Here is a 60,948-nt window from a genome sequence, read left to right as displayed (position 1 = left end):
CTACTGAAACTGGTTCTATGAACACAATATCCCAAACAATTTAGGTACCAAAAGAAAGACTATTTCAAAAAAAGTATAAGCATTTATTTGACCTGTTTTCATACAAATTTCATTAAACCATTTCTTGCTCGACCCAAAAAACACAATTCTCTTCATGAAGCACAGCATTCATCAATGACACCTCATGAACTCACTGCCATTCAACATACCAAACTCCAATCACTAAAACGCAACATTTTTATCTCACACACAACACAATGTCCTCAAGGACTATTAAACTTAATTGTTTAACCCTCAGAGCACTAGGCCCACAGGGGGTGCTCTACGCTTCAGGCCTAAAGCATTCTCAAAAAAATCACAGCGCTTAAGATACCGCAACAAATTACTTTATTTTATATAATTAAATATAAGCATCATATGAAACCTGTATATCATGAGAAACATAAGACACTGATGTTTTTCATTCTTCTATAATTCGTTTATTTTTCAAATGAATACAGAAATGTGCATTGGCAAAGAAACGAAACTTAAACAGACGCCATTTTTTTTTCAAAACAACCCAGTTTTCAGAAATAACCTGGTTTATAAACACTTAAAAAAATATATTCATATGAATCGCCAGAATGTTATTTTTAAAATGGGAAAAAACGCAGATGTTTACAAATACTTGTTCAAAAGTTATAATACGTTTTGCAAGGAGCCTGAGAATTTTGGTCCGTATCAGTTTCTACCGTTCTGTTCTGGCCCATAATTGGTTTAATGACATCACAATAGTCTCAGATCTCTTTCTTCCACCCTACTCACTATTCCTTAACCCCATAGAGGAGTTTTTCTCAGCATGGCAGTGGAAGGTCTACAACTGAATTCTCTATGAACAGGACATTCTGGTATGTGTGTATTGTTTTTACACTTATACTCTCTAACACAATTTACACAGATTAGAGTAGCACGCTGTTGCAAAGTGCAAAATTTATTCTGGTAATACTGAAAAAGCATATTTTATAATTGTGTTTTTCACCTGTGAGTAATGGATATTCAGTAGAGTCTATTTATTTGCTTAATTTTTTGTGCCATTTGAAGGCAGAGTTTCATTTAGATAACATGTTTTTGAGCAGACTGTCTCATTTTGCCTGAGACTTCTGAGGTATTGGCCAGTATGGTGTGGGTTTTATGTTTTGTGTTTATAGTTTTGAGAAAATTGAGTATCATTTCAGGTAATGTGTCTAAACAGTTGTGGAAAAACTGTGTATATATATATATACACTCACCTAAAGGATTATTAGGAACACCTGTTCAATTTCTCATTAATGCAATTATCTAACCAACCAATCACATGGCAGTTGCTTCAATGCATTTAGGGGTGTGGTCCTGGTCAAGACAATCTCCTGAACTCCAAACTGAATGTCTGAATGGGAAAGAAAGGTGATTTAAGCAATTTTGAGCGTGGCATGGTTGTTGGTGCCAGACGGGCCGGTCTGAGTATTTCACAATCTGCTCAGTTACTGGGATTTTCACGCACAACCATTTCTAGGGTTTACAAAGAATGGTGTGAAAAGGGAAAAACATCCAGTATGCGGCAGTCCTGTGGGCGAAAATGCCTTGTTGATGCTAGAGGTCAGAGGAGAATGGGCCGACTGATTCAAGCTGATAGAAGAGCAACTTTGACTGAAAGAACCACTCGTTACAACCGAGGTATGCAGCAAAGCATTTGTGAAGCCACAACACGTACAACTTTGAGGCGGATGGGCTACAACAGCAGAAGACCCCACCGGGTACCACTCCTCTCCACTACAAATAGGAAAAAGAGGCTACAATTTGCACAAGCTCACCAAAATTGGACAGTTGAAGACTGGAAAAATGTTGCCTGGTCTGATGAGTCTCGATTTCTGTTGAGACATTCAGATGGTAGAGTCAGAATTTGGCGTAAACAGAATGAGAACATGGATCCATCATGCCTTGTTACCACTGTGCAGGCTGGTGGTGGTGGTGTAATGGTGTGGGGGATGTTTTCTTGGCACACTTTAGGCCCCTTAGTGCCAATTGGGCATCGTTTAAATGCCACGGCCTACCTGAGCATTGTTTCTGACCATGTCCATCCCTTTATGACCACCATGTACCCATCCTCTGATGGCTACTTCCAGCAGGATAATGCACCATGTCACAAAGGTCCAATCATTTCAAATTGGTTTCTTGAACATGACAATGAGTTCACTGTACTAAACTGGCCCCCACAGTCACCAGATCTCAACCCAATAGAGCATCTTTGGGATGTGGTGGAACGGGAGCTTCGTGCCCTGGATGTGCATCCCACAAATCTCCATCAACTGCAAGATGCTATCCTATCAATATGGGCCAACATTTCTAAAGAATGCTTTCAGCACCTTGTTGAATCAATGCCACGTAGAATTAAGGCAGTTCTGAAGGCGAAAGACGGTCAAACACAGTATTAGTATGGTGTTCCTAATAATCCTTTAGGTGAGTGTATATATATATATATATATATATATATATATATATATATATATATATATATATATATATATATATATAAAGATATCTAAACTTAAACTGCAAGATTATTACCAAGAAAACTTAATTTACAAAATGAGTTCAAAGCTTTTTAAATGAGAAAACATTTTAAAGAATATGAATCATTAAACTGTGACATTTGTTTTCAAGTAATTAAACATACCAATAACATGTATAGTATTAAATAACTGCACTACAAAACACACACATACCTTAAAATGAGCCAATATATGAAGTGTGGAAAAATTGAAGTGAAAAGAATTTCTACAATATTCAAGAAGGTTAATATACAAGAGTATAACACTTGTCTGTAGTCTGTACTTATCTTGAGTGGACAGAAATAATACTTTCTCAATTAACATAAAAGAGGCACACATAAAGTCATACACACAGGTAAAATAAATATATTCTGGGCATTCCCTTGTATATATATAAACAATCCCCATTGTCTAAACACTCACTGTTAAGGTACAAAGCTTCAGTTGCAGCAACCCTTCGGATCCCAGTGAATCATCACCCCAGTGAGCGTTTCCAGTAACAGATGAGACTTTTCAACAGGAGACAGGCCCGGGAAGTAAATTCACAGACACTGAAGTCTGTTTGTTTATCTTCGTTTATTGAACGTTTCACACAGCCTTTTATACATCTACAAGCAATATTTCAAAGGAGGTTCGGGGCCGTCCCGAACCTGGATGATATTTTGTTGGCATATGTCCTGGGGCAGTTCCGAGACACGGGAAGCAATAATTGATAAGGTATTCTTTCTAATTAGTTCAAGCATGGAGGCGTTGATATCAAGGACATGGTACACAACACGAGAAACAATATTTCATAAGGTTTTTTTTGTAATTAGTCCAGACATGGAAGCGCTGGTACCAAGGACACGGCACACACTATACTGATAAGAACATGTTATATAGTTTTGGTTCGTTAACTAAAGAATGTCCACAGCAGTAGAAATTAGAAATCTGCCACATAGATAAGTCTGAGCAGAGAAATCCTAATAAGAACAAGGAAACCCTTATAAGAGCAAGTTTTAAATAGGATCTTACTGGAAAGCAATTTTACCCCAACACTCACTGTGAGCTTATCTATCAGTGCTTCTTTATTGAATTACTAAAACACTGCTAATGATAATAATACAACTATTATGATGATGATGATGATGATGATTATCAGGGGAATCCATTTAAATGCACATGCGAAAGCTGAAGAGGTTGGCGCATTACTGAACTATAACGGGTTTTCCCCAGAAAAGGAAGTCTGTCTGTCAGTATAGAGGTGACTGCTCTGTCTGGGTTGATGCAATCTCTCAGATGTATTACCATCACTTCTGCTCTTTCTTGTCCTTCACCTATTACTTATTGTTTAACAAAATGCTCTCTAAAATTAATATGTAAAGATCATTTCCAAGAAATGAATTATTTTAAAGCTTTCTAAGTGAGAATAAATTATAATGAAATCATAAAAGTACAACTGAAATATAGGTTCCCCTAATCCTGTTGTTAATCACATGTATAACAAGGTTAGGTTTAGGGACAGCCATAATAAACATTTCTGTGATTCATGCATTCATTAACTGCTCTTACAATAGCAATGGTGTGGTGTGCATGATATAGACATTTCTAAACAGTAGGCTATGTCCTTGTGGTAATATGGATATTCTATATTTTTATCAATAAATCAGATTTATTTAAATTATTATTTATAGCCCTCAGTTTCATTTCCCCATCAGTTAGAGTGGATGCGTTTGCTGATGATAACACCTGGGTTTCTGACAACCACAAAACAATTTCACATACAACACTCTGCTTCCAAGGTTTTCAAATAGGCACTTGTCCTTTGTGGGGTTCAGTATAGTTATATTGTGATATCCTAGTGGTAAAACTGTAATAAATGTACTCGGCCTTAGGGATCAGGGTCAGACACTAAGCATTTTCAATATTTCTTTAAAGCAAATTGTGATTCCGTTTTCTGATCTCGTTGCTTCCCCTCCCCTGTCTGCTCTCTCTATATCAATTATACCTCCAACCTGTAATAGTTTGTGTCCCTGGGGTGTCTCCCAGTAGCAGAGACAGACCTACACAGCTATAGGTTAGCAGGTGCTCAACACAAATAGAAGTCAATCATGACTGTGATTAATTCATGAATTGGCTGATGGCGGGAGGGGTGCAGCGTCTGCAGTGCTTTTATTAAAATACACGCACATAAAACACACCGGTGCCTTCAGCGCAGACGCCTCCAAACAAAACGTCATCCTGTCACGCTGGGCTTTAAGCAGCATTGTAGTAGGCTCTACCAAATACCTGCAGACGGAGGGGTGCACCACATAAACGTAACGACACAGTATAACAAGTAGAAGCAGATACTCAACCAGAAGAGTTGGATTACTAATGTGTTATCCAGCTTACATCACAAACGGGACTCTTGTATTTGGCAGGAAGGGGTGACAGTGTTTAATAGTGCCCAGACGCAAGCGGACGCCCCTACTCCGCGACAGCCTCGCAGTTGAAGGTGCCCGGCCGGGACTTCAGAGAGCGGCGGCGCTGCGCAGCTGCGGCTGCCTCCTCAGACAGAGCCGTCATTGAAACGATGCTGAGCGCAGTGTACATGTGCTGCTGCGGCAATTTCACAATATAAACACTGTATTGCTGGAAAAAACCAGACGGAAAACAATTATTCCTCATTATTCCTGATTACTCATTGACCTCGGTAACAGGTAAGGATTTCTTTTTTCATGGCTAGTGATTTGTTCTCGTCATATTATGATTTTGGAGGGGCTATGCAGGTGATATGATGAAATCCTGCACATGGATGGCAGTCATAGTCTGGTGGTGGCAGGGCGGGGGGGGGGCATTTTAATATATACCCCACCACAGACACACACACACACACACCCATGATGCCTTTTCTATACATATGCATCCTGAATTGCATATTCATTCATTTATTCTTTTATTGAATATGCATGCACTAGTGCAGATGGATAATTGATTGTTTTGCAAATAATTGATGATTATTATGCTTATTGTGACGTTATCAATTTGAAACGGACATAATATGGTGGTGCAAAATGTCGAAGAAAGGCTGATCCTGGCGGTGTACAGCAGCAGATCTAGTGCCACCTTAATCACTTAAGCCGCGCACATCAAAGCGTGTCTGCACCATCCTGCAGCACTGGCAGCATTTCTTCATTGGACACGTTATGCGGGGTGATCAGTCTTTTGCTGTCTGTTGGATTTGATACTGGCGATTGATCAGCGGGATAAGATGGCAATACTGACTCAGTTTTATTGCATTTATTGTCCTGCGCGACGCCAGCAGCACCGGCCGGGATGACGGGGTTGTGTTTGGGTTCGTATGCAAATGATCCCCGGCGAGAGAGGGCTATTGCGTAGCCTGTGAATTATTAATACCCTTTGAAACCTTAGCTTCTGTCACACAATAGTGAATGAGAGGGATATTTTAAATTGTTTGCATGTTTTTTGTTTTTTTTTTGTAGCTTGCCTTTTCATGTAGTCCTTGGATATAAATATACAATGATGCTCTTTTGGTACCTGCTATTGCTATCAGTCAATAGATGATGAAAAGGTGATGCATGTATGTCTTACAAGGATGTATGTGTATGTATGTATGTATTTGTTCCCGAAAACTTGGAATACATTGAAACTGCCTCAAAGCGACACAACCGCATCCCCTGTGTGACAAATTGGCAGATCATCCCTTATAATCTCCACCCCGTGTAGATTTGCTGAATTTCTTTTATTCACTAGTGAGCAAACACTTTCTGGCTTCCTTTCATTTCTTTCATTTGCAACAGACCACAGTATACAGCTGACTGGGTGCAAATACAATGCAATCAAATCCCCAGTGTCTTAATAAATAAAGTACACTCAGCTTCTCTGCAGAAGAGGCACTACAGTAGAGATGCAGGGTTGGTGAGTGGGCTCCCCTAATAAAAACCCTTTAGTTCTACAGCCTATAGACACGTTCAAATCTGCGGCTTACAATCCCCAGCAGTAATGCAGAATTGGCCTGGATCCACTGTTGTGGGGTGGGGTTGGTGTAGCTGGAGGATGGTTAGCCACAGAACAGTGAGTCCTCACGCTGTCTGTCTGGCATTGGTCGGATCTCGCTCTGACCTGTAGTGGGTTGTGTTGTTCCCACTCTGGATTGGCTCGGCACAGTGAAGTGACGGAGAGCCGTTGTGTGTGTCAGGTGCTTTTAGGTCAGTGCCAGAGTGTAATTGTGAGTCAGGATTATTTATGTTATCTGAATTAGAGGATTCAAGGTGGAAAATGCAGAAATATTAATATTACTTAGGTAATGCTGGAGAATTTTGTCACTAATAATCTTTGCCAATTTGTCCATATATATAGGGAGGTAATGTTTTCTCAGATCACATAAAATGTATGGATTTGGGCTCTCATTATGTTACTGACATACTAAAAGTTACAGAATATTTAAATATGAACTGAAAGAACATTTTTTAATAATGCAAACAATCACATCTTTGTAGAATTGAACAGCTTTTGGAGTGGATACTGTATATATGTTGTTACAGAGATTTTGTTGTGTATTAATGGTTATCACATTCACTTCCTGAACAAATACATTTTAAGACCAACATTTAGAGATTCATAGTGGAGATGACGATTCGGGAAGCATATGACGTTTTAAGACAGTTAAAATCTATGTTTTTGTGTATTAATAGAGGGTTTGTAAAGCCATTGTGACACATCAGCAGATAGTTATGGATCAGTGGGTGGATTATCTATTAATGTGTTATCACTGAAAATCTTTACAGACAAAGCTAAATAAGAGGATGTTCATGGCTCCTGTTTTGCCTTTATTTTAGTAAATATATTGTATTACTTTTCCTCTTTTCACCAAATACACTTACTCATACTTCTATCATTCTGTCAAAAGTATAGTTTATAGGTTAATAAGTATAAAATGTTTATAGGTATAAACTACACTCACCTAAAGGATTATTAGGAACACCATACTAATACTGTGTTTGACCCCCTTTCGCCTTCAGAACTGCCTTAATTCTACGTGGCATTGATTCAACAAGGTGCTGAAAGCATTCTTTAGAAATGTTGGCCCATATTGATAGGATAGCATCTTGCAGTTGATGGAGATTTGTGGGATGCACATCCAGGGCACGAAGCTCCCGTTCCACCACATCCCAATGATGCTCTATTGGGTTGAGATCTGGTGACTGTGGGGGCCAGTTTAGTACAGTGAACTCATTGTCATGTTCAAGAAACCAATTTGAAATGATTGGACCTTTGTGACATGGTGCATTATCCTGCTGGAAGTAGCCATCAGAGGATGGGTACATGGTGGTCATAAAGGGATGGACATGGTCAGAAACAATGCTCAGGTAGGCCGTGGCATTTAAACGATGCCCAATTGGCACTAAGGGGCCTAAAGTGTGCCAAGAAAACACCCCCCACACCATTACACCACCACCACCAGCCTGCACAGTGGTAACAAGGCATGATGGATCCATGTTCTCATTCTGTTTACGCCAAATTCTGACTCTACCATCTGAATGTGTCAACAGAAATCGAGACTCATCAGACCAGGCAACATTTTTCCAGTCTTCAACTGTCCAATTTTGGTGAGCTTGTGCAAATTATAGCCTCTTTTTCCTATTTGTAGTGGAGATGAGTGGTACCCAGTGGGGTCTTCTGCTGTTGTAGCCCATCCGCCTCAAGGTTGTACGTGTTGTGGCTTCACAAATGCTTTGCTGCATACCTCGGTTGTAACGAGTGGTTATTTCAGTCAAAGTTGCTCTTCTATCAGCTTGAATCAGTCGGCCCATTCTCCTCTGACCTCTAGCATCAACAAGGCATTTTCGCCCACAGGACTGCAGCATACTGGATGTTTTTCCCTTTTCACACCATTCTTTGTAAACCCTAGAAATGGTTGTGCATGAAAATCCCAGTAACTGAGCAGATTGTGAAATACTCAGACCGGCCCGTCTGGCACCAACAACCATGCCACACTCAAAATTGCTTAAATCACCTTTCTTTCCCATTCAGACATTCAGTTTGGAGTTCAGGAGATTGTCTTGACCAGGACCACACCCCTAAATGCATTGAAGCAACTGCCATGTGATTGGTTGGTTAGATAATTGCATTAATGAGATATTGAACAGGTGTTCCTAATAATCCTTTAGGTGAGTGTATATAGGCTTATCATATAGGCCTACACTCTTTTAATCCATCACTGATAACATAAATTACAATTTTATATGCTCCACTCGTTTATTAACTGTTCTTCTAATGTGATTGAGATATTTACATTGTAGTGCTTATTGTATCATAAACATGCCATAAACATACACCATTCATCAATTATCACATGAAAACAAGGCATGCTTTAATTCACAGTCTTAGTGTTTTCCCTGTTTTCTTCTCCTTTTTTTCCAGATGTTTGGTAATAATGAAGAAATAAAATAACAAAAGGCATTTTTAACTCATTTCAGCGTATAAACTGTACTTCTTGAAACTAGAGAAGTATTTCTATTCAAAATATCCCGACTGCAAAGTGACTGGACCGGTTCACAAACTCCCACCCCCCCCTCTACCCATAGACAATTTTCACCCCTCGTACTTGTTTACTAATCAAATGCCAAAAAACAGTAAAGTCGTCAAGAGGGAACTTGACGATGATGTCACGGAATCTGTCAAAGATCTGCTTTCCAACGAGGACTGTGGCGATGACTCTTTCAAGAAAAGTTCGTTAATGGTAGATGATGTCCAAGAAGACAAAGAGAGAGACATCGAAGAGGGTTCAGACACAGAAGAGGAAAGACCAGCCTGGAACAGCAAATTGCAGTATATTCTGGCTCAGGTGGGCTTCTCAGTAGGGCTGGGCAATGTCTGGAGATTTCCGTACCTCTGTCAGAAAAATGGTGGCGGTAAGTAGGCCTACATCTCTTTTCCAATACTTTTGTCTCATGAATAGATTCTTAAGATAATTAATACACATCCCTCTCACCTATAGAACATTTTATGGAGCAGAGACTTTGTTCAGAAAGTAATCTTGCATTTGAACAACTAAGCAATACTAAAGCTCAGTTGATGATTGTGTACTTTGCCGGTACACCTGTTAACACAGCAGTGAGTTTGCTATTCTAAGATACAATTATTTCGGTGATTCATTAGTTTTCTTCATAATATAGTGATAGTCTGCCTCTTTGTAGGTTTCAAGTTAAAGAAGGTAAATGTAACTTGTGCTTTATCTTATAAGTGAACAATCGGATTGTTTATGCAAAGTTGTGTTATCTACAGTGATCCATTCATACATTCATATTATTATTATTATTATTATTATTATGTTTTGGAAGTGTGTTCTGCTGTCACACTTTTATTCTTATTTTGTTCAGACAAACATGTAATTTGCTCTTGTCAAAATTGGATACAAGTAAATTATTCTTACAAACAATATACACTGTCTTACAGGATATATTTTTGTATGAAAGTTATGAAATATAAGTAAGAACTCAATTTTAATGATTAAAGATGGATGATAGTTTTATTGCATGCCTCTACAACCCCCTCCTCCATGTATATTCAGCAATGCTTTTATGATTGGGATTACGCTAAAGGCATTCTTTTTTTTTTTTTTGGAAATATATTAATTATAAATAAATCCTTCTGAGATTTCTATAATCGCTCCCCCACTGTCAACTCATTGAAGAAAAAAAAGAGGAATGTATTTGTTTCTGAGAATTGTAAATTGACTTTTAAAGTTTAAATTAATAACATGTTTGTAATCTTCTTACAGATTTATTAAAAGTATGTGATGAAAAAAAATAATCAAAACAATAATCCTCTTGTTTAATGTAATGTCACAAATGTGATGAATAGGGTCTGTATACTAAGTCAAATACTTTCTAACTTCAGATTCATTACAACCTGTCTAAATTAAATCTAAACTTTGTATTTATTTCAACTCTTATCATTACTCTCTTTGTAATGTAGTGTATTTCTGTGTTGGACCTAAAAAGTATTTAAATTGCATTACTGTTCATTATGTTTCTGTATTAGGCAGCATGTTTTAATGTGTTGAGTACAAAATGACAATACAAAAACTGAAGAGTCAATTCTGGGGAACAGTCTCTTCGCTCTCACACAAAAAGCTTCCCCACTGTGTTAAAAATGAATCCCACTGAACTGTCAGTTCACGTTACTTCTGTATCTGCAGCCTACAATTTTGTTTACTAGCTCAACAAACCTGTCTGTCCTGGAAACACAACCCAGGGCTCCAAGGCTGAGTGGTTGTGAGAGCTGTCAAACGCAGACCTTACTATGTCACTTTTAACACCAAGTTTTAAATGACACTGTCTATGTAGCGGGTCATGTTCTAATTTAATTAACAGTAGGTGCTGGATTAATCATATTGCCAGCATTATGATTTCTTTCATTAACTGATTAATTCACATGTTTCTGTGCCATGTACAGTGTACTGTTAATTATGGCAAACCGAGGAGTAATGTTTCTTTAAAATATGTTAGAGTTAAGCAGCACTTCAAAACTCCTAATTTGGCTCCAAAAAGACATCTAGTCTGGTTCTTAAATCTCTAAGTGGACCTTCAAGGTTATTAGCCTATATCGTCTTCTGTAAACATCAAAGCTTGAATATGAAACAAATGGCAAAACAAACAAACAAACATATGTATTCCTGACACCAATTATCAAAGACAAAATATAACTTTAAATCTTTTCTAAACTTAGGCCTAAATAAAATCACAACTTTGTCCTAAATATATATACCATATTGTGTTTTTATTTACAAATAGTATTAGCTTCTGAAAATTAATGAAATCATGATAGGGAACACATTTGTAATTTACAATTCATGGGAAGGGCAAGGTTTTGAACTGCTCCAGGCCTAAAACTACACAGAAAGTAATAAAACAGTACTTGTCTGGCTTAGGAAACTGACTTAGGGTATATACTTGTCTTGCTCAATGAATAAGTGTCTTGAATTGAAAGGAACGTGTCTATTTTGGGCACTGTATAAATTATCTGTAGACCAAGACAGTGACTACTAGACAGATGTTTAGATACTGAAACAACCATACCTAAAGAGTGGAGACTGGTACACATAGAATTACAGTACTTTCAGTATCTTACATATCCACAGCTTCCTGTGCTACACAATATTACTCAAATCTCACACTTTTGTGACTAGACAACTTACCGTAGGCTGTTCTATGTTATCACATTAACTTCCCACCGTGTTTTTGAGTCTCAAATGGCCTCATGATTCATGGGTGCTTTTGTTTTGCTTCCAAAAAGACTTCACAAATGAATCTCAAAAGCTTCTTCAGCAAAGGCAGGATTCATTATAAAAAAAGGAGCATTGGTAGCTCTCTAATCTCAAGTATATGATTTAAGCAATTAAAGCAGGAGAACATATTTGAAAAGATGATGAATCATTAAAGGACTATAATTCATTCACTAATTACAGATTAACTACAGTTACAACCTGGCCTTGTGTTGTAATATAGTAGATGCATTTATTTTACCAGTTTGACCAATACACACTGCACTGACTTTCCTGAATTATTATAACTTAATATATAATATAATTTGCTGTCAATATTTATACTTTGCAAAACAGTCAATTTTCCTTGTGGACAAATTGTGCAAATAACATTTTAATTTAATTTTAATATGTAGTGGCTAGTTTGCCCACAGTTTGGCCACACTTAAAATAAGGACCATTATCTCTGACAGGAATTAAATGGCATTGTGTACATTGATGACAACTGATAATCCATTATCCTGTGCTCAGGCTATTGTAACAGAAAAAAACAGTGCTGTCAAGATAATTGTATTAGAATTGTATTAATTATTTCCATTACCAAATAGAACATAATGCTTATGAAAGTTTAATTTACACTTTTATTAACAGCCTCCCATGCCATTATAGATTAGATAAGGAGAAAAACAAACAATTACAAAAAAAGTTATAGCATTATTAGAAATATTTCTATTCAGTTCTATTACTGCTTATGTTATGCGCTGCAGAGTTGGATAAAAGCTGAATCATGTTGTTTAATTAAGTTATTTGTGATATGGTGTTAATGCACATCTAATGTCTTTTTAACACTTTACAATTAACAATTGGATTCTTAAAATGACAAAATGTCAATAAAGACCTTCAGACATGCTGTATTAGACGAACTTGAAATGATACGAAAATATAACAATTACAGCAAACTATGTTGCCATTCACAGAAAATCAGTGCAGATGCTGGAATGAAATTAAATTCCATTGAACGTGCATGGATATTAAAATATAATTATAGTTTCTAACTTCCTTTTTGTCCTTTTGACAGGGGCATACCTAGTTCCGTACTTGATCCTCTTAATTGTGATCGGAATCCCACTATTCTTCCTCGAGCTTGCAGTGGGCCAGCGAATCAGACGAGGGAGCATTGGCGTGTGGAATTACATCAGCCCGCGGTTGGGAGGCATTGGCTTTGCAAGTTGTGTGGTAAGTGATACGGTAGCTAATGAAGGATTATTCATCTGTAAATCTCTAGAAAGGAACCTAAAATAGTAGTGTGGGAAATCTGTAATACATGATTTAGGGATGGGTTTCCAAGTCATCTCACATGGGTTTGCTTACTCTGTCAAGCAGCACTATCTCAGTGTGCTGTTTCTTGTGGTAACTTAACTGTGAGGAGGAATACCACATGGCATTTATCATCCGCACCTTCTATCCAGTAATTTACTAATTTAAGTGAACAACTTGCTTAATAAAGCAGCAGTGAAATCTCATGAAACTATTGTTTAATCTCTACAGATTACATTTATTCTCAGATGAGCACCTCTGTCTAGTCTTACTTACACAGTGTAAATTAATTATGTGCTGCATTTTGACCTTCTAATTTAAGACCATGAACATGCACAGACTGAACATGCACAGTGTTGGTTGTTGCTACTTAAGCACAATGAAAATGTCTGTTTTGGTTTATGTTATATGTCAATAAAATATAAACACACTATTTCCAGCTGATCTTACTTACTAGAATAAGCATGAACATGCCTTTTGGTTGCAACTTGCTTTGTATTTTGTAATATAAAATATTTTAACACAGACTAGCTATTTCACGAAGGAAGGTCCCCAATTAATTGGATCATTAATCACTCTCTAATTAATTAAGTTAGTACGTAAGTAATTTAATATAAATCTTGGTATCAGTTCATCATCTGATTTTACTGAGATTCAGCTATCGTCTGCTTGTGAAGAATGGTTAGTTCTTCATCATAATGCCTTGTGAATACAATTTTCTATGTTAATATCAATTTTTCTGCATGTATTATAATTAAATCTAAGATTAAATTGACAAAGGCATCTTGAAAAAGTGATAATTGTACTAATTGTGTTTGGTCACATTACCTATTATTCTTTACATCCATCCCTCAATATAACTACTTGGAATAATAGGAATGAATATTGAGGATTCATGTGTTTTGTAAAATGATGGCAAGGTACACTCAAGTATTTGCTCTGTTTCCTGCAGGTCTGCTTTTTTGTTGCTCTCTATTACAATGTCATTATTGGATGGAGCCTCTTCTACTTTTCCCAGTCTTTTCAGCAGCCTCTGCCATGGGACCAGTGTCCACTTGTCAAGAACAAAACCAATACATGTAAGCTACTCGTTGGTACTGTCTAAGACATGTATATGAATAGAACTATCTAGAAATAGAAATAGAAATTAATGCTGTAATACTGTTAATCTTGCATTTGTTGACTTACAGTTGTGGAGCCGGAGTGTGAGAGGAGCTCCGCCACCACGTACTACTGGTACCGAGAGGCCCTGGACATCTCAGACTCCATCTCAGAGAGCGGGGGACTCAACTGGAAGATGACAGTGTGCCTGCTGGCTGCGTGGACAATGGTGTGCCTGGCTATGATCAAAGGCATTCAGTCTTCGGGCAAAGTTAGTAATTTAACTAATTTAAATTGATTCTTGCAGGATTCATCTGCACATGTTCTTAACACCATAACCACCATGCTAAGATTAGCTTTTAACTAAGATACAACACCACAAAGAAGTGCTAATTTAAGAGAAAGCATCTTGGAAAATCTCTCAATCCTCAAATTTGTCAGTGGTGTTGCCATTAGTGGTGTTACTGGTTTTGCTGGTCACACACTGACAATGGGTAACAGCGCTGACTATTTGTGTCTTTTTGTAGACCTTATCCAGTTCCTAAACAAATATTCAACATAAAATGATATATTATCATTACTGTATTGCAATATCGTAACCATCATTTATCACAGGACTCGGGTATGGTGAAATCAAGTGCAGCAGAGAAACAAAAGATACAGGCAATGCCGGGATGCAGACCCAGCCCTCAGAGCAGCCAACCTTGAGAGAAAGAGAGAGAAGTATCTAAATGATATGAAAATGAAAGAAAGGTAGAAGATAGATGATTTGTCAGAGAGAAACAGTGCAGTGAAGGAGGTTGCGGGAGTGGCAGGCAAAACACAGAGAGAGCCTCAGGGCAGAAAAGGAAGATTGGCCCCACTTCATTTCCTGAGGATGTGCCCAGCACATCAAGGTTAGTTATAACTTAAAGGTCATAAATCTCTAAAATATTTCTTAACAATTAATACATTAATAAAGTTTGTTGATATCACAACATTTCAATGGTGGAGTTTAAGTGTTTTGACCTGACTCGAGACAATGTGCTCGAGTCATAGATGAAATGCCCCTCTCCCTCTCAGGGTTTACAAGATTTAAGTTTATTGCACTCGGGACGAGCTGCTGTTTACCTGACGTCATGCAAATGAAGGGCAAAGGAGTTAATTAATATGTAAATGAGCTCTACGTACAGCTCTCATGCTGTTTTTCCAGGAAAATCCCAGAAAGGGTGGTTTACGTGAGTGAGAACAGTACTGGAGACACTGACATCACAGAATCCATGGCTCTCATGTGACAACGTGTTCAAATTAAACATTGCACAGCTGTGGCTTGTGCATCGCGTCTCGTTGTTTAATAGTTTTTTATACTGATCTAACCTGAGTGGATTTTCACATCACTGATGGAGCTGCAAGCCGTGTATAGAAGTGTTTTATACAGTTAGGATTGCAACACAATGTACAGTACTGAACAACAACATACCCACAAAAATATGGAGAGCATAATGATGAACCTGAAATACACCACTGCAAACCATGAAACGTCCATCAGCAATTTACTTTACGTTAAAACACACAGTAAAGTGACCAGTTATCCTCCACTGTTCTAATGCGGTAATTTAAGTAAATACGATTTTCTCAGATGCATTTGCACGTGAAGTGTGGGTTTCGATGTGGAAATGGGCATGTTTTTCCCATGTTTTCATCATTTTTACGTAATTTACTCAAGTTTTTGGGATTGGCCTCAAAACTGATTCTCCTGTGGTTTTGGGAAAAATAAATCGGCTCAAATCGATCAATACTTTGCAAAAAAATAACTGATTATAAAAGTCTTATTTTAGAATTGTTAGAAGACACTCCTTTCCTCAACATAAAAACATTTACAAATAAAACAGTGGTTAACCAATATTTGCATTTTAGGTATGAGTAACACCCCTGACAAAAAAGCAGCTTAACAACTATTTGATTAAAAATATTAAAATAACTGAAATTCATTCGGCTCTAAAATTAGTTATACATTGATCCCATGACCCTCCACTCAGAGCCCTAACAACTAATCCACACTGCTGCCCATTTAATCCACAGCGAGCCTAATACACCCCACTCTGACTTTTCCACCAAAGCCTCCTTACTTCCCAAAGAAGAATATCTGAAAGACATGTTCAAAGGAATATTTATACAAAATTAATATACACTCTGCACAAATGATATATTTAAGTGTTGGATGCAACATCTCTTTTTTTTCACACAGTGCACATCTTTACTGCAGTTACTGTAAGCAGTCTATATTTTATCTTTACACACAAGGAGCCATGGAGGTGTGTAGACATGCCTATGTAACACTTGTATTTATATTTGCCAAACATGCTTTGTTTACATTTTGGCATAACCGTGAGAGGTTTTTAGACAAGTTGAAGTTTTTCCAAAAATAGTGAGAGCATTTTCAGGTTGCTTTCTCTCAGGTATTTTCTTGATTTAATACTGCAAGAGCGTGTCCACTCCCACAGAATTGTTGTGCGAAACAAGATCTCATAGAAGCTCGTTTGGTGCGGCAAATCATTTTGAAACACGAAAGCTGAGTAGGACGAAATCCATTTGCAATAATGCGATTCGCAGCGCAAAACGTTTGATTTTATTCAGGCCCCAAATCTTCAACCCGATCGTGCAGATAAATCTTTCAGTACTTGGTGGCTGTTGGTTGATAGACAGAGGATTCTTTATTCTACTTAATGTAAAGTACTGTGTTGTTTATTTGGATTTGGTGGGTGTATGAAATTATTCATTTGGTGCAGGAGAATTTTTGTTTTAAAGCATTGGGGACCTGATTCCTCTTTCTCATGGACCGTTAACGCCTAGGCTTTGTTCAATACACAGTGTTTTACAATATGCAAACATACAGGTCGAATGGCTCTTAGTAGTAGTAGTTCTAAACAATCAATGATAGCTAACTCTGTTCATTGAAAAGGACCGACACACAGATTCCATATTGAATAAGGATTTTAGCTTTAGTTTCACATGGACTTTTAACAATAATAATAATTTTATAGTAGCATTAATATTGTATTGCTATAAAATGTTCACACTATAAAAGGTGGGACTCTTTTATTTACTTGCTGAACTCAATTATAGACCAAATAAATCCTGTTGGCTTCATGGGTTTTCTGATAGAGGACCACCCACAATCAGTTGGCACAGACGGTCCTGGAAACATTTTTTATTTTTAATCAGCTCAGGTTAGTTGGCAACTCACATGGCCGTCCTGCTGCAGGATAACTCAAGCTGAGGCAGAGGGCTGCTCAGGGAGGGTGGGTGAAAGCCCACTTGCCATTCTTGAAGTATGCTTTGTAAACGTGCAATAGATACACAATTGTTTGTTGTTGTTTTTTTGCAGTGAATGTGAATTATTACACAGATGCAGAAATTATAACTTCTCTATATTGTGTGGAATGGAGGCATCCCACAGTAACTTAATTGCACACCAGTGTTGGAGGTTAGGGTTGAGGATTAGTGCCAAGTAAAGCAAAATAAGTGACCATTTAGAAAACATAAAAGCCTGATAGTGGACTTTCAGATTCATATAGTACTGTCTCATCTCCAACAAAGTGGGATCTTTAATGACCACAAGTACTCAGGAAGTCTTTAGTGAATTCAATTGAAAATACATCTTGCATAACTCTTATTATCACATTTTATTATGATCAATTCTAGGAGTCATTAACAGATATTTCCCTTTGCAGTGAATAAGAGAGAAGTTTCTGTAGCCCAACATTTCAGGTGTATGACTGGGCAAATAAAATGAACACCCCTCATGTGATTAATGACCTTCAGTCAGAGCTGTGGTATCCAGCTGACTACCCTGAAGGAAAGCCAGTTCAATTTATAGCTGCATACAAGTTCTCATGAATTTGCGTCATTTCTCATGTGAGACAGAACCTCACATTTGCCTGAGGTTGAACAGAAGAGATGGCTTCATAGGAAAGCTAGATGTAACATTTCAATCATATACAATTGAACTGGCACCAAACATTATTATTTCAAGTATCCGACCATCGAGTCTGCTGCACATGCTCCGAAGAGTGTAGTAGTTACAGTATCCATGTCTTCATCCATAAATTAAACTTTTTTTGTTTTTCTGACGTGTATGCTGCATCAAGTTTACATATGGAAATCATATATGTAACTTAGTGTCTTAAGGTGCTGTTTACACATTGCAAAGGAACCTTTTGACTTCCATGCCATTGGGTCTCTAATCTTAACTCTTCTTTAGAATTCCACATACATAGCATTTAGGGCAAAACAAGTAGGCTACAGATGTGGTCTGAATAGGTAATTTTAAATGAGAGAGTCTCTCACTTCTAGACATGTCTAGACAGTTTTGCCATTGTCTAAATTCTCTGTGGAAAACTCACTTATACATATGTGGACAAAGGGGAAATATCTTAAATTGTTTATAAAGACAATGAGTACCAATATGAACATATTACTTCTCTTAATAGATTCAAATTAACTTTTAGTTTTAACAGTAGTCCGATATACTGATATGCATTATTATTATTATTATTATTATTATTATTATTATTATTATTATTATTTACAAATAAGTAGAGACCCTAGTTAGAATCATTAACTTTACATATTTGCAAGGGTTTTATATGTCTATTTTTAGCATTAATGAAACCTGCAGCTTGAGATTAACTCAATGGTATGTACTTCATTCTCAGTGTACTTACTGGCTTCAAACACATTGTTCCTCCAGTGAACTAATAAAATCATTGCCTCAACCACATCCTTTTTTTCTGCTCCAAAGCCATGTGTCAGGAAAAGCTTTTCCTTTGGCGATGGAAGTTTTTATTCAATTAAAATGTTTTAGAAGGAATACAGATCTTGACAAACGTGACAAGTATTTATTTATCTTTGGAAAATCCTCATTCTGAAATGCAGTTATAGATTTTGCAAAGTGACTGTCTGATTTTAAAGCTGGAACATAGCTCCTGGGAATTGAGAGATGGAAAGAGCAACTCCTCTAAAAATAGCATCACATGCAATTTTAAAAAATTGAGAGGCAGAATTCTAACTTTCCGAAATATTATTCCAACCAGTAATTCTTACACTTCATGTGATTTCGTCCAATAAATAAAATGTCAATTAAAATTGTAGTTGATGAAATAAACAGCACAGACACAAATCTGATTATTAAATCTGATTTCTGTATGCAATCTGAGTGGGTTGTAGTGCCCCTGGCTGTGTATGGTATTTAGAAAAAGGAGATTTGTCAAGCATTCAAAGGCTACTTTAATCCAAGTATATATATTACACATGCATACATTCTTTTTTATGGTTATACCTTTTACTGAATATATTAATATTTCCTCATGTTCTTTTTTAAATAGGTGTGAAATACTTTATGTTGAAAAACTAGTCAGGAATCTTTTTCTATAGGCATTTTAAGACAAAATTGACAGCAGATGTTTTTTAGTGTTTTCAATATAAGAATAGCCATGTCATACTACAGATATAATATCTACTCCAGGATGTAATTACCAATAGAGGCTTTGAAAGAAAGCAAGATAGATAAGAAGCCAAATTAAATCTGGAAACTAGTCACTCAAGTTACAATGTGTAGAAATATTTGTAAGCCTTTGTGTAGATTAAGGTTTTGTAGTGCACATTTTTGGGTTCTGGGATTATTTTATAACTACATGTATCTACACAGTTATCTGGCAATTGACAATGTTCAAACATACAGGAGACACACACAAGCAAATCTGATTAAACATTACTTACACACAACTGGCAGCCAGTGTGGTCAGAAAAGCTTTAGTCAAGATACAAACAAAACATTTGAATTTTGAATATACTGAGGTAAATATTGGAAAAAAGTGCCCCTTTAGTTATCAGTACTAGAAGAGATTAAAACATACAGGTTTCACATTATATAATAATAATACCATACATCAATACATAAATAAATAAGAATGATGGTGACATTTTGTTATTGTATTTATCCTGTGCTGCAAAGTAAATTAATCTCCACCAATATTAAGGTCTGGCATTCTCCATCATTTTCAAATGTTTCATCCGACTTGTTTCTGAACATGCATATGTATATATATTGAATTATACAAGCACATACAACATTTGTAAGAAGAGATGTGTTATTGTACTATAATATATGCAATGATAAACATCCTCTGACATTGACTCAGTTCGTGTATTAGTCATCTTTATCATCGTTACTGGCAAGATGGTCTTAATCATTGCTTCCCATGATGAGTAACTACTGAATACTCACTTGAACTGTGTTTTTCTTCAAAGAAGTAAATAATAGTAAATCCACTATCCAAAATGCCAGAAGGTGTGGTCTGTGGGCCACACTCTATGAAATCCCACTGATGTGAGTCCCAGACCTGCCTCTTGCTCATTCCCAGAACATGTCTGTATCATAAAATAACATTCATGCTGTGGGGAGGCTTGCATCCAGATGTGTTTGGTAATTAAGGAACATAGCTGGAATATTAAAGCAGTAGTGTGCCGCTGTTGTGTGTGTGAATCCCCATGTAGCTATAACCCACGAAAACCACATGGCTGTCTAATTACACCTGGCTTTTTAACCGTGGAATCCTTAGCAGCAGAGTGCGGAGGGTATCCCTCGAGGAAAACACTACTCTGTTTCAATCCCTCTTGCTAGTAAGCTTGCTGTCAAAACAAACATTTTGGTGTTATCCAGTGGTCAATTAAGCACCAAAATACACTGATAGTGATCCTTCCTTCCTTCCTTCCTGTAGATGTGTTTACTATAGATAGATTAAATTGGGTAATTTGCAATGCTGTGTATTTCATCCTCATTCATTTGTACTTTTGGTGGATTTATATATATTATTGATGAGAGCAGGAAACAACAAGAAACACTTTATATTGAATACGCTTTTGACTTCAAATGATGATTTCCAATAAAGCTGATTTTGGTGCCTCAGACTCAGACTTGCAGTGCCGAGATTTCTGTTGACTATTTATTGATGTTTTGTCTTTATTGTGTTGTATTTTAGGTGATGTACTTCAGTTCCCTCTTCCCCTACGTGGTGCTGATCTGTTTTCTGGTGAGAGCTCTGCTACTGAAAGGATCTGTCGATGGAATTCGTCACATGTTCACCCCCAAGGTATGTGGCAGCGTATAAATCAAGAGATCTTTAATCCATATTTAACTTAGCATTTAACGTTGTTTTTCTTACATTGCACTCCCATTCAGAACCTGAAGGGTATATTTTTGCATGTATGTATTCTGGAGTCACAGATTTATTTCAGTCACAAGCCATTTTAACTCTTTTTATTTTTCTAAAAGTGTCCCCGGGAGTGCTGAGTGTATAATAGAAGCAGAGTGAACTGGTTCTGTATTTTCTCTGGGGAGTCAGTAGACTGTGCTTCAATTCCCAAATGTTAGCTCTTACTGCTATGCTGACAACAAATTAATTATCTTAATGTTGTGGATGCCAAGAAAGAATGCACAGCACCAAACAACGTACTGTCATAGACAGGTGTGGAAATTGAGAATAACATTACATTGTAGTAGAAATCCTGCTTTGTAATTGTTGTAAAAGAGACAAAACGACATAATTGTAATAGCATTAATGCATTATATGTAGTTTAAAGCAGAGAATCAAACAATATGTATGTTTTTTATTTAACTATTGATATTTTCTCACAGCTTGAAATCATGCTGGAGGCGAAAGTGTGGCGTGAGGCGGCAACGCAAGTGTTCTTCGCTCTGGGTCTGGGGTTCGGCGGCGTCATTGCCTTCTCCAGCTACAACAAGCGGGACAACAACTGCCACTTTGACGCTGTCCTGGTGTCCTTTATCAACTTCTTTACCTCAGTACTGGCAACTCTGGTAGTGTTCGCTGTGCTTGGGTTCAAGGCAAACATCATGAACGAGAAATGTGTGGCACAGTAAGTTTTCACTATCCTTTCAAATTTTCAAACGTCATGACGTAAGCAAGTTATTTGAAGATATCTTTAGCAGAATGTGAGATCTAAAAATGAAAGTGTTTTTCAATGTTCAAATAACTAAAATATGCCAAATTAGTTGAAAAGAATATTTGTATATCTTGATTTGATTTGAAGACATTTTAAAAGTACACTGTAAATAACAGTAAGTTAAGTCTGAAACATTTTAAAATAACACTAAATGTATTTCTGATTTCTGTAAACTATTTATGATTACATTAAAATATTTCCAAAAGCCTATTATTAGTGCAATAATAATAATAAATAAGTAAAATGTTCTATGATTTGCTCAAATATTTATTTAGGATATCTCTACAATTTAATTTAGCTTTAATAGATTTGTAATGATGGCTTATATCCACCTTCACATATTACTGTTCATGTGGAAATGGGAAAGGGAAATACGGTTGCTTCATATCACAGAACAACTAATGTAATTAATACCAGGCACAGAGTAGCGTGTGTCTTTTTGACCTGAATCGCTGTGAATCACTGCTGTCGTTTATTTGTCTTTTGAAGAAAAGTAGTTCATACAAGATGCACATTAAAGCCAGGGTCCAAATCCTTGTTGATGACAACAGCATAATTACAGGTGGAGTGCTCTATTAAGTAATATAACAGTGAAATAGGGTCATGCTTCAAAATGATACAGGCTGGGATACAGTTACGTAACTATGATTGTGTTGGATGTAGCTTGTGTTGTATTTTCCCTACACAAATCTTTTCTTTCCCCTCCAAACAATGAAGCAACACGGATAAGATTGTCACATTCCTGGGCACTGGAGTCCTAAGCCATGACCTGATTCCCCAGCATATCAATTTCAGTCACGTCACTTCAGTTGACTATTATCAGATGACAGACATTATCAAAGGAGTGAAGGAAAAAGACTATTCAAGTCTGGGGCTCAATCCATGCAATATCGAGGACGAACTGAATAAGGTAAGACATTAAAAAAATAAAATAAAAAAATGCTGTGTTTAGCATCAAGCTACAGTAATAGAGAGATAAGACTTACTAAATGACCAATGTAAAAAAACAAAGAATAAAGTAAAATATAAAACACTGCTATGTTTTCTGAGCTTTTTAAAATCACTGTTGTAATATATATATATATATATATTATATATATACACAGGTCTAAGATTCTGCTCAACAAATGCAAGATAATTGAGGTGGAGCTAAAACAAAAACACATTACAGAACAAAAAAATTAATAAAAGGGCAAGATATGCTCAATCAATAATAATAATAATTAAAAGAAACATTTTCAGTATGTTCAGTAAATTCATGAGTTAAAAGTCATGTTACAGGATGACGAATGAGAGTTTAAATCTATGGGAATGCATTAAACCTCATTATAACCACAAATACAGTATCCCCTCTATTGAGCGTGAAATATGAATATATTGTTTCATCTCTTCTCCATTTAAACTGTTTTGTTGTTGTTCTCAGGCGGTCCAAGGCACTGGCTTGGCTTTCATTGCCTTCACTGAAGCAATGACTCACTTCCCTGCGTCCCCCTTCTGGTCAGTTATGTTTTTTCTCATGCTTGTCAACCTGGGTCTTGGCAGCATGTTTGGGACCATTGAAGGGATCATTACTCCCATTGTAGACACGTTCAAAGTTCGCAAGGAGTTTCTTACAGGTGAGTGTGAATCCATTGGTAAGAAACTAACATAATACCGACTCTTTTATTGGTTTATTCTAGTGGTCAGACAGAGCACTCTCAGGTTTTCAAGAATTGTTCTATATTTTCTCTCTTGCAATGCAATGCCAAAATAATGAGTGCAATTGTATGTTCAACTTCCAATCCACTGTCAACATACATAATTAGTGATACATTATTTTCTGGTTCGTATCTTACTAGGTTAAACATCAAAACAAGGAATTACAGTAAAATACAAATCACCTTCAAATAGATATTTAGAAAACAGATTCCACCTACTCGTTTGTGAAATGTTGGTGAGTCTGGAGAGGATAAAAACCTCCTTTTGTTCCATGCATTCATTTGAATGCTGGAATAGTATCACATGGGTAAGAAACTGAATCTAGGTCACATAAATACACATTTCTGCTTCCACCACATCAATGATTATATCTTTTGAACTGACCCAATTTTTCATTCAGTCTCATACAAATACCTTACTTTTAGTAGTTTTTTCTGCTATTTATGCTATAACTGCCTCTTGATAGAGATAGATAGATGTAGCACAGCTGAAAGTATTGGTTCCCTACATTTGTAACAATAATGTTTACCAATTATATATTCATTCTTACTGGTCCTAGTAAATATCCCAGGTAAAGTTAAAAGTCAAAAGTTGAAACGGGGTTCTATTGCTTGTCTGCAACTCTTGTTGATACTGTATATTACTTACTAGTCCAACCTGTTCTTAATATCTTTCTTCTAATGTCATTACAGTTGGCTGCTGTCTCCTGGCTTTCAGCATTGGGCTAATCTTTGTGCAACGCTCTGGGAATTACTTTGTCGCTATGTTCGATGACTACTCCGCCACCCTGCCGCTACTGATTGTGGTCATCCTGGAAAACATCGCTGTGGCCTGGGTCTATGGGACAGACAAGTAGGCCACTACAGATATACAAGTGTGCCTAGTCGATCTAGAATAAACATATCTGAACATTTGGTACATTACTTGGACCTTTCAGGTAGAACTTAAAGTAGTTATAAGCTGAAACATGATGGTCTGTATAAGCAAGCCCTACCTGACAAGAGACTTATTTTTCTTAAGTAAGGGACAATGGATCTGATTAAAAAGTGCTAAAAATAGTTGATTATTATTCTAAATTGTAGATATTGTTTCTCTTTTTTTTTTTTTTTTAATAAAGAATTAAACAAATATTCTTTACAGGTTTTTTGAGGATCTCAAAGACATGCTTGGATTCTCCCCATTCCGATTCTACTATTACATGTGGAAGTATATCACCCCTTTAATTTTACTTGCACTGCTGGTGGCCAGTATAATTCAGCTGGGAATGACTCCCCCCAGTTACAGTGCCTGGATTGGGGATTTGGTAAGTACTAACATTGTTGCTGCAGTTTTGGTAAATAAAATAGGTTTTAAACCCGTTCCTTGCTCTTACACTATAGCATTTAACTTTGCTATTTTTCAGGATGACAGATTGGGCATTTACACTGTCCTGTTGTCATCGTGGAGACGAATGTTGTACTCATTGTTATAATAGGTCATATTTGTTTTCTATTTCATGTTATTATTCCTAACGCAGAGTGAAAAAGAAGCCTCTTTACTGAAGTGTATTAAACTGTCACCAAGCAATAAAACAATTTTATATTTGATGTCAAATTCAAGCTGCCTAATAGCCCCAGAACATATTGTACAAAATTAAAAATAAGAAAGAACTACAATGTGTGTGTCATAGTTGTAGAACGAAACAGGCCTCTAATAATTGTCGACTTTTTTACAGGCTAAAGAGCAAGCGCTGAACTACCCACCTTGGGGCCTGGCGGTTTGTGTGTCCTTGATCATCACGGCAATCCTCCCCGTGCCTGTCGTCTTCATCCTCCGTTACTTCAACCTCATCGAGGAGAGCTCCAGCAGCCTGTCAGCGGTGTCCTACAAGAAAGGAAGGATCATAAAGGAGAATGTCAGTCCCGAAGATGACGACGCCAGTCTCATCCACGGGAAAACTCCCAGTGAGCTCCCGTCACCAATGCCAGGCAAAAGCATCTACAGGAAGCACAGCGGCTCCCCCGATATGGACACTGCTCCCAACGGCCGCTACGGCATTGGCTATCTGATGGCTGACATGCCCGACATGCCCGAATCTGACTTGTAGCTCTTCCAAAACAGTGGAATGAAAAAACCCACCCTTTTCCCTAGCATACTGTATGTATGTAAGCGTGCACTTAGCTGTCTGTAAACATTTGCATATATTAACTGTATATCTTGTAGATAATGTAGCATTTGTTATGTGCGTACGCTACTTTCCTTGTCTCTTCTATAAACTATGTTATTAGATTTGCTATCGAATGGCTGTATATAATGATTTTGCCGCAAACATGACAAAAATCTCACTTCCGAAAGTCACGGTAAGGCCAGTTAGTTTCTCGATTCACTGTAGAACGCACAAGAATGACATGAAGAAAGGACTGGTACGATCATTTATGTTACTGTAACTTCAACACAATGTATTAGCAAAATGATGGCATTTCAACCCGAATTATTGTTCTCTAAAAATGTGTGCCTAACAAATTCTGATATTTATTGTTTATAGAATACTTAGTGAACTTGTTATATTTATATTCCATATTCTGTAAATATATATTATATATATTTATCTGAATTATTTGCAATTCAAAAGTCGCTTTTTGTCAGAGGTACTGAGAATATAAACTGTTGGTCTCTGTTTATTGATGTGCTGTCACTGTAAAGCATTCTGATACTTTTCATTCCTGTAAAGAATACTTTTTTCATTAAAATGCTTAAAAACGCTGTCTATTTTTTTCCAAGTGAGATTAAAGATCAAATATAGTCCAAAGATTGCCTTTTGCTCCAGTGAATTTTTTTTTCTGAAAGTTTATCTTTCAAAACGACACTGTTTTCATGTAATACAAATCTGATGAATATGAAAAAGGATATTATTATTATATATTATCCATCCTTACCCAGGGTGTATAGGAATAAGAATAGGAATTGGCAGTGACATCAATAAAGAATTGAGGGCAAGATTAAATCATTTATAAAAGAGATAAAAGCAGAAATGTGGTCACTGGCAGTGCAGAACAAACAGGAATCAATAAAATAAATCGTGCGTGTTAAAGTTTTTGAGCCACGTGGCAGATGACCGAGTGGCAGTATTTCAAAATCACACTCCTAAAAATCCTTAGAATTGTCTGTAAATTGGTTCTTGAAATGAAGTCAGATGAGTAGGAAAGAGTAAAATAAGGCAAGGGTTAGGGAAGCAATCACAGTATTTAAAAGTCCAGAAAGAAGTGGTTAAAGTCAGTCACTTTCACTTGTTCAAACTGGCACAGATTTGACATTAGTGTGATGAACAATGGCAGTCAGGTATCCACTTCAGGGACATGAATATCTTTCTAAACATGGCTGGAGGACATTGTGTGATGGAAGAGCTCAACGGATTTGGATGATCATTGGTTGGTTGGATGGCCACTTCGTTGTGTTTTTTAAGATTTGAATGCTCTTCTATTAATAAGCCATTTTATGTCAGAACAGTTTACCTATAGACTGTTTACAGTATGTGCACATCACCTTTAGGTAGTATTGCATATTAGCAGCAACATTAATGTGAATCTGTTTGCCCTGAGGTAAGATGTATTGCCAAAACACTGGGGCAATGGATCGTTCTGATTTTCCTTTTGGGCAAACTGCACACTGTCCATGTAATTCATTTTCTATGGAGTAGGCAATCTGTGTAAAATGTGCACACATGGAAAGTTTATTTCTTGTGAGGTAAAAATGGTATAGTGGACTTTTGTACAGTAGGGGGAGACAAAGTATTAGATTTGCAGATGTTTTACAGTAGGTCTCAAACAATTCAAACTATCCCATATGTTGCATTGAAATGATTGCTTAGGAATTGGATGAATTTAATGTTATTTATAAACTTAACTTTCAACTGTTTCGTCTGTGTGTCAACAGAAAATAAATCTTGTACAAAGACACGGACTTCCACAGCAGTGTGCCACCCATCTTCATGAAGCACCTTGGCTGTTTTTGACCCTTGGTAGCTATTTTTTTATTTCGGCGACATGGGTAACTATTGATACATTCATATATTATTTAAGATACTATGTAATCTATGTGGAGGTGTCATAAGTCTGAAAAAATATGAAATTGGATAGACTGTTATACTTAAGATAGTAAGCTGACATAGGTTAAGCTGGAGGTAGATATAATGTTCAAAAGTGCTTTAAACATTAAAAATTAAAATAATTGCCCACATTGTTTTCTTGTTAAGCCTCTGAAATGGTTTATGTTCTGCTTTCTGTTTTTGAATTTTGTTTCTCTTTTTAGTTTTTCTTTCGTTCTTTCTTTCTTCTCGCTTATTATTTGTATTCCTAAAATACCCTGCATATGCAGCAGTCATGGTAAGATTCTGTCTTAAGCCTTCATTTCCTCTCTTTAATGCCCTGTAATTCAAATGGAGCAAATGAATGGGCTTGAAACAGCTAAACTGCTTTCACTGGAGACATAGGTTACTTCACTGACTTTCAGCAGGACCACCCAGGATTCATTTATCTTTCACTTTATATTCTCATTGGAACTATTTGTGTTTAGATATTAATTCAGTTGCATGGAAGTTTGTGGGCACATCCCAGAATACTGAAAAAGGCTGGCTGTCCTAAATACATATTATGAGCAAGTTCAAGATAGGAAAATTAAACACAAGTGAATATATAGATTCATGCTGGTTTCTTCCATACTATTATTAAAATCACATCTAAATTTTGTTAATACTTCCATACCAGTTTAAAATAAGTAATAACCTTAGAATACATGCACACCCACACACAGCCAGAATTAAATAAATCGCAAGAACTTTTCCTATAGTATTTTAAGGGAGATGTGTATTATACAAAGTGTGTTAAGATGAAACCCAAAAGATTGGGTTAAGAGGATTAACACAAGAGGAAAGTTAGACAGCATAATATAGTCAAGGCCATTTGTTGATTTGCCTATTTGAAGTTCAAATATGTGGAATGCTGACTTGAATTCCAAACTTTCTTTTTTATAAGATACATTGAATTGACCTTAATAACCGATTTCCATAACTGGCATTGTATTTATACGTGGAGAAAGACCGGGTAGTATTAGTCACTCATTGGTAAACAGCTGCTTAGGAGAGGTTTCATTATTATTGGTCATTTGGGGCCTCCACAAATCAACTTTTTATAGTCAAAACAATATAAAGCTGCCCAACGGCTTCTCTGTTTCAATTAGCAGAGTCAGGTGCTCAAGTTTGACAAGGCATTCAGGTGTCAAAATAAAAATATATCATATCCTATATGCGTGTCAACAACTAGCATTCAGTTTAATAACTAAGGACAAAGCTATGTTCCTTGGGTATAATTTTAACATTAGCATTTGCAGCAGCAGACGTTTTTTGTTATTAACCTTCTAGTTTTTTAAGTAAATAACATAAATGATGACAGGCTCCTAAAGTAATATCTCCTCGCCGGGGCTGGTGATACCATTGGTGGAACTGTGGGGTGGTTGCCCAGGAAGACAGTTTGCCTTGGGTGGCACCAATTCTTGCGCCAGCCCTGCTCCTTGAATACTGAGTAATTAGTTATGCATTAATAAGACAATCCTCCCACACAATCAAACCAGATCCATATAGCATCATTTTCAGAAGTAAACGGTTCATGTTTGTCATGACTGTCAACCTCCTAGATGCATCTTTCATTCACACACTGTGGGGAGAAGATGGCTGTAATACACACACTTGTTTCTGGAATTACGGTCTTTCATATGACATTTCTTTCACAGATCTTTCAAGGGTGGCGAGTCAGAGCACTTTTTAATGTCAGCATTTAAAGTTTATATGTGCCCATATACTGCTCTAGTGGTATCTGACTACAGCAGCGTGACGGGGTTTCAGTGGCCTGTTGAATGTATTTATCACTAGCAAGTTAATTGTGCTGTCGAGACTCGACAACACCCTTCAGACAAGCTTCATCTAAAGATCTCTGTGCAATCCATTAATTCCAGGTACTTTCCAGTGATTGATAATGATTAACTGGATGGTATACACAGAGAGCACTGAATTGTGAAAGAAAATAAGAACTCCAAATACTATTTATTTAGACATATTTCAGAAAGATCTTGACATTTCCAGTAATCGTACTTTGGCTATGTGAGTATTCATACTGGGCAAGGTACTGGGTTTCATATTTTGATTAAACAAAGAATACAGCTGTTGTAAAGATCTGTTCCACTACAGTAAATGCTGAACATCGACATCAAAGGTTAGGCGATGCTTTTTCATCAGCTTTTTGTCTGGTCTTCCAGATCTCACAATTAATGGGGCAAAGGTTTAATGGACTGAAGAGTCATTTTTACCTAAATAAAGCTATTGAGGATTGTACATACAGTAGTTGATGTTACATGATTAAATATATTGGCATTCTATCAGTTTAGTCTTCATGTTAAATGTATTTATTTATGTATGTAAATAGGTATGTATTTAGTTTTGGTGTTCTAGCACTTTTAGGTCAGATGTGCCTAAATGCAGTAAATGTAGATCTTCTGTCAGAAATTAACAAAAATAAAAATATCCAACTTTAATTGCTTTTATATACAATCCTGTGCAGAAACAAATGTCCTAATATTCCACTAGAGGGCACTGCTACTTGATGGATAATAACCTGACTTAAATCTAGTTATCAAAGAACTTGGAGCGGGATTGTATGCTTTAGAAACATCCAGATATTTTCTAATTTCGTTTTTCCAATACATTAAAAAATAAGCTGCAAGGTTTAGGGAATTTGGATAAACAAATAGACTAATTTAAAATATAGTCCTGTATATTTATGGAATTGTTTTAATCATAATAAACAAACAAAGCATTCCCAATGTTTTCTAATAATTGCTCGAGTCCTTGTTTTAGCCTGGGAAGATTCAATAGCTAAGTCTTTTAATTACTTTGTTTAATGTTGGATTACAGGGATAACTCTTTTGGCTGGTTGCACAGACTTCGATTTGCACTAGTCTAGGACTTCTCTACCTAAAATAACATTAGATAGTCCAAGACTAGTGCTAATTTGGGTCTGTGAAACCAGCCCGTTACGTTCCAGATGAAACATCCTATGGGTTTTAGCACAGCTGTCTACATTAAGTTGCCTCAGGTTAACATTTGAGTTCTGGAACTACTCACTTACATCATTTTTGGTAAAATTTGAATATACTCCACATGCAAAATTAATCCTTAACTTGTGATACTGATTATATGCAGTTTGCACGCACACAAAGCGCATCATTTAACTGTTAGACCCTTAAACTGTGTTAAACCAGTTAAAGTATATTATTATTATTATTATTATTATTATTATTATTATTATTATTATTGTTGTCAGTTTCTTGATGTCAGTCACAAAAGACTTTAATCAGAAATCTGATCATAAAACAAAATTATGGGGCTTTAAATTGAATGCTTCAAAGATACCAATAATTCAAAACCTATTAAGAGCGTCAGCTAAATGACAATAATAATAATAATAATAATAATAATAATAATAATAATAATAATAATAATAATAATAATAATATTGGTTTCAATTTGGAAAGTGACCAGAAAAAATTGTATATTATATTGAAGATGTATTCAGAAGGAAAACAAACTAATATAGTATAGGGAGGAAGGACCACTCACTCTTTAACATTTGTAACAATTTTAAATAATTAGAAATCTAGATATCAGTTTGAATAGGTATGCTTAATTAGTTTTTGTTAACTTGCGAGGTAATAAATATACATTTTCATGGTCTCCAACATATTAAAGGTGACAAATTAAAGGAAAAACCTGAATAAATGAGTGGAGGAACGTAACAAATGTAGATGCCTCCAAACAGGTGTACTGTATGATATAATTAAGCAATTAACATCCTATCATGCTCTGTGGCATGTATAAAAGGCTCTGTTATGCTGCGGGGGACATTTTCCTGGCATGGTTTTGGTCCACTTGTCCCCTTACTGCAAATCATTACAAATCATTACAAAGTTATTCAAATCATTACAAGAGTGATCACCTTTATCCTATGATTAAACATTTCTATCCTGATGGGAGTGGTCTCTTCCAGGATGAAATGCCCCCATCCACAGGGCATGAGGGCTCACTGAATGGTGTGATGAATATGAAAATGATGTGAATCATATGCTATGGCCTTCATAGTCACCAGATCTCAACCCAATTGAACACCTATGGGAGATTTTGGACCGACGTGTTAGACAGCGCTCTCCACCACCATCATCAAAACCCCAAATGAGGGAATATCTTTTGGAAGAATGGTGTTCATCCCTCCAGTACTGTTCCAGTTACTTGATATTGTTTTTTCCTTTAATTTGTCACCAGTTTGTATGTATGCAATTAACTTTCTTAATTCATAATTTAATGCTGGTAAGTATTGCAATGTAAAATCTCACAAACTAGCACATATTAAATGTCTTATTTTGCTAGGCTTAAACTACTGTTGACACCAACTGAAATATCTGTGGTTTGATTGGAAATCCTCATCTAAAAGCCTGTTTTGTCCCTTTTTTGTTGATAGGACCATGTAAGGAGCACACACACACATGATCCATTTCATTTGTAAAGTGTTGGCAGGTATGGATCACAGCTGCGAGTATTAACACAGTAGTAAATAGGGTTGTCTGTGATTGATGTACTGTCCTCCACAGATCACAGCATCAATAGGATGAATACCGCTCCTAAACAGAGCTGCTGAGGATGCACGAGGAAACAACCTCCATCTGTCTTCTTCAGACATGGCCTTAGTTGGATGAATTGGCGAGTGTCTTTCTTAGTCATTGATGGAAAGCTACAATACTTAAAATTAACCATGCCTGTTACTTAGCTTACCTACCCTACCAAATGAGTGGGAAATGGAAATATGGGATCACATAAACAAAACAATAAAATGTTTCTCTTATGTGGAGAACAAAAAGTCAGTAAAAAAATATCTTGTCAGACAATGGAACCAAGGTAATGATTCTTTACTGGTGCAATTGTATTACAACCTAATTAATCCTACTTGCTTTCCTGGAAAAGAGAAAGCATTCACCCTTAACTCATGTTAATATAACTGAATTATAGTTCTTTATATATTCCTTATATATTTATATATTCTCCTTTTTTGAAAGTCTCTCTCTATATATAACACAAATAAGAGTTTGCCATACACACTTGAAGAAGACTCTGTAATCATGCAATCGTGATCCTTTACAGACAGGTGGTATAAAATGAGGCAGAAAGCAAATTACAAAGTGCAAAACAAAATCCAAATTACTAGTCTATAGAGACAAAGATAAATAAATGACAGTGTGTAATTCCCTAACATTCATCAGTTGTTTTTTTAATGTGAAAAGAACCATGAGAACATGCGTCTGATACCTATAGTTCCAGGAGATTAACCCATGAATCAATACAGACTATTAATTTAGGGTACACAGCTTCCGACACATGCTTGCATCATCTCTCCATTCTAGATTACACTAGGGTGATGAATATATTTTTGCAAACAACAATGTCAGGTTTTGTCCATTCTTGTGAACGGAAAATAAATCCTTTGATATTACAAACTGTAAGCTTTCAATTTAAGTGCTTACATTTCAAGTTTACAATCCAGTTTGCTTACTAAACTTTTCATATCAGCATTCAGCTTTCTTGGCCAACAATATGACACTAATTTAATTTTACAGAAAGCCTTTAAAATGTCTTTACAAAGGATAATTGTATGATTTCCACTAATCTTCTCATCCAAAAGCATAGAATATTCTATAACTAGCCAATGGTTCAGATTAAAACTAAAGGCATTGAGTAATCAACGCTTACAACATGGATTCATTAGAAAATCAAATCCAAAATGATGTTACATGGACTGCTGCTTTGGCAAGTTGACACAATGAAACTGGCCTGGAAACCACACTGTATTATTTTCCATCTTTACATCAAAACAATCCAAACATTTACTCACAATGTAACAGATACTAATAACGTCTGCTGCACATCCTGCTCTCATCAGTTCAAAATTCATATACTTTTTATCTCCCAAGAGTGAAAGATTAGTCTAATGTAGCTTACAGTGTTGCTGGCCTGTTCAAAGAGCAAAAGAGAGTTCCAACGATAAATACATTAAAATTGTAATGATTTGTGTGTGTGTATATATATATATATATATATATATATATATTATTTTAAATACCTATTTTTTTAGTGTCTTCATTTTACACTGAAGATCTTTTATTCTCTTTGCGTGTCTTTGTAATTTCCTTTTATCCTGTTTGGCATGCAGCTCTTGATTTGCTTCCTGTTCTTTTTTCCTGAACATCTTGCAAAGACAGTTAAGAAAAATACACAGTGAGGGCCAGGTGGCATGTGAGGAACACAGCAATATGCTTGCATTAGATAAGTGTTGTTTCACTGTCTAGATCAGGGTCAGTGCATTTCAGATGCCTTTCCCTATGGTTCCCTTCTGACTGCTCTGTAATTCCTTATTTAGGTCAGATTTGAGATCAGGTTACCTTTATATTCAAGACAAAGAGGATGTTACACAGCTTTATTCGGATGCTATACAGTAGAATAATTTGTGATGGAAAAGGATATTATTATAGTTGACTTTAAAGATTAAATCAAAGCTGTTGTCTACTGAACGAATTTGATTAGAGACAAGTAATGGATTCCTTAGGTCAACATTATAGATTGCATCTAATTTAAACATTTTAACTTCAAAGATTTTACTCAGTCAGGGGTTATCTAAGCAGTATTGTTTAGATTGCATGGCCCAATTTAACATTAAATACATATTCAAATGATAATCAATTAACATTCAACTACTTGATAATTCAAGATCAATAGCATGTTAATTTAATATTTGTATCAAAAACTTTGTGAACATTAAAACAAAAAAGACATTAAAAACTAGCTCAGGCAACTTGAGGCAAGTGGAGGCAAAATATTCCCTATAATGTGGCTTTTTGATTTGATACTTCCACTTTAGATGGCTGAACCATTTTTTAACTTTCTGGTATAGGTATAGATACACTACATGGCCAAAAGTATGCAGACAACTACTTGTCAAACATCTCATTCCAGAATCATGGGCATTAATATGGAGTTGGTCCCCTCTTTGCTGCTATAACAGCCTCCACTCTTCTGAGAAGGCTTTCTACTAGATGTTGGAACATTGCTGGGGGATTTGCTTCTCTTCAGTCACAAGAGCATCAGTGAGGTCGGACACTGATGTTGGGCGATGTTTTGGCTCACAGTCTGCGTTCCAATTCATCGCAAAGGTGTTGGATGGGGTTGAGGTCAGGGCTCTGTGGGGGCCCGTCAAGTTCTTCAACACCGAACTCGACAAACCATTTCTGTATGGACCTGCTTTGTGCACGGGGGCATTGTCATGGAAACAGGAAAGGGCTTCCCCAAACTGTTGCCACAAAGTTGGGAGTGCAAAATCGTCTAAAATGTCATTGTATGCTGTAGCATTAAGATTTCCCGTCAGTGGAACTAAGGGACCCGAACCAAGAAAAACAGACCCAGACCATTATTCCTCCTCCACCAAACTTTACAGTTGGCACTATGCATTCGGGCAGGTTACTCAGATTCATCTGTTGGACTGCAAGATGGTGAAGCGTGATCCGTCACTCCAGAGAACATGTCTCCACTGCTCCAGAGTCCAGTGCTTGGCATTGCGCATGGTGATCTTAGGCTTGTGTGCGGCTGCTCGGCCATGGAAACCCACTTCATGAAGCTCCTGATGAACAGTTATTTTGCTGATGTTGCTTCCAGAGACAGTTTGGAACTCGGCAGAGATTGTTGCAACCGAGGACAGATGATTTTGACACGCTATGCGCTTCAGCACTTGACAGTCCTGTTCTGTGGGCTTGTGTGGCTCCACAATAACAGCACTGACAGTTGACCAGGGCAGCTCTAGCAGGGCAGAAATTTGATGAACTGACTTGTTGGAAAGGTGGCATCCTATGACGGTGCCATGTTTAAAGTCACTGAGCAGTACGGCCCATTCTACTGCCAGTGTTTGTCTAAGGAGACTGCATGGCTGTGTTCTTGATTTTGTATCTGCCAGCAATGGGTGTGGCTGAAATAGCCAATCCACTAATTAGAAGGGGTGTCCATATACTTTTGGCCTTGTTGTGTATTACATTAATATCCTATTAAACTTTATTGATCATGCACTTGAATGCTAAGTGATTATCAACTGAATATCTATAATTCTGTACTTTTTCATGAGCATGACCATTCAGATGTGTAAATCAGTTTGGCTGAAACAATCTGTGATGTTTACAGATCTCCGGTATATTATGCATACAGTGGTGTAAGGGTTATATATTACCAAAAATGTTGGTGTAAATCATGAGAGACAGAATTTATTTAATAGGGCATTGGCCTAAACTTCTATATGCCTTTTGACAGATTCAATACAATGCCTTGCAGCACAGTGAGCGGTCGCTTTGTAATATGGCATTCCAGTTCATCCCAGAGGTATTCTGGCGGGTGTGGTGCCTCTTACAAAAAACAAAGCAAAACAACTTTTATATAGCACATGATCTTTGCATTGTCCAGTTCTAGCAGAGGAAGGCGTTTCACAAAACGAAATTTGTATTCATCCTTGCTGGTGAGTGATTCATTTCATATCACCCTTGACCATTCATCAACATGAAGAGCAGATTATTTAAATGTGTTTACTTCAATGCCGAGTCTCGAGATTATTTTCTACACTAAATTAATCCTTCACACCCTTTCCTGACATTTCTTCAGCAAATTATTACAGGTGTAATCCAAACTCCATTGGCCCAGAGGAACGGTCTTATCATGTCTATCTGTTAATCTTTAAGGCCTCCAGAGTCTGAGACTACAGTGAGCATAAATCCTCGTTCAAAAAATGAAATGATGTTAAGATTGTGAAATGGGTAATATGAAATAATTGTTTTTACAGCTGTACAGTTGGCGCCAATGGCTTTGGTTGGAGAACCGGTATGTCTATAGAAAATACAGTGCAACAGTGAAGTTTGAAATGTTTAAACACTTCATTAACAACAGTCTTGTGTATGGAGAAATTCCAGCCTTTAATGAGTTGCCTAAAAAAACCTAAATTAAACCAAAAAAAGTGTGAATGTACATTTGGCTAAGGTACAATACCCCCTAAAAAAACAACTATAGAGCTGCTGATAAAATAGACATCCTGAATGCAAGACCTGCCTCTCCGGCTTTTCATATCTATTTTGCAATGAAACAAATACTCACTCTGAAAATGACAAATCTTCATCAATCAGTAATAGAATAGACTCTTTTTTATCAGTAATGACTGAACAGAAGACAAATCCACTTGTAGGATTGTACAGTTGTGATAATGCACATTTTAGATGATCCTAATTTGTAATAGGATGTAGCCATCATATATCATCTGTCATTAAAATGCTTAAACTGTCTATTGTTTGCACATTAAAGATCAAGGAAAACGTTATCAACCGATTTTCAAAGACCTGAAATTGGGATGTATTGACAAGAACATATCTAAGCTGTTAAGCTTCTAGGCAATGAACTCAAATAAGCAATTGCTCAATTTATTAAATGAGATTATGTGACACAGATGTATCTTTATAGCTTAATTCCTCTAAATTCATAATGTTGAACAAATCTGGGACTTGGCAACCAAGGCCCAGGCTTTTCTTTAGATTTTGGGGAAAAAACTTTATTTTGTGCTGAATGCTGGTGGTATAGCAACATCAATGGTAAATAAATACCAAGTGCTCTTTATTTTATTTTATTTTTTTACTTTTTTAAATAAAGGAAAGCTATGCATACTGAATTGAGGTTTCTTGGGTAGCTCTGTTGTGGTTGCCCAACAAGTTGTGTTGCTGCCAGATGGAAAAACAAAAACAAGAAACAGACTGTCAAAACTAATCAGCTGATAAAAACAAGCACCTAAAAGGAGGTACCCATACTCTTATGCCGAAAGTGCCTAATTTGGTCAAATACATGTTTTTATTTCAGTTTCTCAGTGAGATAAGACCGGATTAAACTGTATCAATTCTACATTTATGGACTAAATAAAGTCACACGAGTAAAGCAGATAATTGAACTCTCTCTCAGCACCTAATACTTTTTGTAAGACTATGAAGTGACCAAAAAGTAATTACATTCGTTTCTCCATTAACTACATGGGCTACTTTACATGTGATTTGCATTAATAAATAAATAAACAATTACATATGCCAATCATTTTATCACAGAACCTCCAAAGTACAAAACATGGAAACTGGCTAATGAGTTATTGCTTAATTACATCATCACACTAGTTCTGTGTTCCTGTGGGTATTCCAATTACTTTGTTTTACATTTTTCAGACTTAATGGAATTATCATAACATGGACTATGTGCATCTGACTGAATAACTTTCTCTCTCTCTGATTGATTGACTACTGGTGTTAAAATTGATTAACAAATCATTTCAGATACACTGACTCAAGTAAAACAAAAGATTGAGAAATTCTCATATATCTTGTTTTGTTATTACTTGAGTAATTATGATTACTTTCTGCTAAAGCAAATTAATTGCCTCATTGCTACTAGATAGTCATACTTTTGTTATAGTCGATGGCAAAGATTAAGATCTCACTTGTACTTGGAGTGAATCTTTTCTATTCCTTTCTTTCTTTCTTCCTTGCCCTTTTATCCACCTACTACTGCCAACCAGCAATACAATCCTCTGGGAGTTCCAGGGTTAAATACAATAGTGTGTTTTCTTTCTTGTTCACAATGGCTTTGAAAAGCATCTTCACTCTCATGCATTTAGTACCACAACCCAATTTTTCAAAGGTCTGTTTACTTAAGAGTTCTTAATAAAATTCAAAACAAACAAAAATAAACAGTGTTTATTTTTAAGTTATGATTTATGACCCTGACATATTTTCCATACCCTTATGTGTTACGGAAGGCAATTATTTCAAGAAATTAACTTAACCTTAAATACAAAGACTGATTTAAAACTTAGGCAGAAAAGCATGGGATACTGACACACTTTGGGAGTAAACGCTAAGAAACACGGTCTAAACATGAATCATATTAAACACTATACCTTCAGCCACAATAGTAAAACAATATTGTTAAGATTATTTTTACAAAAAAGAAAGTTAACCTCTGATGAAAAAACTATAACTTCTTAATTGTATTTTTTAATGTATTTTGTATTCATTTTACATTGATTACAACAAATTAATCAATTAAATGTGAAAAACTGATAACTTCTGCCTCCGATTGTATTTTTAAAATCTGCTGTTCACATGTAAGTCAATGCAGTTGCTTAGTCAGTCATATTCTGATGGTGTGTATTGTTCTGTGACAGATGTAATTTTGAATTCATTGTTTTGTTTTCTGCCACCTCTACACTAAGCTGTGTGATGATACAGCTAACTTTAAAAGATAGCAAAGAATAATGTAGAGCAGTGATACAATAGTCTTATTATTTAAATTGGGGAAAGCAAATTTAGTTTTCAAAATTCTTGAAAATCAATTATTTAAGATCCAAAAATAATAATTATTCAGTCAGCGACAGGGCTTGTAATAAATACAACTATTTAATAAATCAATACAGATACACAGAAAACGTAAAATGTGAGTGCCTTGCTAATTACACACATACACAATTCAGGTTGTTCATCCATACAATTGGCAGCTGTTAATGTTAATAATGTTGGGCTTAATTACTTTTCCATGGGGATACATTTAACATTTCCTACTCAAGTTATTTACATCAATATTATCAATTTCAAAAGCTCAGCGTGCAGCAGGGTTTGAAAAGCAGAGTTCTCTGTCCAGCTGCTTCATGTCCACCATTTACTTTCTGTGCCGCTGAGAAATATATTTCACTACAAGACGTTTGGTGCAATAATTTGTCATATAAATCTATGCTAACAAAATGGCCTGCGAGGTGGTTATACTTCATCTCAGCATTGCTTTCCACTGGAAGAATGTTTTCTTTTTGTCAGAATTTTACTTTTATTTGCGTCTTGTACTATTTATTAGAATGTTCAAAGGCCCCAGGGATATTTCCTCTCTGCAAGATTAATGAGGAATATTGAATCCGCCAAAGCAAACAGTGAATTGGTTCATATGTTTCAGATGTGTGTGTACATCCAAAAGAATGTTAATGTGTAATGACTTTGTTATTGAAAACAAGTGTGAGAGCAGAGTGCAATTAAAGCCATATTCCTCTCTCATAATGAGGATGACATCAAATCTGACACATCGACCCAAGCACATTCTGAGGTTCTATTGTCCTTATGCTTTGTAAAGTGGAGATGTCATGGACAAGAGTTCATACTAGACTTCGTTCTGTTCAGTGCATGCAGGTCAGTGTGTGTGTGCATGTATGTGTGCATGTGTGTACATGTTTTGACATCAAATAAATACGAAAAGCCTGGCAATGCTTTCTATTATTGTTGGTAATGTGAAACAAATGTCTGTGCTTATCAGTTTATTCCATTGTGTCATGTTCCGATTTCATTAAGACAATAATAAATAAAAGGCTTATGCAGACTCTTTTCCATTTGTTTGTTTGTATGTTTTGGGGTTTATTTTGGCACAATTGGGAGATGCCAACACAACAGGCATGTTGGAAAGTTTAAGTGCAGCAAAGATTTAACAGCTTGGTCCAGGAAAACATACTAGACCTTTAAAACATAAACCAATAAAGATCACTGAACAGAAGGTGTTTAGTGAGTGTGAATGAGATGTCAAGCCCTGAATCACTTATTCAGGCTCACTAAGCCTTATTATACAAAACAAGGTTACACTATGACACATGGTACGAAACATAGACAGACACACACACACACAAACAAACTAATAAATAAATAAATATTGAGTAAAAAATCATGTGCAACAGCTTTGTTAAATATGAGAAAGAAGATAAGAGTATCAGAGTATCAAAGGTTACTCTAAGAAGTTAAAAGTTACGTCAGCACGTCAGCACAGACGAAGATATTATGGAAAAATGGAAGAACCCATACATATATGTATTTAACTGATTTATATTGAATGTTAGAATAAAGGACATTGCCTCATTACTCTAGATAGGACAGTAACCTTTTAAATAGTAATTTTAATGTTTCAGTATGGTGTAGGCTTTTCAACCAAGTTCTCAATTATGCTTTAAATGTTTTTCCTAAATATCATAACAACAACTGTTATCTTGTTGATGGCACTTGTAAATGATGGTAATACCAATACAAATCTGTATGTTTTTGATAACATTTGTGCATGTTTATTGCATGCTTACACTGTGATGGAGACACTAGTAAGTCAAAAATACTGTAGAAGCATTTTTCTAGAAACAGACCACCTTTGTGTTCGTGTGGAACTATTTTCGGTAGAGCCCGACTGATACAAGTTATTTGAGTCCTATACCAATACTGATAATTGGGAAGCTAAATTTCCTGATTACCGATTTATCTGCCGATATTTACTTTTTTTTTTTTTTTTTGTTAGTATGCAAAACAGACATTTTCTATCATGGATCCCTCAAATCTCTACATGTCCGACAGAAATTGTATCAAACATGCACTGAAGGCAGGATTTTTACATAATAAACTTAACATTAATTTTCAAAATAAATAAAAACCACAAATCAAACATTGTAAAAATAAATTAAATAAATTGGAATAAGGGAGAATAAAGGTAAAAATAGACAAATGTGCATGTTCTATACATTAGAGCAAATACTATGATAGTGTTAAGTGCTGGTCTGGATTATATTTGCATTTTATATTGGGCCGGGTTCTCAAGTCCTGCTCAGTGCTCAACACTGCAGATCACACAGGGGCAGGTTTATTTATTTCAACATGTATTTATACATTCATTAGTTTCAACATGTATATATTTATTTCCCGTTTGTCTCTTTGTATTCACATTTCTCAATGCGCTTCTACATTTCGTAGCGTCTCTTGTATTTCTTTTTTTTTTTCGATGTGACAAAACATTGAACTCTGTCAATCAGAGCTGGTGGGCCTATCCTATCCAGAGCTCATAATCCTCTTCATAATCATCTTCATAATCATGTAAATAATCATCTTCATAATCATGTAAATAATCATCTTCATGTTCATCGTCATGTTCATAATCATCTTCATGTTCATAATCATGTTCATAATCATCTTCATCTTAATTTTGGCACTGATCACCCTCCATACAGGTTAGTGCAGGCAGCACAGCTGTATTTGTTAAAAACATGCATTTAAAAATGCCCTCGAAAGTGTAACTTAATTAATATGTATGTTAAACGTATTGCAATACGAATCACAGCCAAAACACGATGTAGGATTTGAAATGGTTTTATAAATATCATGTATACTTTCAGTTTTATCCAACATTGTCTGAGAGATGCGTTTTTCACAAATATTATTTAGATGTTTTCCTGTGATCTGAGCTTGCTTGTCATTTTTGTTTGCTGATATCAAAGTCAACATCTTCAGCAAACATTTACTGTTTTTATTTATTTGAATTGCTATTGTGAATTTTGAAAAGCGATTTAATTCACTTGTCAGTAAAAATGCACATCTATGCCATAGTATATAGTAATCTTCAGTCACGATGAAACACGAAAATAAACACTAACCTAGGACTGTGCGATATGACGATATATATCGTATGACGATAGAAAAAGGTCTATCGTTTCATATTATGCTCTATCGTTTATAACGTGGTGTCGCAAATTGCCATCTTTACGGCAGTATTTCTCGTCATTGGGACGCTTTGCGTTCTTCCCGGTTCTTACACACGTGTCGGATGCGGCAAGAAATGAGCATCAGAAACACAGACAGACAGGAGGAGAGACCCGACACACAATAACACACAACCAAGAGACGCTGTAATGCGCAAGCGCACACGGGCCGCCCCGCTCTCGTCGTCTGCAAGCACCCCCACCCCCGCTAATTTAGACTGATATCATGTGTATAAAATTAATAAACGTTTGTTTGCATTTTAATTAATTGGAAAGCAATGCAAACACATGCAGAAAGTATAATTTTCTTTTTATTAAGATGGTGAAGTGGTTCAACAGTTGTATTATTATTAACAATTTTGTATTAACATCGTGCTGTACTTGTAAGTAGAATCGAGAAGAAATGTCTCTGTCCAGCAGATGTTAATGCGCCGCTATAAACCCGGCTGTGCTAAATCTGCCTGAATCTGTACGATTTACAGCGCATGTGTTGCGTGATCACTATCACTTGTGTTATTGGTGTTGTGTGACAGTAAATCATGCTGTGTGTGTATACATGTGCTCTGAGGAACAGAAGTCGAAAATGATGATGTTCACTTTTTCTCTAATAAATAATGTTTGAGACATCGGTGAATATGGACTGTTTTTAGACTGGAGCTGCTGTCCTTCCTTGACAGGATAATTGTTCTATATAAAATCCCTGGGATAAGGCACCCGCATTTAAGATTTATTAAAACTATTGTACCGCCAGCTATTTTTAAACTTTATATATAACAACATATATAACAACATGACACATGTAATAGTAATCACACAACACTTGTGCTGTAATGTGTTTCATTCTGCATATATTTACCATGACAGCCTGCATGTAGTATTTGTTAGTTTTGCTTATTGGAGGATTAACGAAATACTTGTACTTTGAATATCTTTGGTCTTATTTTGTGGCTTGATTGGATAAAAACCAAGAAATACCGAGATATATAATCGTGTATCGCCCAAACTTCTAAAAATATTGAGATACTATTTTTAAGTCATATCGCCCAGCCCTACACTAACCAAAACCATGGATAGCACAGCCTTCAGAAACACTTTCTATTGGTTGTGAGTGTTTTAGTAAAACACGTTTATTGGTTTATGAGCCTGTGTTTCTCAGTGGGGGTGTGTTTGTTTCACACAGTACTCAGTAGTGTGAGATGCGCCGCTGCGCAGGAGAAGCACTGTGGAGTCAGAAACTTCCAGCAAAAACTAAAGCACCTTAACTATGTTACAAAATAATGGTAAATAATTATAATAATGACTGTAAAAACAAATAAACATGTATTTCTTTATTGTCTGAAGTCTGACGAAGGATTTTATGGTAATTTGAAAAAAATACTTTTCCAATAGTTTGAGAAAATTATCTGTGGAATATGTGCCGATACAGATATTTCTGTAAAAGGCCAATATCAGACGATAATATTGGTGCTCTCTTATTTGTAATGTATTACATTATCTTAAAATTGGTGAATAAACATGCAAAATACATTATGCAATTGTAAGTACACATACATTCAGGTAGTACCCTTCAAAAAATACATTCCTTTTCAAATGTGACCACAGAGTATACTCACTGATTAATTCATAGATTTAATGTTGATTATGAGGTTAATAAATGACAAGACCTTAGAGGGAAAACATATATATATATATATATATATATATATATATATATATATATATATATATATATATTCTAATACGTGAAATTTTCCTGAAATTCTTTGCATGCATTCGGAGCAGTTCTCCTTCCAGTTAAAACAAATATGAAGGATATTTCACTTTGTCTGCCCCAGTGATGGCAATTAATCTTTAATACTTAATATTGCTAACACATATGTCAGTTATTTAATTTGGCAAATAGTTTAATTTGGCATACATTTTATATACATAGTGATTCTTTTTCAAGTCCCCCACTGAAAATATTAAGATTTTAAAAATGTTGTAATTTTGTATGCTTCTGAATTCAATTTATTTTGGAAAAATGGCTAAATAGTCAAACTCACGGTTAAATATTTTTTGTATTGAATAATATCTCAATATTATTTTCAGAAATATGTTATGGACAAAGTGATGTGTGAAGATTGCTTAAAATATAAATTTATGTTATTAAAACAGGAAAAAAAAAGGTATTTGTCTTTAAAGCAGCATCCTATGAAAACAGGGGTACCCTGACAAATACTTAGCTTCCATAGGACCATAGTAAGTAACGTACTTTGCAATGACATAAACTTTTGGTCTTCACAAGTTAGTGGAGGATGATTCCATCACTAAAATCGACATATTGGCTGATTGATAAATATTAGGTATTAGATGGTTAAATTATCCAAGGATTTAACATCCTTCTAAATGTATTTAGGTTAATCTTAGCAAACATTCTAATATTTTTTTTTCAGATTGACAGAATTATGTATCCAAATATTTTCAGCAGGAAAATCCTTAATTTGAACTCAAACCCCAAAGACGACTGGAAAATTATGAATTACATGCAGTCAGTGTAACAATGTGCAGACTAACCCAAGACCCAGCAATTTTATTGTTTTAGAACCAGTCACTCAACTTAATTTTATATCTCACAGTAATGCACTGGGCTCATTGAGTATTGTCTCTGGAGAATACGTCCAGACAGTTTTATAGAACAGTTTTCAAGGTAAATAGACTTTCCAAATTCTATTATTGCTACTGCAGAATGAATTAGACCTGGATGGGTACGACCATGAGTAAGCAAAAGGGATCTTTAAGGCCTAAGTATGAGTGACCCAAACACAAGAGATAACCTGCAGAAGGTGAGAAGTCAAAGTTATCCATTACATTTTAGATGTGTCCCTGAGATTTTGTCCATTCAAGGTGGCTTAGATTGTTGCCACAGGGTATATCATGCTTTGCAGGGGATTGAAGACCAAACAGCAAAACCCATAACCAACCCTAAACCCACCATGAAACCCTAACCATCAACCTAACTCTACTTCATCCTAGCCCTAATATTACACACAGGTCAATACTGCTGTCAGATGGAGTCCTTGTTTTTAGATTGGTTTGCAATGCACTCAATATCAATTTTACCGTATCAGGAATTTGCTGATATTAAATGTAGCCTATGTGTATTGCTGTGGTTTGAAAGGTTGAACAATTAATTGAAATCAGTAAGTAATATTAACTACTTACAGTTAAAACCGCACTTTCCCAAAACTATTTTAAACTTTCCTTATCTGTGAGTGTATCATTTTAAAAAGGGAACTAAATGACCCTCATTATTCGGCTATATTTTATAATTAGCTAGTAGTTGTTGCTTTGATTATGTCATTATTCTTTTGAACAGTTTAACCAGGGGGCTGCAGTATTGAATTACATATTAATCAGGTCATTCACCCATTTCCAGGGACCTCGCAAAGAGTCCAAAATGTATTTTAAATAGTTTGTCTCCCAGGATTGTAATACCTTACAAGTGTCTAGGGAAGCATGTTGAAAAACAATCCAGCTGTACTCACATCCATCAACTTCTTATGCCAATCTACCAATCAATTAAACTCTGTACGTCCTCAATGTTTGATTACTTCTACACAATACACTCCATTTTGTTTTCCATGAACAGAAATGCTTACTAAAATACTTGCAGTAAAGGACGTAGTTGATCATTTTTTCTCCTCTTGAGTCATTGCCGTTTTTATTTGACTAAAATGATGTCACCTTAAGTTAAGGTGACACATGAAAGGGACTACAGTTTTGTTATTGTTCCGTGGATTACACTATCTCTTAAAAGCAGGTATAGCAATTCTTGTGGGAAAAAACAAAAGCAAAACATGTATTTATGTATGTATGTATTCATGTGTTTATTTATTTATTAATACTTGAAATGTTAGGTCACACAAATTGAAAAATGCAATTTAAATGAATGTATTTTGGCAGCTCAATAGTTTTCAAAGAAGGAAAACCATATGAATAATTCAGTGGACCCTGCAGCTAATGCAAAATCTGTCTGTGCAGTTTTTTTCAACAACTGACAAGAGTGAAACTGAAAGACACTGCATTTCTGTGCGGCTATTTGTCAAAATTAAAACCGCTGAAGTGATTTGCTACCATGCGCTGTTATAATCCGCCAATAAAACATAGAGGTGTACAAACTGCTAATGGAGAATGAAGCCACCTCATTCAACCATAATACCACTTTCCTTATCTTTAAATGGCATTGTGTCAACAGAATTACAACCATGTTACTTAATAGTTTTAAAGGAAATCAACTCTTGCAGAAAAGTTCTATTTTGCATTTTCTTAGTGAAAAAGAAAGAGCTTTCATCAGCATTTTTAATATACTAGTCTGGCTAACTTTTGGAATCTGCTGATGCAATGAAGGCATTATAAACATTGTAAATGAGGCCTGAAATACTCATATCAATCACAGCATCTGTACTTAAATTAAATACATGGCAACTTTAGTACATTAATAGATTATGATTGGCCCACCCTAAAATAGGGGAAGTGACCCAATTAAGCAAAATTAAGTTTTACATGTTTTCTTATAGATATGTGAATTGCTTCTCAATAAAGTGGGTATTAAATCAAACATTAATCTCTCATCTAAACACTTGTGATAGATTTTGTCATAAATTTACTACATTAAATTAACTTCTTTAACTGCAAAAGTGAAAAGTCCGGAGTGGGCTTGTAAGGTACATATATACCCTTTAAGCTTACATGTGTCCCAAATAAGCACACATGAGTTTTAACAGTAAAATCTTCATATTGTATTGATTAAGCACTTAATATTTTATAGATTATGAAATTCAGACCTCAAATAACCAACCTAACCAATTACAATTGTATTTTTATATTATCTGAGACTAATTTCCATCACATGTATTTGTTGCACTTGTAGAGGCAGTTTGCTCTGCTGGTTGTTGGGGTTGGGGCCGGGGCTGTCGGGCTGTGGAAGTCTGCACAGGTGCTTCAGAAAAAGGAGCATGATTTGTGGACACGTGTCTGTCCACCCGGCTCTGGCTCACAGGGAATATTCCAGTGCTCTCAAAGCCACCAATGAGGTTTTCTGGCTTGAGAGCAGTGGAAAGCACATCAAATGTCGCAGGGGATTTTCCCTGCTAACACAGGAATGGCGGCACAGTTCTCCATTACCTTTTAACTAGGGATACAGTGATCCATCGGTCACTGATCGGTATCAGGCCGAAATGGCCAAAAATTACTATATTGGCTATTGCTTTAAAATGGCCGATATTTCTGACTGCTATTTCTGTCTGATGGTTACTGCGACTAAGTAAGCATTCGAGGTGTTCGACTCTTATACCTTTACCAAAATATGAAAGACGCACATGAACTGCAATGCAGTTCCCCCCCGACCTGCTCTCGTTTTACAGGCCAATAAATAATATGAAAATATTGGTATCAGTATCAGCCAATCTTTTTATATCGGAAATCGACCCATAATTTTCATATCGCTGTGTGCTAATTGTTGACTTCACCAAACACTGTGTTGTCCAGTGGCTGGAGGATGTGGGTGAGATGAGATGGGAGCCAGAGAAGCACAACCCCATTTTCTCTGGCCTTGGTCGTAAGTGCAAGGGAAATATCTGAGGCATGACCATCAAAAACTCTTGGCAGTCCCATGTCAAAGATCTTTTGCAAAAACAGCTTTTAAAAATTCTCTGAGAATACTAAATTATTCTTCTCTGTCCATCCGTGATCCACACAAAATTCATAATCTTCCACCATGTTATTGCAGTCCCTATCATTTTTTCTCTGCCTACCCATTTTGTCCCCATAATGAAAATAAGGTAAGTAGTTAAGTTCATGAACGAAAAAGATGTATTCTGAGTAATATTAATTAATTTAGGTTTTTTTAATATGAGGTACAATGGGTTCTGGGCTTAGTGGGCTTATTAAGAACAACAGTGGTCCATTGGAAATTAACCTCAATATGTTTTTACAGAGTTAATGTAAACGTAACATATTTATAATAAATAAAATACATTATTCTTTACAACTTAGACTATGTTTATTATTGTTGGTAGAACAAATTAAATAATTATTCTGCTTTCAAGCCATGTGCTAATAAGCTTTTCAAGGGCGCTGTTCCTTTTAAGCCCATATGACAAAAACTATTAAAATTGTAGATGATAATAATTGATAGAACATTAAATATTGTTTTATCCGAAGAAGCTTCTAAGATGTTTTGATTTACTATGGTCATCAACAGTTTCTCAATTTGTGTTGTTCTACTGCATCTATCTGTGTGACCATCACTCTGACAGTGTCACGCGCTCGCTCCGGAAACTCATGAAATCTATATTTTCAAATACAAAAAATAGTGCTTTTAAATACCAAGCAAATGCATCATATAAGGTTTCATTTGATTTATTAAACTCCTAATATTACAATTCTTAACAATATTCACCAAGTTTGTTGACCAAATTCCAGAAATAATTGCTTATTGGGAGGCCCCTCATAAAGCAAAGTTTTGGGGGTGACTTCTAAAAATGCTACTGCACAGTGGCAGCACAAACTCATACAGAATTCAAGAGCAAAAAATGTATCAAAATAAAAATGAATCAAAACTAACATGACAGTAACAACTTCATCCTTCTAATATTTCCTGTCTTTTTTGTATTTTGAAATAAAAGAGCAAGTGGGCTTATATGGTACGTGGGCTTAATTGGGTCACTTACAAATATTCAAAAATTAACTAGAATAAATTTCACATTGACCGCTCAAAAACCACACACAACCATCTTATATAATCACAATGATGCTCTGAGTTTGTTTACTAACACACAGTGATATTTTTGACCGCAATTTTGTTTATACCCGATAGAAGTTACCGCAGTCAGTATAACATCCCCTATTGATTTTGATCTTATCGCATTTTAACACAGGGTAAATATAGTTAATAACAAACACATCTGGAACTGAAACAACATATTTCAATCGTTACAATTCTGCCCATCCACGCATTTCTCTGGCCCACCCGAAATCCTGGCACCGCTGCTGTTAACACCAATACATTCGCACAGAAATGACCAGTTTCTGATTTTGATAAAATGGCGTATTTTGGATCGTCTTTTTTTTGAAGTCTCAATTAAAAGCACACTTATTGATTGAAACTCTACAACATGCTTTCTAGAATTACACTTACAGTAGTTGTCAAAAGTTCAAATGCTGAATGTTTGTAACTGTGAGGTTATTATGTCTCTGAATAGAATGGTTTCTGTTCAGAGGGAAAATACTGGAGGCCCAATGATGAAAAGAGGGAAATGGATACGTTAAACTTCTGAACAGTTCAATGGTTTTCAAAAGAATAATACAAAAAAAATCAGACAAGAACATTATTGTTCAAAAGCCAAATACTTTGCTTTAAGGTTGTTTGTGTAGTAATTTTAAACAGATATTGTTTTTATCTTCAGTTTCTGCTACTGGTAATGCAATAAGTAGAACTTGAACTTTCGTTGAACATTTTGAATCTGACATGCGCATCAGACAACTGGACATAATTGCCATTGTTTCATGTGCACCTGGTTAACTGTGTTAAAAGCTCATTCTCTTGGAAAGTTTATTTATAAAACAAGGATGCCATTTTGACTTTACAGAGCACAAAACCCCCAGATGCTGGGATGTCTTATACATTAGAGAAAAAGGATCAGGATCTTATGGAATATCTATTAGCAAAAAGTGAAAAAATCTGAGCTTTTGTGTCTTTTAAGTAGTAGCACAAGGCTATTACATCATTGCATATTCATAATACTTGGAAGACTGTCTAATGAATGGCATACTTTAATTAAATTGGTAGAAATAATAATGCTTCCTTGATTTTTATTAACAAAAGAAAAGTACAAGTTCTGAGAGTTTGTAAAAAGGATGTGATCAGACAGCTTTGCTTTGAATGGTTATGTACGCAACAAAGAAATGTGCTGTGATGTTTTCGACTTGACTTTCGTTATGGAAACTGCAACGAAACACACACAGCCATTGATAATATCATCACATAACACAAACACTTTCGGACTGATAATGCCAAACATATGGTAATATATGGCAATATTCATAAAAATTTGCATTTATCTCCAGGAGTAAAATAAAATGACTCTTTTGATGTAGCGTGCACTTCTAATCAGTCCACTGCAACAGCTGACAGGAATACTTTTGTGTTTGTTGAAAAGAAAATGTGATGCAGTGAACACATTTCTGACTATGCAAGCCATACCACCAAGGGTACTTCATATGTGGACTGCTTTGTTTGAAGCAGAATGAGATCCTAGCAGGTGGTCAGATTATGCCACCATAGTTTAGATATGTTATCACAGGTTGTCTCATTACTAGTGTAAAAAGGCTGTGGATATTTGGCTTCTCTTTCTCTTAAAAAAAACATGGCTACCTCCCTTGGAATCATAACTTTAAGAATAAAAACATTGCTAAATCAAAAGTTACTATGCGTGAGCTTACAGACATATACCTTGGTCATCAGTATCCATATCCTTTTCAATTTGGGATGTGCAATATTATTAGGAAGTCCTTCAGCAGTATAAGGACTGAATTTGTGTTAAAAGTGGTTTGGATTAAGAATATTCTTGTGGCATATAAACAGAAGTACCCACATCCCCAAAAATGTCTGCAGTTGGATTGGATTTTAATTGCAAGTTTGGACTTCAGAAAGTTCATGTTAAAGTATTAAACGGAAGGCAAAGCAATAAGTGGTAACAACAGATCAAACAATTAATGTAAAAACGCATACTTGAGAAACCTACTCAATCCCACTGCAATTTTACTTTAAATAGGTAGAGATTTATCGACATTAATCTAGTTTATTAGGTTCCTTCCTAGTAAATCCTCCAGGTCTTGAATTAACTTGACTTGATTGACAAAGTGAAAATGCACTTGGGTTTCTGATCCTATGCTTTGCACACTCATTAAGGAATTGTATTTGGCATTTTGTGGTTGTGTGGGAAATTCTTCCTCCGGCTTATGGGGGGGAAATGTGATGATTAATTGCAGCCATATCAAAAGTGAATGTTTAAGCTTTGATTGGCTAGAATTATAAAAAAGCTCTGAAACAAAGCCCCTTAACAAATTATACTGTTTAGTTTGTGCAATTCAATATATCAAGAAATATTTTACCCAAGCAGTCAAATAAACAGTGAGTGAAGAAGGAAAATAAAACTAATTCCAGTTCATTCTCACAGAGGGTATTACTTTATAGCCTCAAAAACCAGTTAGTAAAAGTAAAAGAAATCAAATACTTTTTAAAAATGACTTATTTTTAAGCTTAGATTTTAGTTCAATGTGTAGGCACAGCTATATTTATATATTACTATATTACATTATAATAATAATTTATATTGTACATTTTTGCTTGATTTTGATAATTTTTTATAGGGAGATTATTATATAGAAATATAGAAAGAATATTATATAAAACACTAGATACAGGAATGCTGGTGTACAGATTGAAGATTTCATGAAATATTGTTAATTACTGAGGACATCAGAGTCTAGTCAAATTTAATTTAAAAGATTGACTTGAATGTTCTGTTCAAAAGGTTATTTGGATTTTTATGTGATCTTTCACCAAGCAGAAACTACAAAATTTTACAGACAGACCAGAACTCTCTTGGAAATGTATGGGACAGGTTTTCTTTTTAACTCTGCTTATTTTTCACATAAATTATTGCTCCAATGCACTAAAATTTTAAATATGTCTTGAAGATTTACACACTGATTAAAAAAGAGAAATACTTGAAAGTTCTAAAGTAACACCTGAACAAATATTTCTGGTTTACATCACATCCATCACATCATTTAACTACAATCTGCTATACAAATACTCCCCTACTAGCATATGGAATTCACTCTTAAACTTGCAAGCAATCAAATTAGGCTTTCTTATACATACTAATGAGTGGTTACAAGTATTTTCTTGCAACACAACACTGCCACAACACCCAAATAACTTGCTGAACTAAAACCATGGTGCTGTTGATTTCATTATATCAGTAAGCAATGTAAATCAAAAGGTTATTATTAATTTCTTAAATATTGTAAGAATAATTCCAAACTATAATAAACTAAAGTATGGTCCATATTCACAACTACATGAGCTGTTAGAATTTGGTAACATCTGGCTAATGTCCACATACTATTCAAGAACAGACCAAAAATGTTTGACTATTTTGTCCTGTGAGTATGTCATTAATTAATGAATAATGGGTGGCACTTGCATTGTTGTTCAGTCTATTACATGGGAAAGTAAGTGTCTATGTTGTTGTCAAATACTTCATGTTGTTTAACCGTTTCAAATTATAGTTATGTTATGAATTTATAATCAACAACATATAACTGAGAATGATTAATGCATTTTGCAATTAATTAATTGCCACAATTATGTAAGAACCTTAATAATAGTCAGTCCCCTTTTCAAGTAACATTTAGGAATCTTGATGTTTTCTCTGGAACATCAGATATCATTTGTAATGACATCATCACATTAGTAGATAACAGAACACATTTGATTGAGGAAGTTTGTTGCTATTCTACTTGATGAAACAGATATTGCCACAAAGTCTCAGCTTTCAACTATACTGTGTCACATGACCAATGAAAGTGATGTTGCAGAACAGTAAGTTTTGAATGCAACCCCAGTTATCTGAGAAAGAGGATACTAACCAAAGGGTGGTATGTCGTTACCATGGGACTACCATAAAACATCACTTAAATGCCCCTGGCGTTTATTCCAAATAACTGCAAGAAGCCCTGGCGTCAACTGGAGACCGGCGTTTGTATTAAACGTTCATAAATAAAAAGACATCTGGGTAAGAAGAGCCTGGAAACATTGCTTCATTGTAGAAGTAGGCTAATAGGCCAGACTTTTATTATTATTATTTTCTTAATTATTATTATTTTTTAATAATTTGCTTTCCAAAGATGCCATGAATCACATTCAATGTATGGTGAACTACACACTGGATTGTAAACAAGATTCCGGTAATTCTGTTAGCAGTCTAAGATTCAATATACTTTGAACTTTTGCTAAATAAACAAAAAGCACTTCAACAAAACTGTGGAAATACGCTTTAAAACAAACCACAAATATACCACAAAGCTTTATATGTGTGTGTGTGTGTGTGTGTGTATATACATATATATATATATATATATATATATAGTTAGAGTGAGAAATACATATTAATATACGGTATATATATTTACTGAAAACAAGAAAGATGCGTAACCCGGCGTTTATTACAGACCTGCTTTTGTTTACGATTATGCAAATCAACACGGCAACTATTGGAGACCGGCTGCCATTTGAGACCCGGCGAGTATTGGAAGTTTTATGGTATTTGTCTAACAAAGGACGAAGCCTGCGCGCTCCCTTCAGCAACTGGGAGCCCCAGGCAACTCACCGTAAATGCAAACATGACTAGAGGGAATGGTTGTGGCAGAAACTGCAAAATCACAGCCTCTAAATCACGAGGGTAGGTGACCGGCTCATGCACTCTGTCCAGACACCTTGTCTCTAAAGTCTGCCAGAGTTAAGAGTACTGCGACCTCGTGGAGATATCTCTGACTGGATGGTGGCCACAATGCCATTAGACAGCCCTAAGTCTGTAAGGTGTTCCCACTCAGGGGCCAGACCCAGAGGTTGTGTGCCACAGCACGCCCTGAGCTTGAGACACAAGATCTGTTCGAGTGGGAAGCTGCCAAGGGTTCCCACCCAACAAGGAGACATTGAGCAACATCATCACTCACTCACGCCTGATCTTCTTCCATTAAGGAAATGGTGAAAAGTGTAGAGGAGAACATGTGGCCCTGTGTGGTGGACTGCTTTGAATGGAGAAATGTGATTGATCGTGGCTGACCGGAGGCATGTTGACGTAGGCTACGCCAGCTGTGTTGTCCATCTGCAGGGCTGGCAAGAGGCGCTGGAGGCTGAGGAGGACAGCCTGGAGTTGCAGGCTCCATCCAGGGATCTGTGCCTGCTAGTCTGTGTGTGTTTGCATAGGGTTGTGTTTTATTAAAAACATTAGCATACACATTTTATGATGTGTCCTTAAGACAAGTTCATACATTATTAATTGTTTCTTTAATATTGTTATACGTTGCATTCACACCATATGCATATAATACATTTACAATTGTGTACACAAATGTATTTATACTGTAAGTGTTTCCTTATATTTTATTGCCTGTGATAGTGATACATTTATATGGCATATTTAAGTTAACAGCTTTTTGGAAATAGGTTTCAATTAAATTTAATGTTTAATGAGTTTTTGCTATCTAAATGACACAAATGAGAAACATTATATTTTAATGCGATTAAAACCATTGCATTGGTGCCATAAAAACTGGACTCTTCTCTGTCAGTATAAATAGTTTGTATAATATAGTTTCCTGTCATACCCCATATTTCTACTCAACATGATGTTGTTGACAGGCATACTGATTCAATATGGTTCAAAAAGGAGCCCCATACCAGGAAGATAAAGTGTCCAGTCTGGAATATTAGATTTTTACTTTTTGTTGGCTGTTATGAAAAGTTGAATGTTGATCATAAAATGTTCTTCAAATCCTGTGCAATTTAGATTTCTAAATGCTTCTTTTCCACATAACTGCCACCACAAGATTAGTAACACTTGCAAGCTGTTCCACCTTTCTTCAATGGGGGAATTTAAAATATCTGAGCAACACTATCACTGTTTTCAAATTAGAAATTGCATGTCTGAATTCTAAAAAAACCCAAAAACAAATGCTTTTTGGTATGGTGTTGTATTTATCAATAAATGTTTAAAAATTTAGAATCCAATTAAGATAATGCACTTTTGTCAGAAATAAAGCCAAGCAATCATTCAGGCAGGAAATGATTTAAGTTGGGCTATTAGCAACCTCAAAATTTGCCTCTGTCTCCCTGCCTACACCTCCTCCTAGCCTGGTTATGTTGCGTTCTCCACTTGGGCAGAAGTACCTCGAAGGGTGAGACCAAAAGTCATATATATATATATATATATATATATATATTCAGTTCTCAATAATTCTTATCACAAGAGTTAGAACATAAGAAAGACTACAAACGAGAGGAGGCCATTCGACACATCATGGTTGCCTGGTGTACATTAATAACTAAGTGATCCAAGGATCATGTCCAGTCTATTTTTGAATGTTTCCAAATTGGGAGAGATTTGTTCTTGGAATTAATTACCAAAGAAAAAACAGTAAGCTCCCGTGACTCATCTTAATTATATTACATAATTAATGATATTGACCCTCTAAACAAATAGTTCTGGTCTAGTAGTCTGACAATTGTATCCACTCAATAATACAATTATATTGAATTTACTGGGTGTCAGAGACCAGCTCTCTACAATCCTTTTTTTTCTTTTTTTAATTTGTGCAGAAACGGATACCTTATTAAAATAAAGCCCACATCCTCCAGTTATGTTCCATTTCTGAAAACTACCAGCCTCACTCTTCGATATCCCAGTTCACCCACCACTGTTAACTCACATGGGTTGCTCTTATATTTTGTACAAACAGAATGGAAAGAAATGGAAACCTATTACACAAAATCCCCGACATATAGTACCAAAACCTCAACCCGCAATAGGAAAAGACAGACAGTTAGATTCAGTCTGACATGTAAGAATTCTCTAATATGTACCATACTTGAGAGAGATCATATCCTCTCAGCAGCTGAGCTCCAACCACAAGACTAGATGCATTGCCCTCTGACAATGTCTGGCTCCAGTACCACAAAAGGTCATCTCCAATATCACAAAGCAACATCAGGACTGAAGATAACAACAGCATTATTACATTAAATCCCTTCCATCTGACCTGTTGCTCTCCGTATCTTTACTGCTGGAGATTTGTATCAAAAACTATATTATTGAACAAACTCACTAGTCTTCAGGAACCTTTGCTGACAATACCCCTCTCCTCCCCGGGGGAGAAAAGTGTTGAACACATTTTTCCTCATTTGTATAGTCTGGCCAGTAACTGTAATTTGTGTCCAATGCATCACCGTCCCCCATTAGGTACTGCTGGCTGTCAGCACCCATGTTCATCTATCCATAGACAGCATTATTTATGTGCAACATGAAGCCACATCTGTGCACAACAAAGATGAAAAGGAGTCAGGACATGATGCCTCTCTGGCTTAACCCCCATGAGCACGTGTGGGATATCCTCAGCTGATCATCCCCTGTATGAAGCAATTCACTGAAAGATAAGTTGTCCACTTTTTCATACTTCCACTCCCATAGTAAAACATCCTTCATTCCTTCTGGCTCAGGCCTTGCATGATTTACAAGGCCAAGCTATCCGAAACAGCTGTATTTGCGTCTGTCTATTGTGTATTTGGAGCTGTGTTGTGCTTAGAGATGCCTATATCAAGGCTGCTCTATACAATGTTATGAAAGGGAAAAACATACATTTAAAAAAACAAATCCATATATCTGAAGGTCACTTTGCTTTTCATGGCCTGCATTTTCCTCCCTCCACATCCTCAACCTATGTAGAATACTGCATATGTTACACAGATATTGAATTCATATTTTTGATTGCATGCAATGCTGTAGTAATTCAACTACAGAACACTGGAATGTTTGTAGAAAGACTTCTTGGGAGACTGTAAAGCTAAACAATACATCCCACAGTTGTATTTAATGTTATGCCTGTTATGAAGAATCAAACAGAACGCAGTAGTGCCAGTGTCTGGGGACATAGTTGTTCTGTGAGAGATCTTTGGAGATATAATGTTTCTTTTATTGTGACGTATTCCTTTCTGGAGCATATTCAAGTTCAAAATCTGTTGTTATACAAACAGTTTACTCTTTCTGAATACAATGAAGGCTCTTTCTGGGAGGCAGGGGTAATCATTTTGATCACAATGCAATTACCATGGATGAACAAACTTAACATTTAATCGAACTGCTGTTCCAGACATATCATCCGACTGTTTCCTGATAGATTTGCCTTTCTGGAAGCTTTACAAATGCAAATAATACATTAAAAATAAATGCTTCAATTACTGATGGCATTGTGCCGACATAGACATCCAATAGTTGTAGGGTTTTCAGAATTAGTGTCATATTGGCTAGAGCTTCAGATTTTGGTGTTGCTTATATTTCTGAGATTTTTGTCAGTCTATAAATAGTCAGATCACTAAAATTATCCAGAACCCCAGCCCTAGCCAACATCAAAATATGCAGATAGGCCTATTCCAATAGAAAGGCATTTATAACACTAATGGAAATCTGGTTTCTGGGTAATCTAGCCTCAAGCATGACCCTAACCTTAGCCTGTTTTGGTTTGAGTTTCCAGGAGGTAAAACAACATATATTGATTGGCAATCGCATCCAGTCTTGATATAGAGTAATATTTCCAGAGGGCCATACTTAAAGATGAAGTGACACCTAGTCTCCCACTATTTCTATCTAAACTCCAGTGGAAACCCAACCCTAATGACAGTGTTTTCTGCTTAATCTATCCTTAAACCTAGCCTAGTAAGATTTCAATTTAGGAAGGGTACTGTTAAAAGCTCTAGCAGATGTTGAATAGTGGATTTGATATAGCTTTAAATGTGCACAGTTTATTTGGTGATTTTGCTACACTTTTAGGAACTCTTTCACAGTTAGCTGTTAGCCCAGATTCTTCACTAGGGAGCCCAATTTCAACTCAAAATGATGATATTCCCAAATTATTGTAAGTGCATTAGGTCTTTCCTATAAATGTGTATCATTACTGTATTACTCTAAAACAACATGGATTGCAGCAATTTCAAGAGGAACACTGTCAGTATCATGTGTCTGGCAATGTTTTATTCATTTTATCAAAAGGTTTGGGCAAGCTTTTTCCCCCATCAGAAATACAGCAAATTATACCATATCACATTTTTGTAAGGGTTCTGGGACAAAAGATTTTTACTTAAAATTTTCTCTCTTTTTTAAAGCTGTTCATCTATTAAAAAAAGGAAAAAGACATTGTAAAAGCAACATCTGTTAAAAAAAAAAAGCAAGTCCTGTAGGGCATGTTTTATTTTGCAGCAAATTAAGGTGGTTGATCTTGGAAAATTATAGCTTCTAAGAGACAGAAAATACCATCTAATTTTCATCCAAACCATAAGCGTCCCAAAAAGAGAAAGCATATGCAGGCAATTTATAGCTTTTTAATGAAAACTTTGTGTTGCTTCGTGCTGAAATTTTGCCCATCAGTCATTAACCACATCTGTCTGAAATTTCTGGTTTCTGTAGCCTGTTAAAGAACTTCCAATGACAAAAAGGTCATTAAGGTCATCATATGAAACTATATATATTGATTACTGTTACTCATCTTACACCCAAAAGTAATTTTTCAAAGTGCTGAATTGAAAGATGGAGGCATCATATGCAGATTCCTTTATAACACAACATAATCATTTCAGTATTTAAACATTGACAGTTTTCAGCTTAACTGATCTAACACCATGTAAATATATTTAATTGTGTCAGATACAGCAGTTGCTTGTGTTGTGGTTCTCCTTTCAAAACCTTTAAATATTAAACATTCATATTTCTGTAATCTAATAGGTGAATAGGTATAACAGTGAAATAAACCATACAAGCATTTTTGGGGTCATGAAAAGTGGTCTGAGATTAGGTGTATACTGTGTAATACCTTAAGAACATCTTTAATCTTCTTCTGTAATTAACTGGTATTGATTTACAGTATCTTTTCTCATTGTTTCCACATTTTAGGCAATGAATTTCTAACTGCAGATGTGAAGAGTATTGACATTGACATTGACAGTGTTGGTAAGAGCACGATCTCCAAATACAATTATAGTTTACTCTCCTCAAGGTTCATGTTTACCAGGATGGGATTCAATCACCACCTTGAATAACACTTTCCAACCTTGAAGACACTTGAATTTGTCATAACATTCCTCTCAGTGGCTCCTCAATTTTGATATTCATTCACTATACTGAACGAATATGTTCTACTTTACAAATATATACAAAGACATTACTACTATGACTAGAAGGAAATACGTTTCATAAATACTGTATCCATAGTAGCGGTATAATAGCATGGGATTTCATAACAGAGATTATACATGGAGGAGAGTTAAGAAACCATCGTTTCTGTATAGAAAACGTTTCCGTACATGTGTTGGCTGTGTTGTTTAAACTTTAAAAAGAGCAGCTAAGAGCTTCTGGAGATCATATGACCATGGAAGGTTACTGAAAATCTGAAATGCTTAAAACCCCTGGGTAAATTAGGTCAACACTAAAATGTGCCAGAAGATGCCAGCATTACGCAGATTACGATGTTTATTGATGCTGTTATTTCACAATGTAAGGGATATAAAATTCTACCAGTCTCAGTCACAGAAGCCGATATTAGAGTATAATAAACTCTTTGTATGAAATAGTAGCCATATGTATCCGATAGACTTTTTGACACCAGCCTGAAAAAAAAATCCCCTATTGCACACACACAAATGCTATTCTAACATGCAACTTCATACAGTTGGATCGATATCTAAAAGAAGTACAAACAGATGAAAATTGTGATAGAATTTTTACAAAATCAAGGACAACATACAAAAGTATCTGTAACACAAGAGGATCTCCAACATAAAAACAGATATAGTTTTATACCAGGGAGCTCGGTTTTAATGTGGTTATACACATCATCCAATTATCAAAGACAATCATGTCACTTCCTTATTAGGTTGTTCAGTTTTTGTTATAATGACTTTTGGAACTCTAATTTTAACAATTAGTAAATGCATTCATTCCTGCTATTTAAGCAGACTATTACGAAGCAGCTTTGCCTTATTCTGATTGACAGATTTTGTTACCATCAGGGAACAACCCCACCACCCTGTCTTTCTTTTTCAGGAGTTTCTGGAGAGCTGGGTTGTTTTCTGAGAGAGAGATTTACTGTTTTGTGTATAATGTAGATAACCAGACAATGCTTTTCTGCTGTCCAAATTTCTTAAGAATTGTCTGGTTTAATTATTTGCAATTCTAAGAAAGACACATTTGGATCTAATTGTCCCCAAAGCAACAATGCAGAAACTAAAGAATTTGGAAAGCAAGCCTGATTGTGTTCAATCTGTTTAAGAGTGGTACATACAAATATCCCACAGTGCACACAGCAAGGAAATATATATATGTTCTGTGGCTGATGTGTTGGTTGAATTTTTTTTATTTCATTTGTATTGTTTTAGTATGGAGTCCTTGTATCCCAGGGGTGC

At 35.8% G+C, this 60,948-nt stretch overlaps 1 protein-coding gene across 1 annotated transcript; it reads left to right on the top strand.

Annotated features, from left to right (window-relative positions):
- The first annotated feature begins 5,089 nt into the window (after positions 1–5,089).
- slc6a15 (solute carrier family 6 member 15) lies at positions 5,090–26,682 on the top strand. Its single transcript, XM_066724144.1, has 12 exons — positions 5,090–5,248; positions 8,973–9,463; positions 12,896–13,053; positions 14,087–14,213; positions 14,325–14,506; positions 21,258–21,368; positions 21,914–22,155; positions 22,960–23,152; positions 23,666–23,858; positions 24,633–24,792; positions 25,081–25,243; positions 25,655–26,682. The coding sequence occupies exons 2-12, from the start codon at positions 9,172–9,174 to the stop codon at positions 26,024–26,026; spliced, it is 2,193 nt and encodes a 730-aa protein (XP_066580241.1). The 5' UTR covers positions 5,090–5,248; positions 8,973–9,171; the 3' UTR covers positions 26,027–26,682.
- The last annotated feature ends 34,266 nt before the right edge of the window (positions 26,683–60,948 follow it).

Source organism: Amia ocellicauda, chromosome 15 (genome assembly GCF_036373705.1).
Source record: "Amia ocellicauda isolate fAmiCal2 chromosome 15, fAmiCal2.hap1, whole genome shotgun sequence".
Taxonomy (NCBI): Eukaryota; Metazoa; Chordata; class Actinopteri; order Amiiformes; family Amiidae; genus Amia; species Amia ocellicauda.
The sequence above is the reverse complement of the archived record's forward strand: the minus strand, read 5'-3'. Positions and strand labels throughout refer to the sequence as shown.

Bases quoted from the DNA above. Each gene is read 5' to 3' on its own strand.
- slc6a15 (XM_066724144.1), top strand. From the start codon at position 9,172: ATGCCAAAAAACAGTAAAGTCGTCAAGAGGGAACTTGACGATGATGTC. The intron at 9,464-12,895 runs GTAAGTAGGCCT...TCCTTTTGACAG, and splicing joins CTGTCAGAAAAATGGTGGCG to GGGCATACCTAGTTCCGTAC. The intron at 22,156-22,959 runs GTAAGTTTTCAC...CAAACAATGAAG, and splicing joins AACGAGAAATGTGTGGCACA to CAACACGGATAAGATTGTCA.